Source organism: Trichomycterus rosablanca, chromosome 3 (assembly GCF_030014385.1).
Source record: "Trichomycterus rosablanca isolate fTriRos1 chromosome 3, fTriRos1.hap1, whole genome shotgun sequence".
NCBI classification, from domain to species: Eukaryota; Metazoa; Chordata; class Actinopteri; order Siluriformes; family Trichomycteridae; genus Trichomycterus; species Trichomycterus rosablanca.
In genome coordinates, this window is record NC_085990.1 from 53052096 (window position 1) to 53124184 (window position 72089).

General features: G+C 40.4%; 3 protein-coding genes across 3 annotated transcripts in view; 2 read left to right on the forward strand and 1 right to left on the reverse strand.

Moving 5' to 3' along the window:
• Window positions 1–11234: 11234 nt before the first annotated feature.
• grhl2a (grainyhead-like transcription factor 2a) lies at window positions 11235–43068 on the forward strand. Its single transcript, XM_062992242.1, has 16 exons — window positions 11235–11314; window positions 21271–21457; window positions 23272–23327; window positions 23402–23687; window positions 23775–23842; window positions 26297–26453; window positions 27683–27794; window positions 29734–29828; window positions 36157–36315; window positions 37004–37091; window positions 38071–38216; window positions 38452–38489; window positions 39610–39695; window positions 39979–40064; window positions 40198–40262; window positions 42918–43068. Exons 1-16 carry the CDS (start codon window positions 11298–11300, stop codon window positions 43030–43032), a joined length of 1761 nt encoding a protein of 586 aa, XP_062848312.1. The 5' UTR covers window positions 11235–11297; the 3' UTR covers window positions 43033–43068.
• Window positions 43069–51576: 8508 nt separating this feature from the next.
• On the forward strand, window positions 51577–66914 carry tapbpl (TAP binding protein like). Its single transcript, XM_062992243.1, has 10 exons — window positions 51577–51622; window positions 56838–57038; window positions 57128–57406; window positions 58696–58896; window positions 62320–62487; window positions 62577–62680; window positions 63444–63672; window positions 64980–64982; window positions 65595–65668; window positions 66856–66914. Exons 1-9 carry the CDS (start codon window positions 51577–51579, stop codon window positions 65666–65668), a joined length of 1305 nt encoding a protein of 434 aa, XP_062848313.1. The 3' UTR covers window positions 66856–66914.
• A 4266-nt stretch (window positions 66915–71180) lies between these two features.
• The window catches only part of pip5k1ab (phosphatidylinositol-4-phosphate 5-kinase, type I, alpha, b), a 26826-nt gene continuing 25917 nt past the window's right edge, over window positions 71181–72089 (reverse strand). Inside the window, exon 16 of the mRNA XM_062991466.1 lies at window positions 71181–72089. This exon is cut by the window's right edge and continues 622 nt beyond it. The gene's annotated coding sequence lies outside the window, so the exon portion shown is untranslated.

Consider the following 72089-nt stretch of genomic DNA (forward strand, 5'->3'; position numbering starts at 1 on the left):
ACCACGCTGACTTTCTGTCTGAGTGGATTTGGCTATAGTAAAGGTTTGTTTGGGGTTAGTAAAGGTTAAGTTGAATTTTTCAGGGTTGGGTTGATAAGGGTAGGGGTGAGTTTATGACGGTTGGGATGATAAAGGTTGGGTTGGTGAGGGTAAGGATGAGTTGATAAGGTTGGGTTAATTAGGGTTGGGTTGGGTTGGGTTGGGTTGATGAGGTTAGGGAAGAGTTGATAAGGGTTGGGTTGATGAGGGGTAGAGGTGAGTTGATGACTGTTGGGATGATGTGTTGATGAGGGTTGGGTTGGGTTGGGTTGGGTGTGGTTGGGTGTGTTCCAGTCCTCATCAGCCATGTTTGCTTTTGTTTCCCCACCTTGTCCTCCCAGCTCCCACCGTGTGCATGCTCTGTGTATGTTGGTAAACCTCCACCTTCATATAAAATCACCCTTTAAGCTTTCAAATGTAAAATTAAATAGATTTTGGGTTCCATTCACTGTATATCTGAGGGTTGAACCATCCTGTATTATACTGACTATACTGCCACAGCCACGACCAACTGTAGCAGTAAACCACTGACTATAAAATCTACAGACATCATTTTATCCAGAACTGTAGAGTTTACTCGCTTCTCACTGGTGCTTCGTCCCTAACTTACATACAGTTCCATTCTGTAAGTGTAACACCTTTAGTATTAATAAAATAAACCCCTAAACGACCAACCTACAGCACGTCTCCATAAAATCAACGTCTTTATTACAGTATATATCGGATATGCCCGAATAAACACGTATAAGTAAACTCACTAGTATTACGTAATGTTAGGATCCATCAGTGTTCCCATTAGTTGCTGATATGGCGAATGGCAGGAACCCACCCCCATCCCACCCCCAGTATTCAGCTCATGGGTACAGCCTTGGTTTGGGTATTATGCTAGAAATACACCCACACAACCCCCTCTCCCAAACACACATTGCGGTATAGCCGGAGGAATTGAACTGAAGCATTCTGGGACTGTTTTAGTTCGGTCTTGTAGATAATGAACCATGCATGTACAGTCATTAAAATGCCCATCACAGAGGCAGGTGTTTATTTTAGGTGTTTTAAATGAAGCCTGTTAATTAGATTTTAACGTGTGTGTGTGTGTGTGTGTGCATGCAGGTTGTGTGTGTGGGGCTGTAGTAATGTTTGCCCACAACGTTTGGACTGCTGCGTTGGTACAGAGGTCACGTGACGCGTCGGAACCTGTTATTTACAATAGAACTAATGAACGTCGTGTATCTAGTACAGACTGGCTGTAGATTTATAGCGAACGCGCATGCTAGCGGCTGTAGGTGTTTCTGTTGCTAACGGCTTTTTGTTAAATAATTAGATGGACTAACTGCCCGTAGTGTTAAATAGAATGTAGAATCGGACCAGGCTTGTTACTGGAAGAGCTCGTAGAACAACTGACCGTCAGATCAGGTTTCCACAACCGTCGTGAGCGCATCTGTAGGTCAGCTGACCTTTATTTTACGGTATTTCAGTGAGGAAGGCATTAACCATAGGAAATGTGTCGCTTATTAAAGCTAAAGTAACGTCAGGTGAGATTCCTCAAACCTGCTGCAGTTACGACCTCTGCTGGCCGATCCATGGTACTGCACAGAGATGGGGGATAATGGGGATCAGTGCACGATACAGATCTCCATATGAACCCACATCATGCAGGTGAAACGAAGCGGTCAGTACTGCATGCGTTAGTCCACGACTGGAGGTCTGCAGCAGTATGGAAGCGGAATACGATGGGGTGATTGGATACGACTAATTTGGGTGCTTCGGAATCCTGTTGCTGCTGCGCTTTATTACGATTTCTAAACGTCTTTGAATGCCTTACCGTGGCGTCTTGATTCCAGTCCTGGGAAACATCCTGTTCTGTACATGTTGGTGTTTTTCCTGCTTTAAGCTCATCCTGGGTTTGCTAATCAGCTGACGTGATTTCGTGTCCCCAGTGCTGGACGTGAGTGCTGCTTCAGTGCAGTGAATCGAGTACTGATGTTCTGTTAATTAGATGCATATAAATATTTCATCTTATTAAAACAAACACTGTTTTGTATAGATGTAAAATGTGCAGAAACGTACTGCGTGGATTTGCTCTGCGTATGTTTATTATTCTGTATTTCTCTCTTTTTTAAGCGACGTGCTTTTCTATATCACAGTTCTATATCGAGTGGTCCGGTGCCAAATATACAGAGACAGTATTGTATACGTTTATACTGTACAATCGTTCTTTCGTCGAACAAACGTTGGTAATTGTTGCATTTATTTTGTTTTTTATTTTGATTGTTTTGTAGATTTTGTACTGTATCTGAATTTGTGAAATCTGTTTTGTTTTATCCTATTAAATGAAGATTAAATGTAGTTAAATGAATAAACTTCTCAACAGACTTCATGTTGTTTGTTAGCATCATTGTGACAGTGACGGATTAAAATATGACCTTTATTAAGGAGTGTTGGAAAGTTATGACATCACTGTTATCGCGATTAGAATAAGACATTCACTAAATATTGCTGGAAAGTTATGACATCACTGTGGTCCCTATTAGACATTTACTGAAGAATCCTGGAAACTTATGACATCACAGTGACACCCTGATTACATTAGGACATTTACTGAAGACTGATTGAAAGCTATGACATCTCTGTGGTCTCGATTATAATAAAACATTCACTGAGGAATCCTGAAAAGTTATGACATCACAGTAACCCCGATAAGAATAATATACACTATATTGCCAAAAGTATTCACTCACCCGGTGTTCCAATCACTTCCATGGCCACAGGTGTATAAAACCGAGCACCTCGGCATGCAGACTGCTTCTACACACATTAGTGAAAGAACGGGTCGCTCTCAGGAGCTCGGTGAATTCCAGCGTGGTACCGTGATGCCACCTGTGCAACAAGTCCAGTCGTGAAATTTCCTCAGTCGACTGTCGGTGCTGTTATAACAAAGTGGAAGCGATTGGGAACGACAGCAACTCGGCCACCAAGTGTTACCACGTAAAATGACAGGACGGGTCAGCGGATGCTGAGGAACATAGTGCGCAGAGGTCACCAACTTTCTGCAGAGTCGATCACTACAGACCTCCAAACTTCATGTGGCCTTCAGATCAGCTCAAGAACAGTGTGTAGAGCTTCATGGAACGGGTTTCCATGGCCGAGCAGCTGCATCCAAGCCTTACATCACCAAGCGCAATGCAAAGCGTCGGATGCAGTGGTGTACGTACTGCGTGGATTTGCTCTGCGTATGTTTATTATTCTGGACTCTTCTACGCTGGACTCTAGAGCGGTGGAGACATGTTCTCCGGAGTGACGAATCACGCTTCTCCGTCTGACGATCCGATGGACGAGTCTGGGTTTGGTGGTTGCCAGGAGAACGGTACCTGTCTGACTGTATTGTGCCGAGTGTAAAGTGTGGTGGAGGGGGGATCATGGTGTGGGGGTGTTTTTCAGGAGTCGGGCTCGGCCCCTTAGTTCCAGTGAAAGGAACTCTTAATGCTTCAGCACACCAAGAGATTCTGGACAATTTCATGCTCCCAACTTTGTGGGAACAGTTTGGGGATGGCCCCTTCCTGTTCCAACATGACTGCGCACCAGTGCACAAAGCACAAGCTCCATAAAGACGTGGATGAGCCAGTTTGGTGTGGAAGAACTTGACTGGCCTGCACAGAGTCCTGACCTCAACCTGATAGATAGAACACCTTTGGGATGAATTAGAGCGGAGACTGAGCCGGGCCTTCTCATCCAACATCAGTGTCTGACCTCACAAATGCGCTTCTGGAAGAATGGTCAAAAATTCCCATAAACACACTCCTAAACCTTGTGGAAAGCCTTCCCAGAAGAGCTGAAGCTGTTATAGCTGCAAAGGATGAGCCGACATCATATTAAACCCTATGGATTGAGAATGGGAGTCACTCAGGTTCATATGCGTGTGAAGGCAGACGAGCGAATACTTTTGGCAGTATAGTGTATTAAGAGTGCTGAAACATTATGACATCACAGTGACCCTGATTAGAATATAACATCACAGTGACCCTGATTAGACATTTATTAAAGAGTGCTGGAACATTATGACATCACAGTAACCTGATTAGATTTAGATGTTTACTGAGGAGTGCTGGAAAGTTATGATATCACTGTGACCCCAATAACAATAAGACATTTATTAAAGAGTGCTGGAACATTATGACATCACAGTGACCCTGATTAGAATAAGACATTCACTAAATATTGCCCGATTAGAGTAAGACATTTAGTGAGGAGTGCTGGAAAGTTATGATGTCACAATTCATCACAGCTCTATGGAATCAGACTAAAATTACCATCTTCTTCTGCCCCAATCAACCAGAACATAAAGCCAACTGGCTGAACTGGTTTAATAGCAGTATGTTGGGATCTGAGTATTTAAAAGACATTTTTACATAACTAACAGGCGAGCCAGAGGACCGTAGGACGTCTCAGCTCCCCTGAGGTGGCACGGCTGAGATAAACTCCTGTCATTACAACACACCTACGTTTTACTATGAGCTGTGTGAGTAAAAAAGCACGTTCAGCGCCTGTGCACCCCACGTGTTCCTTTCTGTACACAAACACACGCCGCTCTCACGCCGCCCTGCACCGCAACCGTTACCTGTCAGACAGGTCGAAGCAGAAGCTGTTCTCCCAGCTCTGAACACAATCGAGTTTTTCTCAGTCGACTCTGAAGTGCCACGCCTCTTCTTAACTGTCCCATGAAGAATATTATGCATACAGAAGAGAAGCGCCACTTGGCTGATAGCGCATTAAATCGTGCTTAAATCCAGCCAGCTAAATCTGTCAGACGCTCGGCCTCGGGTGTGTCCGGGCACGTCTGCGGTTACTCCATTCCCTGACTGAAAGTGACTCGTGTGAGAAAATTACGTCCCTTTTCTCAGAATATTTTAGGGTTTGGTGATGCAACAGGTTTAATGTTCCAGAAAACAAAGGGTTCTTGGAAAAAAGGCAGACAAGAACATGGTATAACATAACAGGCATAGAAAATAATTACGGTGAAAGGCTTTTTATTAACATATAAATAATTTTCACATTTATTCTTACTGCTTTTTCCTGGTCAGGGTCACGGCAGGACAGGTGCCACCAGAATACTCTGGCTGCAAGTCAAAAGCACAACGTTTAAAAAGAATATGCAAAACTTGAATCCGGATCTCTAGGACGTCTCTAATTACTGTGTGACACCAATTTTACTAGAAGTTTTACTGTAAAAAGGCAAAATAAACCATATCTAATAATGCAGAACTGTGTTTGCTCTTTGTGTTTATGCTTTAATTTTTTACTTTATTGACCTTAATCAGGATAAACAATTTTACTACAACGCCAAAGTTGTTTCCCCAGAGTTCCTTACATTTACTTTGAGATATTTCATGTTTTATCTGCTCGACTTCATTTCATTTATTAATAAACATCCATTCCTGCATTTCAGGCCTGCAACACATTCCAAAAAAAGTTGGGACGGTAAAGCATTTACCACTTTTTAATGTTGTCGTTCCTTTTCACCACTTAAAAGAGGTTTTGGCACCGAGGAGACCAAGTGATTTAGTGTTTCAGCTTTTATTTTGTCTCGTTCCTCCTACAAACACGTCTTAAGATGTGTAACAGTACGGGGGGTCGTCGTTGTTTCAAAATCCTCCACACGTTCTCTATTGGGGACAGGTCAGGACTGCAGGCAGGCCGGTCCAGTACCCGTACCCTCTTCTTCTGTAGCCACGCCTTTGTAATGTGTGCAGCAGGTGGTTTTGCATCGTCTTGTTGAAAAATACTGGACGTCCCTGTAAAAGACGACATCTTGAAGGCAGCACATGTTGCTCTAAGATCTCAATGTACTTTTCTACATTAATGCTGCATCACAGAGTGTAAATGACCTTTACCAAGGGCACTGACACGCCCCTATACCATGATAAACCCTGGTACTGACACGCCCCTATACCATGACAGACCCTGGTACTGACACGCCCCTATACCATGACACACCCTGGTACTGACACCCCCCCATACCATGACAGACCCTGGTACTGACACACCCCCATACCATGACAGACCCTGGTACTGACACACCCCCATACCATGACAGACCCTGGTACTGACACACCCCATACCATGACAGACCCTGGTACTGACACACCCCCATACCATGACACACCCTGGTAGTGACACCCCCCCATACCATGACAAACCCTGGTACTGACACACCCCCATACCATGATACACCCTGGTACTGACACACCCTCATACCATGACAGACCCTGGTACTGACACACCCTCATACCATGACAGACTCTGGTACTGACACACCCCATACCATGACAGCCCCTGGTACTGACACACCCTCATACCATGACAGACCCTGGTACTGACACACCCCCATACCATGACAGACCGTGGTACTGACACACCCCATACCATGACAGACCCTGGCACTGACACACCCCCATACCATGACAGACCCTGGCACTGACACACCCACATACCATGACAGACCCTGGTACTGACACACCCCATATCATGACAGATCCTGGCACTGACACACCCCATACCATGACAGACCCTGGTACTGACACACCCCCATACCATGACAGACCCTGGTACTGACACACCCCATACCATGACAGACCCTGGTACTGACACACCCCCATACCATGACAGACCCTGGTACTGACACACCCCCATACCATGACAGACCCTGGTACTGACACACCCCCATACCATGACAGACCCTGGTACTGACACACCCCCATACCATGACACACCCTGGTACAGACACACCCCCATACCATGACAGACCCTGGTACTGACACACCCCCATACCATGACAGACCCTGGTACTGACACACCCCCATACCATGACAGACTCTGGTACTGACACACCCCATACCATGACAGCCCCTGGTACTGACACACCCTAATACCATGACAGACTCTGGTACTGACACACCCCATACCATGACAGACCCTGGTACTGACACCCCATATCATGACAGACCCTGGCACTGACACACCCCATACCATGACAGACCCTGGTACTGACACACCCCCATACCATGACAGACCCTGGTACTGACACACCCTCATACCATGACAGACCCTGGTACTGACACACCCCCATACCATGACAGACCCTGGTACTGACACACCCCAATACCATGACAAACCCTGGTACTGACACACCCCCATACCATGACAGACCCTGGTACTGACACACCCCCATACCATGACAGACCCTGGTACTGACACACCCCCATACCATGACACACCCTGGTACTGACACACCCCCATACCATGACAGACCCTGGTACTGACACACCCCCATACCATGACAGACCCTGGTACTGACACACCCCCATACCATGACACACCCTGGTACAGACACACCCCCATACCATGACAGACCCTGGTACTGACACACCCCCATACCATGACAGACTCTGGTACTGACACACCCCATACCATGACAGACCCTGGTACTGACACACCCTCATACCATGACAGACCCTGGTACTGACACACCACCATACCATGACAGACTCTGGTACTGACACACCCCATACCATGACAGACCCTGGCACTGACACACCCCCATACCATGACAGCCCCTGGCACTGACACACCCTAATACCATGACAGCCCCTGCTACTGACACACCCTCATACCATGACAGACCCTGGTACTGACACACCCCATACCATGACAGACCCTGGCACTGACACACCCCATTCCATGACAGACCCTGGTACTGACACACCCTCATACCATGACAGACCCTGGTACTGACACACCCCCATACCATGACAGACCCTGGTACTGACACACACTCATACCATGACAGACCCTGGTACTGACACCCCCCCATACCATGACAGACTCTGGTACTGACACACCCCATACCATGACAGACCCTGGCACTGACACACCCCATACCATGACAGACCCTGGTACTGACACACCCTCATACCATGACAGACTCTGGTACTGACACACCCCATACCATGACAAACCCTGGCACTGACACACCCCATACCATGACAGACCCTGGTACTGACACACCCCCATACCATGACAGACCCTGGTACTGACACACCCCTATACCATGACAGACCCTGGTACTGACACACCCCCATACCATGACAGACCCTGGTACTGACACACCCTCATACCATGACAGACCCTGATACTGACACGCCCCCATACCATTACACACCCTGGTACTGACACACTCCCATACCATGACAGACCCTGGTACTGACACACCCCCATACCATGATACACCTTGGTACTGACACACCCCCATACCATGACAGACCCTGGTACTGACACCCCCCCATACCATGACAGACCCTGGTACTGACACACCCTCATACCATGACAGACCCTGGTACTGACACACCCCCATACCATGACAGAACCTGATACTGACACACCCCCATACCATGACAGACCCTGGTACTGACACATCCCCATACCATGACAGACCCTGGTACTGACACACCCCCATACCATGACAGACCCTGGTACTGACACACCCCTATACCATGACACACCCTGGTACTGACACACCCCATACCATGACACACCCTGGTACTGACACACCCCCATACCATGACACACCCTGGTACTGACACACCCCCATACCATGACAGACCCTGTTACTGACACACCCCCATACCATGACAGACCCTGTTACTGACACACCCCCATACCATGACACACCCTGGTACTGACACACCCCCATACCATGACAGACCCAGGTACTGACACATCCCATACCATGACAGACCCTGATACTGACACACCCTCATACCATGACAGACCCTGGTACTGACACACCCCCATACCATGACACACCCTGGTACTGACACACCCCCATACCATGACAGACCCTGTTACTGACACACCCCCATACCATGACACACCCTGGTACTGACACACCCCCATACCATGACAGACCCTGTTACTGACTTACCCTCATACCATGACAGACCCTGGTGCTGACACACCCCCATACCATGACAGACCCTGGCACTGACACACCCCCATGCCATGACAGACCCTGGCACTGACACCCCCCCCATACCATGACAGACCCTGGCACTGACACCCCCCTATACCATGACAGACCCTGGCACTGACACATCCTATACCATAACAGACCCTGGTACTGACACACCCCCATACCATGACAGACCCTGGTACTGACACATCCCATACCATGACATACCCTGGTACTGACACACCCCCATATACAGACCCTGGCACTGACACACCCCCCCATACCATGACAGACCCTTGCACTGACACACCCCCATACCATGACAGACCGTGGTACTGACACACCCCATACCATGACAGACCCTGGCACTGACACACCCCCATACCATGACAGACCCTGGCACTGACACTCTCTCATACCATGACAGACCCTGGTACTGACACACCCCATACCATGACAGACCCTGGCACTGACACACCCCCATACCATGACAGACCCTGGCACTGACACCCCCACCCATACCATGACTGACCCTGGCACTGACACACCCCCATACCATGACAGACCGTGGTACTGACACACCCCATACCATGACAGACCCTGGCACTGACACACCCCCATACCATGACAGACCCTGGCACTGACACACCCACATACCATGACAGACCCTGGTACTGACACACCCCATATCATGACAGATCCTGGCACTGACACACCCCATACCATGACAGACCCTGGTACTGACACACCCCCATACCATGACAGACTCTGATACTGACACACCCCATACCATGACAGCCCCTGGTACTGACACACCCTCATACTATGACAGACCCTGGTACTGACACACCACCATACCATGACAGACTCTGGTACTGACACACCCCATACCATGACAGACCCTGGTACTGACACACCCTCATACCATGACAGACCCTGGTACTGACACACCACCATACCATGACAGACTCTGGTACTGACACACCCCATACCATGACAGACCCTGGCACTGACACACCCCCATACCATGACAGCCCCTGGCACTGACACACCCTAATACCATGACAGCCCCTGCTACTGACACACCCTCATACCATGACAGACCCTGGTACTGACACACCCCATACCATGACAGACCCTGGCACTGACACACCCCCATACCATGACAGACCCTGGTACTGACACACACTCATACCATGACAGACCCTGGTACTGACACCCCCCCATACCATGACAGACTCTGGTACTGACACACCCCATACCATGACAGACCCTGGCACTGACACACCCCATACCATGACAGACCCTGGTACTGACACACCCTCATACCATGACAGACTCTGGTACTGACACACCCCATACCATGACAGACCCTGGCACTGACACACCCCATACCATGACAGACCCTGGCACTGACACACCCCATACCATGACAGACTCTGGTACTGACACACCCCATACCATGACAGACCCTGGCACTGACACACCTCATACCATGACAGACCCTAGTACTGACACACCCCCATACCATGACAGATCCTGGTACTGACACACCCCATACCAAGACAAACCCTGGCACTGACACACCCCCATACCATGACAGATCCTGGTACTGACACACCCCATACCCATTTATTAATAAATGAAATGAAGCTGAGCAGATAAAAGATGAAATATCCCAGGTTCATCCTGTCTGACATCAAATAATAGTCAAAGTAAATGTAAGAAACTCTGTGTTTTTATTTTATTTGCATTTTCCATGCCGTCCCAACTTTTTCTGATTTGGGGTTGTAGAAAAAAAAAAACAATATACTCTATCTGTCTGTTGAAATTATTATTATAGGAACATATTATATTTTTAAGCTTCCAAAAATGTGTAAGTTTAATAGGTTTAAACACAAACCGTTTTGCTGTAGACAGAGGTAGGTGAGCCAGTATGACGAGCTGATTTGCATGCTGGCCCCGCCTTCACATTTACCTGTGTATAAAACTCACTTGGTCCAGAGTCCCGGATCAGGCTGGATGTTTGGGAAGGTCTGTTCCTCTCCCGCCCACTTTGCGTCCTTGTTGTTTGTTTATATGGGTGTAACGGGGACTCATGTCAGTGTCAGGTGGATGGAACTCAGCTAGACTGTATTAACGAGTGCTGGAGTTTATGAGTTCGGTTCTTCTGAGGACTGAGGAGTAGAGAAGAGCTTCTGAAGATCTTCTGTAAACAGGACACGTGGATTAAACTGCTGTGCTCGTGTTCATGGCTCAGGAGGATAGGTAAGTTCACCTGTATACTTACTCTATTATATCACACAGCTTCATTATGATCCAGAACTCTGCATGAAACACCATTAATGATTATTAATGTACCAACAGTTTAATTCTCTATCTAAAACACTTAATGAAACCGAAATATTACTTATAAACACAGCATGCTTGAGAAATATCACTCTTATTTTACTACATTAAGTATCTTAAAATCTTTAACAGTGAGTACAATAAAGTATTCCTATCATATCCTATTCTATATTATCCTATATAATCCTATCCTATCATATATTATATTATCCTATATTATCCTATCCTATATTATCCTATATAATCCTATCCTATATTATATTATCTTATATTATCCTAGATTATCCTATCCTCTATTATATTATCCTATATTATCCTATCCTATATTATCCTATATTATCCTATCCTATATTATATTATCTTATATTATCCTAGATTATCCTATCCTCTATTATATTATCCTATATTATTATATCCTATATTGTCCTATATTATCCTATCCTATATTATATTATACTATATTATCTTATATATCCTATCCTATATTATCCTATATTATCCTGTATTATCCTGTATTATCCTGTATTCTTCTATATTATCCTATAGTATCCTATAGTATCCTATATTATCCTGTATTATCCTGTATTGTTCTATATTATCCTATATTATTCTATATTATCCTGTATTATCCTGTATTCTTCTATATTATCCTATATTATCCTGTATTATCCTATATTAGCCTATATTATCCTGTATTATCCTGTATTCTTCTATATTCTTCTATATTATCCTGTATTATCCTATATTATCCTGTATTCTTCTATATTCTTCTATATTCTTCTATATTCTTCTATATTATCCTATATTATCCTGTATTATCCTGTATTCTTCTATATTCTTCTATATTCTTCTATATTCTTCTATATTATCCTATATTATCCTGTATTATCCTATGTTATCCTTTATTATCCTGTATTATCCTGTATTCTTCTATATTCTTCTATATTCTTCTATATTATCCTATATTATCCTGTATTATCCTGTATTCTTCTATATTCTTCTATATTCTTCTATATTATCCTATATTATCCTGTATTATCCTGTATTCTTCTATATTCTTCTATATTCTTCTATATTCTTCTATATTATCCTATATTATCCTGTATTATCCTATGTTATCCTTTATTATCCTGTATTATCCTGTATTCTTCTATATTCTTCTATATTCTTCTATATTATCCTATATTATCCTGTATTATCCTGTATTCTTCTATATTCTTCTATATTCTTCTATATTCTTCTATATTATCCTATATTATCCTGTATTATCCTATGTTATCCTTTATTATCCTGTATTATCCTGTATTCTTCTATATTATCCTACATTATTCTATATTATCCTGTATTATCCTGTATTCTTCTATATTATCCTATATTATTCTATATTATCCTGTATTCTTCTATATTATCCTACATTATTCTATATTATCCTGTATTATCCTGTATTCTTCTATATTATCCTATATTATTCTATATTATCCTGTATTATCCTGTATTCTTCTATATTATCCTATATTATCCTGTATTATCCTATATTAGCCTATATTATCCTGTATTATCCTATATTAGCCTATATTAGCCTATATTATCCTGTATTATCCTGTATTCTTCTATATTCTTCTATATTATCCTGTATTATCCTATATTATCCTGTATTCTTCTATATTCTTCTATATTCTTCTATATATCCTATATTATCCTGTATTATCCTGTATTCTTCTATATTCTTCTATATTCTTCTATATTCTTCTATATTATCCTATATTATCCTGTATTATCCTGTATTCTTCTATATTCTTTTATATTCTTCTATATTATCCTATATTATCCTGTATTCTTCTATATTCTTCTATATTCTTCTATATTCTTCTATATTATCCTATATTATCCTGTATTCTTCTATATTCTTCTATATTCTTCTATATTATCCTGTATTATCCTGTATTATCCTTTATTATCCTGTATTATCCTGTATTCTTCTATATTCTTCTATATTCTTCTATATTCTTCTATATTCTTCTATATTATCCTGTATTATCCTGTATTCTTCTATATTCTTCTATATTCTTCTATATTCTTCTATATTATCCTGTATTATCCTATATTATCCTGTATTCTTCTAAATTCTTCTATATTCTTCTATATTATCCTATATTATCCTGTATTATCCTGTATTCTTCTATATTCTTCTATATTCTTCTATATTATCCTTTATTATCCTGTATTCTTCTATATTCTTCTATATTATCCTATATTATCCTGTATTATCCTGTATTCTTCTATATTCTTCTATATTCTTCTATATTATCCTTTATTATCCTGTATTCTTCTATATTCTTCTATATTCTTCTATATTCTTCTATATTATCCTATATTATCCTGTATTATCCTATGTTATCCTTTATTATCCTGTATTATCCTGTATTCTTCTATATTCTTCTATATTCTTCTATATTATCCTATATTATCCTGTATTATCCTGTATTCTTCTATATTCTTCTATATTCTTCTATATTCTTCTATATTATCCTATATTATCCTGTATTATCCTATGTTATCCTTTATTATCCTGTATTATCCTGTATTCTTCTATATTATCCTACATTATTCTATATTATCCTGTATTATCCTGTATTCTTCTATATTATCCTATATTATTCTATATTATCCTGTATTCTTCTATATTATCCTACATTATTCTATATTATCCTGTATTATCCTGTATTCTTCTATATTATCCTATATTATTCTATATTATCCTGTATTATCCTGTATTCTTCTATATTATCCTATATTATCCTGTATTATCCTATATTAGCCTATATTATCCTGTATTATCCTATATTATCCTGTATTCTTCTAAATTCTTCTATATTCTTCTATATTATCCTATATTATCCTGTATTATCCTGTATTCTTCTATATTCTTCTATATTCTTCTATATTATCCTTTATTATCCTGTATTCTTCTATATTCTTCTATATTATCCTATATTATCCTGTATTATCCTGTATTCTTCTATATTCTTCTATATTCTTCTATATTATCCTTTATTATCCTGTATTCTTCTATATTCTTCTATATTCTTCTATATTCTTCTATATTATCCTATATTATCCTGTATTATCCTGTTATCCTTTATTATCCTGTATTATCCTGTATTCTTCTATATTCTTCTATATTCTTCTATATTATCCTATATTATCCTGTATTATCCTGTATTCTTCTATATTCTTCTATATTCTTCTATATTCTTCTATATTATCCTATATTATCCTGTATTATCCTATGTTATCCTTTATTATCCTGTATTATCCTGTATTCTTCTATATTATCCTACATTATTCTATATTATCCTGTATTATCCTGTATTCTTCTATATTATCCTATATTATTCTATATTATCCTGTATTCTTCTATATTATCCTACATTATTCTATATTATCCTGTATTATCCTGTATTCTTCTATATTATCCTATATTATTCTATATTATCCTGTATTATCCTGTATTCTTCTATATTATCCTATATTATCCTGTATTATCCTATATTAGCCTATATTATCCTGTATTATCCTATATTAGCCTATATTAGCCTATATTATCCTGTATTATCCTGTATTCTTCTATATTCTTCTATATTATCCTGTATTATCCTATATTATCCTGTATTCTTCTAAATTCTTCTATATTCTTCTATATTATCCTATATTATCCTGTATTATCCTGTATTCTTCTATATTCTTCTATATTCTTCTATATTATCCTTTATTATCCTGTATTCTTCTATATTCTTCTATATTATCCTATATTATCCTGTATTATCCTGTATTCTTCTATATTCTTCTATATTCTTCTATATTATCCTTTATTATCCTGTATTCTTCTATATTCTTCTATATTCTTCTATATTCTTCTATATTATCCTATATTATCCTGTATTATCCTATGTTATCCTTTATTATCCTGTATTATCCTGTATTCTTCTATATTCTTCTATATTCTTCTATATTATCCTATATTATCCTGTATTATCCTGTATTCTTCTATATTCTTCTATATTCTTCTATATTCTTCTATATTATCCTATATTATCCTGTATTATCCTATGTTATCCTTTATTATCCTGTATTATCCTGTATTCTTCTATATTATCCTACATTATTCTATATTATCCTGTATTATCCTGTATTCTTCTATATTATCCTATATTATTCTATATTATCCTGTATTCTTCTATATTATCCTACATTATTCTATATTATCCTGTATTATCCTGTATTCTTCTATATTATCCTATATTATTCTATATTATCCTGTATTATCCTGTATTCTTCTATATTATCCTATATTATCCTGTATTATCCTATATTAGCCTATATTATCCTGTATTATCCTATATTAGCCTATATTAGCCTATATTATCCTGTATTATCCTGTATTCTTCTATATTCTTCTATATTATCCTGTATTATCCTATATTATCCTGTATTCTTCTATATTCTTCTATATTCTTCTATATATCCTATATTATCCTGTATTATCCTGTATTCTTCTATATTCTTCTATATTCTTCTATATTCTTCTATATTATCCTATATTATCCTGTATTATCCTGTATTCTTCTATATTCTTTTATATTCTTCTATATTATCCTATATTATCCTGTATTCTTCTATATTCTTCTATATTCTTCTATATTCTTCTATATTATCCTATATTATCCTGTATTCTTCTATATTCTTCTATATTCTTCTATATTATCCTGTATTATCCTGTATTATCCTTTATTATCCTGTATTATCCTGTATTCTTCTATATTCTTCTATATTCTTCTATATTCTTCTATATTATCCTGTATTATCCTGTATTCTTCTATATTCTTCTATATTCTTCTATATTCTTCTATATTATCCTGTATTATCCTATATTATCCTGTATTCTTCTAAATTCTTCTATATTCTTCTATATTATCCTATATTATCCTGTATTATCCTGTATTCTTCTATATTCTTCTATATTCTTCTATATTATCCTTTATTATCCTGTATTCTTCTATATTCTTCTATATTCTTCTATATTCTTCTATATTATCCTATATTATCCTGTATTATCCTGTATTCTTCTATATTCTTTTATATTCTTCTATATTCTTCTATATTATCCTATATTATCCTGTATTATCCTGTATTATCCTGTATTCTTCTATATTCTTCTATATTCTTCTATATTAGCCTATATTATCCTGTATTATCCTGTATTCTTCTATATTCTTCTATATTCTTCTATATTCTTCTATATTATCCTATATTATCCTGTATTATCCTATATTATCCTGTATTCTTCTATATTCTTCTATTATCCTATATTATCCTGTATTATCCTGTATTCTTCTATATTATCTTATATTATCCTATATTATCCTGTATTATCCTGTATTCTTCTATATTCTTCTATATTCTTCTATATTATCCTGTATTATCCTGTATTATCCTGTATTCTTCTATATTCTTCTATATTCTTCTATATTATCCTGTATTATCCTGTATTATCCTGTATTCTTCTATATTCTTCTATATTATCCTATATTATCCTGTATTATCCTGTATAATCCTATATTATTCTATCCTATATAATCCTATCCTATTTTATCCTATATATATTAACCATATAATGTGATGGACTGGCAGCCTGTCCATGGTGTTTACTGCCTTTTACCCAATGAATCAGACCCTATGTGAACCTAAGTAAGATAAAACAGCAGTTTGTTTGTTTGTTTATTAGGATTTTAACGTCATGTTTTACACTTTGGTTACATTCATGACAGGAACGGTAGTTATTCATTACACAAGGTTCATCAATTCACAAGTTTATATCAAGCACAGTCTTGGACAATTTAGTATCTTCAATTCACCTCACTTGCATGTCTTTGGATTGTGGGAGGAAACCGGAGTACCCGGAGTAAATCCACGCAGACACGAGGAGAACATGCAAACTCCACACAGAAAGGACCCGGACCGCCCCACCTGGGGTTCGAACCCAGGGCCTTCTTGCTGTGAGGTGACAGTGCTACCCGCTAAGCCACCGTGCCGCCCATAAAACAGCAGAAAACATACAATGAATAAATTAATAAATAACAAACCATTGAAAATCTGGACTGAAAGTCAATTATTTGTTTCTCATCTCCTTTCAAATACAATTCCACAGTTTGTGAATGGGATTGGGATGGGCTATACTGCTTAAGAAGATCAGCACAACATGCAGGGGTGAACCAGTCAATGTTTAAAGTCATACGTTGGTAATTAAGTAAAAATTCACATGGATAAAGCCTGAACTACATGCAGTTTTTTGTTTCTAAAGAAACTATAACACATTGCATTTGTACCAGTAACATGGAGTTTTTACCACCTAAGGAAATCTCTGAGTGCCAGCCTTAAATCAGCTGGTACCTGATCTGATCTATTAGCAGTGGTGAATGACTCTGTAGTCGTTCATGTAAAGATCTGACACCGATTTCCAGACATGCCCTCGTGCACTTCCACCCTGCCGTATCCATATCCACCGGGATAACGTATTGTGTTTGGATATTGTAAAGGGAGAGCTCTGGGAATAGCATTTAACCTGGTGCAGCTCTTTGTTGGCTCCAGAGACCCTCGGGCATCAGGAGGTTTTGGCTCTGTTTGGTTTAGGAGTCTGCTTTTGGAAAGAGTCACCCAGGAGACTTTTTATCCTCCTTAAATGTCATTTTTAAAAAGTTTAATCATTTTTCCTTCTGAGATTAAAGTTACGCACCATCGCTTTAAGATTTTGTAATTGAAACTTTCAGTAGGGCTTTATGATAATCTTACCAATCATCCATAACATTAAAACCACCTCCTTGTTTCTACACTCACTGTCCATTTTATCAGCTCCGCTTACCATATAGAAGCACTTTGTAGTTCTACAATTACTGACTGTAGTCCATCTTTTTCTCTACATGCTTTGTTAGCCCCCTTTCACCCTGTTCTTCAATGGTCAGGACCACCACAGGACCCCCACAGAGCAGGTATTATTTAGGTCTGTGGATCATTCTCAGCACTGCAGTGACACTGACATGGTGGTGGCGTGTTAGTGTGTGTTGTGCTGGTATGAGTGGATCAGACACAGCAGCGCTGCTGGAGGTTTTAAATACCGTGTCCACTCACTGTCCACTCTATTAGACACTCCTACCTAGTCGGTCCACCTTGTAGATATAAAGTCAGAGACGATCGCTCATCTATTGCTGCTGTTTGAGTCGGTCATCTTCTAGACCTTCATCAGTGGTCACAGGACGCTGCCCACGGGGCGCTGTTGGCTGGATATATTTGGCTGGTGGACGATTCTCAGTCCAGCAGTGACAGTGAGGTGTTTAAAAACTCCAGCAGCGCTACTGTGTCTGATCCACTCATACCAGCACAACACACACTAATTGTAATTATTGTAATTGTAGAAATACAAAGTGCTTCTATATGGTAAGTGGAGCTGATAAAATGGACAGTGAGTGTAGAAACAAGGATAATACAGTCATTGTATCATGATTGTATTATACTGTATAACACACCACACAAACGCTCCAGAACGGCCATAAATCAACAAGTGCAATCATTTTACTAAACAAATTTTAAACTAACACGTGCTTAGAGGTTACGCAACCAAAAAACATTCTGTAAGACTCTAGCACAGGGGTGTTAAACTAATTTTCACCGAGGGCCACGTCTGCATTATGGTGGCCTTCAAAGGACCGATTGTAACGTATCCTGCTGTGATTGCAGTTTGTTGGTTTTTTTTTAGGCTAAATTCTGTGTTTGGAGTCAAAATGCCAAATTTATACTGTATATTTATAACGTATATCTACATTTATATTGTACTCCTTTACTACAGACACGCCTCATACCACAAGAAACGGACCGGTTTCTCTTCCTGAAGCACAAACTTGTTTTCACTTTTACATCTTACATTCAATTTCCTCCTTCTGCTTCAATTTTCTCTTTTTGTACATTTTGGGATTATTTGTAAATATTTCTCAGCATCACTTGTTGGAAAACCGTCTCAGGTAAACGCTGATGTGGAAACACCGCCATCTGGTGGTGGGATCACAAAATTGGCATGCATTGTGGGAGAAGTAGTTTATGTACAGTACAGTAGAAAAAATGAACCATTTAACATCAAGATCTGTTTTAAATAGTCTATAGTATAAAAAATTTGATTAACAACAATGATTAAAATGTGATAGGCGCAGTTATGTGATTTATACGGTAATTAATAATAAAGCTCATGTCTGTAAGGGCTGAAAAAAGTAGAATTGTCTGAGCAGTTATTTGTAATCTGTTGGTTTAGCTCTAATAACTGTACTCATGCAGGTCTGTTATATTTGTTACAGGTATTTCATGTGTTTGCATGTTAAGCTTTATGTACGCTAGCCAGCTACTGCTGAGATCTGGGTATCCAGAGTTACAATCTTAATGGTGCTATTGGCTGGTTGGGTGTCTACACAGACATGATTGGCTAATGTCCGAAGGGGACATTAGCCAAACAGCCTAGCCATTGGGAGGTCCTTTTTCAGTGTGCTCTAAGTGCAGGTCCCAAGCCTGGATGGTAATAGAAGGAGTCTGGTATATGCGAACCATGTTGAGCATTATGCTTTATTTAGCATCTCATTTATTTAGCTGTGAGCTGAATTTGACTTTCAACACTGTTCACCTTTTTTATGTTTACCTGTTATACTGTAAATGAACACTGGTTTAACATTTTCCTATCTTACGACCAACCCTATTGGCCCAGACCGAAATGCTATTTCTTTCACCTGTCCTGCCATTAAATGACACATACACTGATCAGCCATAACATTAAAACCACCTCCTTGTTTCTACACTCACTGTCCATGTTATCAGCTCCACTTACCATATAGAAGCACTTTGTAGTTCTACAATTACTGACTGTAGTCCATCTGTTTCTCTACATGCTTTGTTTGCCCCCTTTCACCCTGTTCTTCAATGGTCAGGACCCCCACAGGACCACCACAGAGCAGGTATTATTTAGGTGGTGGATCATTCTCAGCACTGCAGTGACACTGACATGGTGGTGGTGTGTTAGTGTGTGTTGTGCTGGTATGAGTAGATAAGACACAGCAGCGCTGCTGGAGTTTTTAAACACCGTGTCCACTCACTGTCCACTCTATTAGACACTCCTACCTAGTCGGTCCACCTTGTAGATGTAAAGTCAGAGACGATCGCTCATCTATTGCTGCTGTTTGAGTCGGTCATCTTCTAGACCTTCATCAGTGGTCACAGGACGCTGCCCACGGGGCGCTGTTGGCTGGATATTTTTGGTTGGTGGACTATTCTCAGTCCAGCAGTGACAGTGAGGTGTTTAAAAACTCCAGCAGCGCTGCTGTGTCTGATCCACTTATACCAGCACAACACACACTAACACACCACCACCATGTCAGTGTCACTGCAGTGCTGAGAATCATCCACCACCTAAATAATACCTGCTCTGTGGTGGTCCTGTGGGGGTCCTGACCATTGAAGAACAGGGTGAAAGGGGGTAACAAAGCATGCAGAGAAACAGATGGACTACAGTCAGTAATTGTAGAACTACAAAGTGCTTCTATATGGTAAGTGGAGCTGATAAAATGGACAGTGAGTGTAGAAACAAGGAGGTGGTTTTAATGTTATGGCTGATCGGTGTAAATACATGTTACCATGTTCCCTTTAGATGTTTCTTTAGGTTTCACCCTCATGCTTGACACTGTTGCTTTGGAGCAGATCTCTGTAAAGCTGCTCTATGATAACGCCTGTACTGGTATCACTATACAAAATCGATTAAACTAGATGAATATTTTTTCACGTCGCAGTAAACGGCTGGTCGTGGTGGTTCCCAACGAGACGTCTGTTTTGTCTCGCCGCGTCTTCACCAGTGAGGATGAAGCCTGGAGGGCCTACCTGGAGAACCCTCTGACTGCTGCCACCAAGGCCATGATGAGCATCAACGGAGATGAGGACAGCGTGGCGGCCCTCGGACTTCTCTACGATTACTACAAGGTTGGAGGATTGAATTTATACGTTTACATTTTCGGCATTTAGCATACAGTGTATATTGTCTAAGCAATTCAGGGTTAAGGGCCCAACAGTGGCAGCCTGGCAGAGTTGGGACTTAAACCAGCGACCTTTTGATTACTAGTCCAGTACCTTAACCACTAGGCTACAACTTCCCTACTGACAGGTACGTCATGCCAGCCCCAAGATGCAACTACGCTTGGGTTGCTGGTTACTATTACCACCATATATAAATGTTTGTGACCCAGCACATTTGGCTGTATTTTAAGGTAGTCGACAACAAACAGTTAAAAGAATCAGGTCTGCTCTCCGAATCTCCAGAATCAGCCCCCTGTTAAACATGGGTGAATAGGGTTATAAATAATCTGTCACCTTAAATTAAAAACAAACGATTATTAACGATTACTCCGATTACTCCTGTATTTAGTATTTGTGTAACCTCCCTGTGCTAACATAACAATAATTAGTCTTGTTCTAAAATGCTCGAGGGCTGTGCTACCGGCAGGCTGGGCACCTATACATAGGCTGCCCACGGGGATGTTTTTGGTTGGTGGATGATTCTCAGTCCAGCAGTGACAGTGAGGTGTTTAAAAACTCCAGCAGCGCTGCTGTGTCTGATCCACTCATACCAGCGCAACACACACTAACACACCACCACCATGTCAGTGTCACTGCAGTGCTGAGAATGATCCACCACCTAAATAATACCTGCTCTGTGGTGGTCCTGTGGGGGTCTACAGTCTACAAGTCTAAAAGATGGACTACAGTCAATAATTATTGTAGAACTACAAAGTGCTTCTATATGGTAAGTGGAGCTGATAACATGGACAGTGAGTGTAGAAACAAGGAGGTGGTTTTAATGTTATGGCTGATCAGTGTATATCATTAATTACTGAATACAATTCAAGCAGTTGAGGGTTAAGGGTCTTGCCCAAGGGCCCAAAAGTGGCAATTTAGCAATGATGATTACTTGTCCAGTAACTAAACCGCTTAACAGCTGCGCTATCATTGTCCAAAGGCTTGTATTGTTTTTTTGGTATAAGAGTTGCAGATACACTGTACAGCCAAAAGTATTTGGACACCTGACCATGAGCTTGTCGGACGTCCCAGTTGGTGGTGTTTGAGCTAGAACAACAGCCGCTCTTCTGAGAAGCTTCTCACAATGTATGTAAGACTTGTGATGTATGTCTGTGTATGGGAATTTATCCCCATTCGGTCAAAATATGACAGCGCTTGTATGCCTGGGCTCTGATGTTGGTTGGTGTTCCGGTTCATCCCAGAGCTGTTGAGTGGGGCTGGGGTCAGGGCTCAGTGCAGGATGCTGGAGTTACTTTAAACTTAAATTGTCTTTGTCACTGAACAGGAAAGGGCCTTCCCTAAACTGTTGCTGCAAAGTTGGAAACATAGCATTTCCTTTAAATTGCAGTTGTTGGCGCCTAGGTGACTCCTCGGTTCGACACTCGGCGTTGCCACCAGTCAGCTGCGCGCCATCTAGCGAGTATAATTGGCAGTGCCTGCAGCAGGTACTAATTGGCCACCGTATCTGCAGGGTGGGGGCCGGACTATGTGTGGGCGGGTGGGTCTTCATATGCTGTGTAAGGACCCTGATCGGTGGAAGAGACGCCTGTGCAGAATGCAGGGGCGAGAAGAGGAGGGCTGTACACGTGTCGGAAGAGGCGTGTACAGCAACGTGCTCTCCTCGGATGCAATCGGGTATCTCTCAGCAGCGGTTGGTCGTGGTTGGGAGTATTTTTTTTTAAGATAATGACCCAGTGATGATGCCTTCTTCTGCCTGCCAGGTACCAAAAGACAAGAGACTTGTGCCTGTTGCTAAAAATCAAGAGGAAGAGAAGAGGTGAGCTGAGAGTGAATTCGATTGTTGTATTCACTACGTTCCGATACATTTTAATTCACGTCCGTGTTCCTCAGACTCTGGCATGGCGGCGTGCAGTCCGTGGATGAGCGTATTCAGGTTGCCAGATCTCTCCCGGTCAACCTCTCGCTCAGCACCGACCCCCGCGAGGGGGTTAGGGAGTTGGGAACGCTGAGCGCCATGAAGTCGGAGGTTTATTCCAGCCTGCAGCAGGTCAGGCAGGGGTTCCATCACGTGCACTACCAGCAGTCCGGTCAGGAGACTCACGGCGGCTACAGCAAGGACGAGCAGAAAAGCGTCCCAGACAGCACCTTCGAGGAGTCCTACACCGGAGAGAACGGGGTACGAGCTCTGGTTTGACACGTACGCTCAGATTTTTTTTAAATAAATGAGCACGTTAAGATCTCTGGTTTGTTTCACTTTTAGCAGAAATTCAGCAGAACTTCAGTTCTCACCAATCCGGTGATGCAGGACTCCACCTTTGATCAGCCTGTAATGTAAGTCCTGTTCACTTCTAGTGCTTGCTAAAATAATAAAAATTATTCATTTAATGTTTTATTATTTTTTTATTATTATTTGATTAATATTTATTATTTATTGATTATTTTATTATCGAATTATTGTTATTTATTGATTATTTATTGATTATTTCTTCATTTATTTATTATTTCTTCATTTATTTATTATTTATTTATTATTATTTTATTATTCATTCATTATTTTATTATTTATTATTATTCTATTATTTATTTATTATTATTTTATTATTTATTTATTTTACTATTTATTCTTTAATAATTTCTTATTTATTTTTTATTTTATTATTTATTTATTATTATTTTATTATTTATTTATTATTCATTTATTATTATTTATCATTATTTTATTATTTGTTTATAACTTATTTATTATTATTTATTATTCATTAATTACTATTTTATTATTTATTTATTATTTATTTATTAATATTTTATTATTTGTTTATTATTATTTTTATTATTATTATTTTATTTTTTATTTAGAATTCTTTTTTTATTTATTATTATTTTATTTTTTATTTAGAATTCTTTTTTTTTCTGACATTACATAAACAAGTTTAAGAATATTGGGCAGTTGTAGTCCAGCGGTTAGGTTAATGGACTATTAATCAAAAGGTTGCTGGCCGTATAGTGTATGTATACAGTGGGGTCAAAAAGTACTTAGTCAGCCACTGATTGTGCAGGTTCTCCTACTTAGAAAGATGAGAGAGGTCTGTAATTTTTATCATAGGTACACTTCAACTATGAGAGACAAAATGAGAAAAAAAAATCCAGGAAATCACATTGTAGGATTTTTAAAGAATTTATTTGTAAATTATGGTGGAAAATAAGTATTTGGTCAATAACAAACAAGCAAGATTTCTGGCTCTCACAGACCTGTAACTTCTTCTTTAAGAAGCTCTTCTGTCCTCCACTCGTTACCTGTATTAATGGCACCTGTTTGACCTCGTTATCTGTATAAAAGACACCTGTCCACAGCCTCAAACAGTCAGACTCCAAACTCAACCATGGCCAAGACCAAAGAGCTGTCGAAGGACACCAGGAAGAAAATTGTAGACCTGCACCAGGCTGGGAAGAGTGAATCTACAATAGGCAAGCAGGTTGGTGTAAATAAATCAACTGTGGGAACAATTGTAAGAAAATGGAAGACATACAAGACCATTGATAATCTCCCTTGGGGTCAAGATCTCATCCCGTGGGGTCAAAATGATCATGAGAACGGTGAGCAAAAATCCCAGAACTACACGGAGGGACCTGATGAATGACCTGCAGAGAGCTGGGACCAAAGTAACAAAGGCTACCATCAGTAACACACTACGCAGAGAGGGACTCAAATCCTGCAGTGCCAGGCGTGTCCCCCTGCTTAAGCCAGTACATGTCCAGGCCCATCTGAAGTTTGCCAGAGAGCATATGGATGATCCAGAAGAGGATTGGGAGAATATCATGTGGTCAGATGAAACCAAAATGGAACTTTTTGGTAAAAACTCAACTCGTCGTGTTTGGAGGAAGAAGAATGCTGAGTTGCATCCCAAAAACACCATACCTACTGTGAAGCATGGGGGTGGAAACATCATGCTTTGTGGCTGTTTTTCTGCAAAGGGGACAGGACGACTGATCCGTGTTAAGGGAAGAATGAACGGGGCCATGTATCGTGAGATTTTAATCCAAAACCTCCTTCCATCAGTGAGAGCATTGAAGATGGAACGTGGCTGGGTCTTCCAGCATGACAATGATCCCAAACACACCGCTCGGGCAACGAAGGAGTGGCTCCGTAAAAAGCATTTCAAGGTCCTGGAGTGGCCTAGCCAGTCTCCAGACCTCAACCCCATAGAAAATTTGTGGAGTCCGTGTTGCCCAGCGACAGCCCCAAAACATCACTGCTCTAGAGGAGATCTGCATGGAGGAATGGGCCAAAATACCAGCTACAGTGTGTGCAAACCTGGTGAAGACTTACAGGAAACGTTTCACCTCTGTCATTGCCAACAAAGGTTATGTTACAAAGTATTGAGTTGAACTTTTGTTACAGACCTCTCTCATCTTTCTAAGTAGGAGAACTTGCACAATCAGTGGCTGACTAAATACTTTTTGGCCCCACTGTATATGTGTGATCCTCATCAGGAGTGCAGTGTTCCGGATTCACTGGGAAACAATGGGAGGAACAGTCAGGGCTTTGAGCAACCACCCTTCATCCCTCACTCACCTAAAAACAGACCTAATCATGTCTGTCTAGATGCCCAGTTGGTTGATAGCACAGCTTATGTTTAAACCCGGATCTCAGTGGCTAGTGTAATAGAGCACTATGCCACCCGAGCACTTTTTAGGATTATTTCTAATAAATAAATATGAATATTTAGCTGAACATGCTGAGATAAAAGTTAAAACATCAGTACTTTATTCCTCCTGTACATTTAGAGACACTCTTCACTACAGTGTAGAAGCCAGCTGCTCGGTGCGCCACAAACCAGGCGAGTGGCCCATGATCTACCTGAACCGAGGCCAGTTCTACGGCATCACACTCAGTGCAGCGGGTACGAGTAAAGTCCTCGGACATCCGCTCAGCAAACTGAGGGTGAGTTTCATCACAAACTTAATATTACAAGCTTCTGCACTTCTGACTAAACTGGTATACTGACCAGTTCTCTCCCAGTTCGGGGTCGTACACTCCTGATTTCAATTATGTCACTTAATTATTACATTATTTTATAATTAATTATTAAAGCAATTGTTACACCAAAGTCCGACTGTTTTTATTCCAGTATAAAATACAAATAAAAATAGTTTTTATTCCCATATAAAATACAAATAAAAATAGTTTTTATTCCCATATAAAATACAAGTAAAAATAGTTTTTATTACCATATAAAATAAAGACAAAATAGTTTTTATTCCCATATAAAATACAAATAAAAATAGTTTTTATTCCCATATAAAATAAAGATAAACATAGATATTATTCACATATAAAATAAAAATAGTTTTTATTCCCATATAAAATAAAAATTACAATAGTTTTTATTTCCATATAAAATAAAAATAAAAAGTTTTTATTCCCATATAAAATACAAATAAAAATAGTTTTTGTTTCCATTAGAATAACAGTAAAAATAAAAATTGTTATTTCCATATAAAATAAAAAATAAAATATTTTTTATTCCCATATAAAATAAAAATTACAATAGTTTTTATTTCCATATAAAATACAAATAAAAATAGTTTTCATTCCCATATAAAATAAAAACAGTTATTATTCACATATAAAATAAACATAGTTTTATTTCCATAAAAAATGAAAGTATTTTTTCCATATAAAATAAAAAAAAATTAAATAGTTTTTATTTCCATATAAAAGAAAAATAATTATTATTTACATATAAAATAAAAATTAAATAGTTTTTATTCCTATATAAAAAAATAAAAAATTGTTATTATTCACATATCAAATAAACATTTTATTTATATAAAATAAAAACAAAAATAGTTTTTATTTCCAAATCAAATTAAAAATACAAATAGTTTTTATTCACATATAAAATTAAAATAGTTTTTATTCCCATTAATGTTTATTTCCAGTCCAACAGCACTAGATCTGAAACATAACAGCAAACCAAAGGCTAAACTAGCAGAACGTTGTTTACCACTTTAACTAGAATTGAAGAAGTCCTTTTTATTATCAGACGTTTGTATTAGCCCTCTTTTAAAATGCTAGAGGTGATAAAAGCGCTGAAGAGCATAAGCTCTGTATAAACACTGTTCTGCTGTGGTGATAAATGCAGCTCTAGTCTCATGTTGATCCCACAGAGTGTGGTGATGGTGGTGTTCGGGGACGAGAAATGTCGTGAAGAGCAGCTGAAGCACTGGAACTACTGGCACAGCCGCCAGCACACTGCCAAACAGAGGGTTCTGGATGTTGGTAAGTCACTGTGTGTGTGTGTGTGTGTGTGTTTTCAGTACAAACACACACAATAAAAAGCACTTGTTTGTTTCTTGCTGTTTGTGGTGATGATCAGATGGGGGTATGAGTTTATAAAACGCCGTCCCCTCGTCCACCACCCGTCTGTCCTCCTGTTACATCCACGTCCTGGCTAATGTAACATGAGCAGAAGGCTCGGGGCGACGTAAACCATCACATGTATACAATAGAAACACGTTCAGGCCAGAGATGTCAAAATGTCTGTGGTGGTCTCCTCAACAGCAGGTGGAAAACCTACAGTTTTAAAAGCTTGAAACCTGAGACCCTGTATGTTTATTTAAATACGGTACACATCGAGATGTGAATGGATGTGTTATTATTATTATTATTATTATTATTATTATTATTATTATATTGTAACGTACAATTTTGTTTGTAACAAGATAAAAAATCTATGTGATGTTAAAAAGAAACTAGGAACCTGCATCATAATTATAATAATAATAATAATAATAATAATAGTAGTAATTATTATTATTACTTTTATTTTAATTATTCATAGTATTATTAATATTATTTTATTTTTATCATTTGTTTTTGTTATTGTACATATTATTCTTCATATTATTATTATTTTTTTATAAACTAGGTATTATTATTATCTTTATTATTATTATCATTATTATTATTATCATTATTATTATTATTATTATTATTTTATTTTTATCTTTTGCTTTTGTTATTGTACCCTTCATATTATTTTTATTAGTATTAGTATTATTACTACTTTTATAAACCGTAATTATTATTATTATTATTGTTATTATTATTATTATTATTATTATATTTTTTATTATTTTATTGTATTCATTTTTACTAGTATTATTGTTATATTTTCATTATTATTTTATTATTATTATTATTATTAAACCCTGAATATTGTTATTTTTATTAGTATTATTATTACTTTTATAAATCAGTATCATTATTATTATTATTTTATTGTTATTATTGTTTTATGCATTATTATTATTATTATTATTTTACTATTATTATTTTATTATTGTTAGTATTATTATTATCATTATTATTATTTTATTATTATTTTTTTATTTATTTATTATTATTAGTATTATTATTATTATTATATTTTAATTATTATTATTATTATTTTATTATTAATATTTTATTATTATTTTATTATTATTATTATACCCTGGTTAGTATTATTACATCCTGAATATTATTATTTTTTTTAGTATTAGTATTATTACTACTTTTTATAAACTAGGCATTATTATTATTATTATTTCTTTATTATTATTATTTTATTTATTATTATTATATTATTTTTATTCTTTTATTTATTATTACTATTATTATTATATTTTCAGTATTATTAATTCATTCTTCTTATTATTCTTCTTATTATTTTTATTATTATTATTATTATTATTATTATTATTATTATTATTATTATTATTATTAATAATAATAATATACAATGAGAAAATTCACCCATACCGAGGCACAAACTCAACATCCGCACAAAGGAACAAAGATCTGCTCTCCGTCATTATTATATATTTTTTAATGTTGTTTTTTTTTTCTCCTTTTTTTTTTAGCTGCTTCCGTATTTCGGTGTCGCTATAATGTACTGTATAATTCTGGGCTTGGGACCGGCACTGAGCGCGCTTTGACAAGTGCAAGTGCACCTTCCAATGGTTAGGCTGTTCAGTCGACCCCCCCCCCTGCCCCCTTAGACATAGCCAATCATGTCTTTCTGTCTGTGAAGATGCCCAAGCAGCCAATAGCATCACTAAGATCCTTTTTATAGTGTTTTTTTATTATTATTATTTCAAACCAAAAAGGCTAAAAAAACTAAACATTATGTATTGTAAATGTAAATATGTCCTCTGTTTTACTTTCTCCTGTTAAGCTGATTACAAAGAAAGCTTCAACACTATTGGGAACCTGGAGGAGATTGCCTACAATGCCGTCTCCTTCACCTGGGACGTTAATGAAGAGGCTAAGGTGAGAGCGCCCGGCTTATACGATATTAGGAACTATATTGCACACTAGCTTTGATATTGCTTGCTTTTCTTTCTGTATTTTATTGTTTGCTAGGGCATAAGTGATATAATTTATAACATAATAAACCCTACATACAGGTACTTAGTAGAATTCTGATAATAGAGGATCTGTACACTTATTAATAAACATTTAACACATGCATATGACTGGTTTTGGAACAAGGCAGGGTTAGGGCAGACATCTGTACACTATATATACATATATATACAGTGCCTTGCAAAAGTATTCAGCCCCCTTGAACTTTTCAACCTTTTGCCACATTTCAGGCTTTAAACATAAAGATAGGAAATTGTAATTTTTTGTGAAGAATCAACAACAAGCGGGACACAATCGTGAAGTGGAACGAAATTTATTGGATATTTTAAACTTTTTTTAGAAATAAAAAACTGAAAAGTGGGGCGTGCAATATTATTCAGCCCCCTTGCGTTAATACTTTGTAGCGCCACCTTTTGCTGCGATTACAGCTGCAAGTCGCTTGGGGTATGTCTCTATTAGTTTTGCACATCGAGATACTGAAATTTTTGCCCATTCTTCCTTGCAAAACAGTTCGAGCTCAGTGAGGTTGGATGGAGAGCGTTTGTGAACAGCAGTTTTCAGCTCTTTCCACAGATTCTCGATGGGATTCAGGTCTGGACTTTGACTTGGCCATTTTAACACCTGGATAAGTTTATTTGTGAACCATTCCATTGTAGATTTTGCTTTATGTTTTGGATCATTGTCTTGTTGGAAGATAAATCACCGTCCCAGTCTCAGGTCTTTTGCAGACTGCAACAGGTTTTCTTCCAGAATGGTCCTGTATTTGGCTCCATCCATCTTCCCATCAATTTTAACCATCTTCCCTGTCCCTGCTGAAGAAAAGCAGGCCCAAACCATGATGCTGCCACCACCATGTTTGACAGTGGGGATGGTGTGTTCAGGGTGATGAGCTGTGTTGCTTTTATGCCAAACATAACGTTTTGCGTTGTGGCCAAAAAGTTCGATTTTGGTTTCATCTGACCAGAGCACCTTCTTCCACATGCTTGGTGTGTCTCCCAGGTGACTTTTTATAGATATCTTTGAGAAATGGCTTTCTTCTTGCCACTCTTCCATAAAGGCCAGATTTGTGCAGTGTACGACTGATTGTTGTCCTATGGACAGATTCTCCCACCTCAGCTGTAGATCTCTGCAGTTCATTCAGAGTGATCATGGGCCTCTTGGCTGCATCTCTGATCAGTCTTCTCCTTGTTTGAGCTGAAAGTTTAGAGGGACGGCCGGGTCTTGGTAGATTTGCAGTGGTCTGATACTCCCTTCATTTCAATATGATCGCTTGCACAGTGCTCCTTGAGATGTTTAAAGCTTGGGAAATCTTTTTGTATCCAAATTCGGCTTTAAACTTCTCCACAACAGTATCTCGGACCTGCCTGGTGTGTTCCTTGGTCTTCATGATGCTCTCTGCGCTTTAAACAGAACTCTGAGACTATCACAGAGCAGGTGCATTTATACGGAGACTTGATTACACACAGGTGGATTCTATTTATCACCATCAGTCATTTAGGTCAACATTGGATCATTCAGAGATCCTCACTGAACTTCTGGAGTGAGTTTGCTGCACTGAAAGTAAAGGGGCTGAATAATATTGCACGCCCCACTTTTCAGGTTTTTATTTCTAAAAAAAGTTTAAAATATCCAATAAATTTCGTTCCACTTCACAATTGTGTCGCACTTGTTATTGATTCTTCACAAAAAATTACAATTTCATATCTTTATGTTTAAAGCCTGAAATGTGGCAAAAGGTTGAAAAGTTCAAGGGGGCTGAATACTTTTGCAAGGCACTGTATTGTGTTGGTCCCCCTTTTGCTGCCAAAACAGTCCTGACCCTTCGAGGCATGGACTCCACTAGACCCCTGAAGGTGTGCTGTGGTATCTGATGCACCAAGATGTCAGCAGCAGATCCTTTAACTCCTGTAAGTTGTGAGGTGGGGCCTCCATGGATCGGACTTGTTTGTCCAGCACATCACAGCATTTTAGCTTTGTGGCAGGGAGCATCATCCTGCTGAAAAAGGTCACAGATATCAGGGAACCGTCTCCATGAAAGGGTGAACATGGTCTGCAACAATGCTTGGGTAGGAGCTACATGTCAAAGTAACATCCACATGGATGGCAGGACCCGAGGTTTCCCAGCAGCATCACACTGCCTCCGCCGGCTTGCCTTTTTCCCATAATGCATCCTGGTGCCGTGATGTAAAAGAAAACGTGATTCATCAGACCAGGCCACCTTCTTCCAGTGCTCCGTGGTCCAGTTCCGATGCTCACGTGCCCATTGTTGGTGCTCTCGGCGGTGGACAGGGGTCAGCATGGGCACCCTGACTGGTCTGCGGCTATGCTGCCCCATACTCAACAAACGGTGCTGCTCTGTGTATTCTGACACCTTTCTATCAGAACCAGCATGAACTTCTTCAGCAGTTTGAGCTACAGTAGCTCGTCTGTTGGATCGGACCACACGGGTCAGCCATCGCTCCCCACGTGCGCCCTGTCATCGGTTTAGCACTGTTCCTTCCTTGGAGCACTTTTAATAGATACTGACCCCTGCAGACCGGGACACACCCCACAAGAGCTGCAGATTACACTCACTATATATATATATTTATATAAGATAGATAGAGAGATAAACATATAGGCGCACTAACCACAGTAGAAACGTCTCTTGTTATTGTTTATTGTTACGCCAAACCTTTTTACGGTTTATTAACCGATGTCTGTTTTTTTAATGGATCACATGGCCATGAGAAAAGAATCGGTTCTCACAAAATCTCACTTCTTATTAGACAAAAGCTACAGGCACAGACATGACGGTGAAGAAAACCTGTCAGTGGGAAAGTATTTTACTTCAAGAAAAACATTTCCCACATTTCATGACTCTAAAGTGGTTTTTCCAGTGTCTCCTGAAAGGTCGGACCGGGTATTTACAGTTAGGATCGGTTAGATTATTTGAATACATTAATTGCTTCAGCACAAAGGCAGGTTCTCCAACACGAGGCGCAGAACTCGGGTTTAGTTTGTGTTTGTTCTGTTTCTGAGTTTCTTACATTTACTTTGACTTTTATTTGATGTCAGACAGGATGAACCTGAGATATTTCATCTTTTATCTGCTCAACTTCATTTCATTTATTAATAAACATCCATTCCTGCATTTCAGGCCTGCAACACATTCCAAAATAAGTTTGGACGGTAAAGCATTTACCACTCTGTAATGTTGTCGTTCCTTCTCAACACACTTAAAAGAGGTTTTGGCACCGAGGAGACCAAGTGATTTAGTGTTTCAGCTTTTATTTTGTCTCGTTCCTCCTGCAAACACGTTTTAAGATGTGTAACAGTACGGGGGGTCGTCGTCGTTTCAAAATCCTCCACATGTTCTCTATTGGGGACAGGTCAGGACTGCAGGCAGGCCAGTCTAGTACCCGTACCCTTTTCTTCTGCAGCCACGCCTTTGTAATGTGTGCAGCAGGTGGTTTTGCATCGTCTTGTTGAAAAATGCTGGACGTCCCTGGAAACGATGACGTCTTGAAGGCAGCACATGTTGCTCTAAGATCTCAATGTACTTTTCTGCCCTTTACCAAGGGCACTGACACGCCCCCATACCATGACAGACCCTGGCACTGACACACCCCCATACCATGACAGACTCTTGGACTTGTTGATGATTATAGTCTGGATGGTCCTTTATGTCTTTGGTCCGGAGCACATGGCATTCATTTTTTACAAAAAAAGTGTGATGGTCCATCCTAGATGCCTCCGAGCCCAGAAAACTGGACGCTGCTTCTGACCATGGTCAACATGAGGCTTCTTTTTTGCACAGTAAAATTTTAAGTATTGTTTGTTGTATCAGCTATCGATGAATGATGGTTCTTGATGAATTATCCTCTTTGATGACCACTTTGAAAACTCAAAGATCACACGCTTGTTGTCTTAACGACTCAAAACGGTCTTCTGGTTGTGTATAAAATGTGGGAAAGTCTGATCATATAACGTAACATATCATAAAATAATACAGTGTATTAAAAAAATATTCAGACCCCCTGACCTGTTTTTGTCAAGGATTTTGAATGGGTGTAATCGTCGTTCCCATTAATTTATAAACAATTGCCTCAACCCTCTTCATTAAGATATAAGTAGCATATGATCACCGTCTGTGCAGAGTTTGGTCATTTCTTCCTGTGCCTGAGTGGGATTGCAGGTACACTGGTTTCTTTCCACCACTCACAAGGAGTGAATGGATGGGTGTGTAATGAACTGGTGATATCTAGATATCTAGAACTATCTTGCATCCCGGCCATGTGTGTTTCCGGGTGGTGCCAGACTCATTGGGAAGCTAGTTGGGGTGTAAATTGGTTATGATAGATGGATTAATTAATTGATTTAAAAATAATATTGGGGCGCCCAGGTGGCGCAGCAGGATATTCCACTTGCACAGCAGCACAGATATTCTGAAAACCTCAGTTTGAAACTCTGCGTTGCCTCCGGTCGACTGGGCGCCATCTAGTGGCCATAATTGGCAGTGCCTGCAGCAGACACTGATTGGACACCATTTCTGCTAGGGCGGGATGACAGGACTATGTGGCCGGTGTCTTCAAACGCTGTGCAAGGACCCTGATTGGCAGATAGAGAGGCACCTGTGGCGAATGCATAGGTGAAAAAGGGTTCCACTTAGGGCTGCACGTGGGTCGGAGGAGGCGTGAGCAGCAATATACTCTCCTCGACTGCAATCAGGGATCCACCAGCAGCGGAAGACAGATTGACTACGATAAATTGGGAGAAAATGGGTGAGAATGCATAAATAAATATAAAAAAAATTATAATATTGGATATTCCGCTAGCACACCAGCTCTTGAGTTTGAATCTCAGCTCTGCTACCGGACGACTGGGCACCTTCTAGCTCAGACCTGGGCATTGTACGGCCCGCAGGCCACATCCGGCCCGCGAGACATCCCCAGCCGGCCCGCATGAGGTTCGAGGCAATTAAAAATCAGTCGTAAATAAATGTACATCACACACGCAATATAACAGGATTGTTTTTGACGGGAGCGCTATGTCTTTAAATATCCGTAAGTTTGGATTTACGTGTGTGCGAGAGTTTATCCAGGTTCACCGTAATGCGTTTGCGAACAGAACTGAGTGTGACTGACGGTGGAGTTTTTAACAAGACGTAAACTTCTGAAGTATTTATGTACTGAAGTCAGGTGTAACGCTGGTTAACGATCACAATTTAGGCTCTAAATCGCTGTACTAAACAGAGAAATACAAGAACATAAACGATGCGGAGCGTCACACCTGAAGCTTCACTAACTAAACTGCAAAAGCAACAAGGACATTTTATAAAGTTTAACACGTCCAGATCTGAAGCAGTCAGGACCAGCTCTGTGATTTTAATAAGAATATCCAACAATAACAAAGGACTGAAAAACAAATGAAGTAATTAGACTCAAATTAGTAATTTGCATTTGTTTGTTTAAATAGTAAAAAAAATTTGATGTTTTTTCTCTGCCTACTTCTAATTTTCTGATTGTAACATCTAAACATTAACAGCTTATTAGAACTGCACAATTTACTGCTTCTCATAAAGAGTGGGCAGTTGTAGCCTAGTGCTTAAGGTACTGGACTAGTAATTACAAGGTTGCTGGTTCAAGCCCCTCCACTGCCAGGTTGCTGCTGTTGGGCCCTTGAGCAAGGCCCTTAACCCTCAATTGCTCAGACTGTATACTGTAACTGTAATGTAAGTCGCTTTGGATGAAGGCGTCTGCTAAATGCTGAAAATGTAATGTAAATGTAAATAAAGAGATAAAATTAATATTGAGCAGAATTAAGTTCACCTTATTGGTCCGGCCCTCCACAACAGTCCCAGTTTCTTATGTGGCCCCTTGGAAAATTTAATTGCCCACCCCTGCCCTAGCTGGCACAATTGACAGTGCCAAAAGGGCAGCATCAGCCACTAGTCTGCTCTGTAGGAAAAGACCGGATTAAAAAAGTGGGCGGGGTCCTCGTCGCTGTTTAAGGACCCTGGTTAGTAGCTCGAGGTGCCTGTACAGAGCGTGTGACTCTCCATGAGCGGGACCGGCCTCACGCGCCAATCCACCGAAGTACGGCAGAGTAAAAAGGGATCGGTGGAGCGCGTGTCAGGCAAATATACCCTCCTCGTACACCATCGGGGTCTTCAGCAGCTGAAGAGTATAAAAACCACTCGATGTTTGAAATGCACATGACTTACATGTGTTTATTCTTTTTTTGTTTGTAGGTGTTTATCACCGTAAACTGTTTAAGCACAGATTTTTCCTCCCAGAAGGGAGTGAAAGGGCTTCCACTGATGATCCAGATCGATACGTACAGCTACAGCAACAGGAGCAACAAACCTATCCACAGAGCGTACTGCCAAATCAAGGTCTTCTGTGACAAGGTTAGTGGGCTTTTAATAATGTACGTCAAGGGTGTCAAACTCATTTTCACCGAGGGCCCTCAAAGGGCCGATTGTAACGTATCCTGCTGTGATTGCAATCTGCCCTTTAAGTCTTGGACAATTTGCTGTTCTTAGAAACTAAATATAGCACACTTAGTTCCGTGTTTATAATGTATTTCTACATTTATATTGTCCTCCTTTACCACAGACACACCTCATAACACAAGAGACGGACTGGTTTCTCTTCCTGAAGCACAAACTTGTTTTCACTTTCACATCTTTCATTAAATTTCCTCCTTCTGCTTCAATTTTCTCTTTTTGTACATTTTGGGATTATCTGTAAATATTTCTCAGCATCACTTGTTGGAAAACCGCTTCAGTTAAACGCTGATGTAGAAACGCTGCCATCTAGTGGTGGGATGCGGTCACTTTGCGGGTCACAAAATCGACATTCGTTGTGGGAGATGCAGTTTATGTAACATAACGATTTTACAGTGTATTTTAAGACAATTATACCTCTTTTAGGCTCTTACGGGCCACATAAAATGACCTGGTGGGCCTTGAGTTTGACACATTTGCTGTACATGATGGTGGGGATAAAGTTGATCTATTTTTAAAAGATTATTTATCTAACTATGAAGTAGTAGATAAGTAGTAGATGAGTAGTAAGATGCATGTCCTTTATTAGGGAGCTGAGCGGAAGATTCGAGATGAAGAAAGGAAGCAGAATCGGAGGAAAATGAAGGGTCACATGGCTGCAGGGCAGGGTCATACTGGTAAGTCCGAATGCATCGTGTTATGCAACACCTACATCGCCCTTAATAGTTGCTTGCCTCCTTTAAAGTCAACTACTGAAATCCAGTTCATCCATTCATTGATCCAAATTCACTGGGTGAAGGATAGGAACCCCTTTCAACTCCCTCAAACAGATTTCCAGTCCATCACAGGGACATTTTTAGCATGTCTAATATTGTGATTATGGCCTTGTCACAAACTGCTGACCAAAAATTCCTCTTTAAGGTTCTTTTTTGATAAAGAGCAGGATTCTGACACAACTATGGGGAGTTAAACACAGCTCAAAGCAGTAAAGCGTCCCCACATCATGACCCAACACACCACCATGTTTAACTGTCTGTATGTAATATAGTTTTACGCTACACTTTTCACTGCAGTGCTGAGAATGATCCACCACCTAAATAATACCTGCTCTGTGGTGGTCCTGACCATTGAAGAACAGCATGAAAGGGGGGTAAAAAAGTATGTAGAGAAACTAAAGTCATGGTAAGTGGAGCTGATAAGATGGACAGTGTGTGTAGAAACCTAAAAATGTAAAATAAAGAAAATAAATCGGTCATGTTTTGGTTACATTTGGAATGTATGTTTTATGATTATTTTAAATTACAAATTACCTGTGAAAACGTTTAGTAAGGAACATGCGGATATACAGCGTGTTGTTTTAGCTCTGAAAATAAATATTTACATTTATTAAATGTACAGTTTTAAATGACACTCGAATGGTGCAGGAGTAAAACACGGTTCTCCTCGATCAGGAGTGGAGGTCAGCCACAGAGGAAGTGAAATGTGTTTGGGTAATTGGATATGACTAAACTGGAAGGAAGAAATACAGTTTCAAAATGTGTTTGTATGTTTGTTTCACACAGTATAATATGAGTTGTAAAAAAATTAAACAAACCCCAACAGTAACACTGGACATTAAACTAAAACTGTCGTCCTGACCCATTTCTGGTCTCTTAGACCTGGCAGGTAAGCGAGGAGGTCCAGGCACGTTCCTGCAGAAGAAGTCAGACGTCACGTTTTTCAAATCCATGACTGATATGGAGTCTCAGCCCGTGCTCTTCATCCCGGACGTTCACTTCAGTAACCTGCAGAGATCCTCACAGGTGAGCACTTCCTGTTATACTGTCAGTTTACCAGAGACAAACAGGACGTATCGTCTTCTCCACGTCTCTGTGAACTTGACGGGTTTGTACTCATTCACATGTTTAAATAGAGCTAAAGTAATAACACAACCCTTATACATGCTCCTGTTAGAGCAAAGCTGTTCAAATGTATTAATGCTTTGCATGTTTTTTATAAGCGTGATTGGTGTAAAAGTACCTTCACCGTTCTTTACAGGTACTTGGATGTGGTGCTGAAGAAATGGAGAGCGAGTGGTGAGTGTATAATCACCACACTTACATGTGAAATATGTATGAATGGGTCAGTAATGTATAATTACAAGTCTCTACACTCATCCTTTTGTTTAGTAATGTTTGGGTGATTTGGTGTTTCCAGACGTATTACAAATGTGACACCAGTTAAACAAACTAACTAAAAATACGAACAGAGTAACATAGTACGAACATAGTAATAATAGTAGTAGCAGTAATAATAGTTGTAGTAGTAATAAGAGCAGTAGTAATAAGAGCAGTAGTAGTAATAATAGTAGTAGCAGTAATAGTAGTAGCAGTAATAATAGTTGTAGTAATAAGAGCAGTAGTAATAATAGTAGTAGTAGTAGTAATAGTAGCAGTAGTAGAAGCAGTAGTATTAGTAGCAGTTGCAGTAATAGTAGTGGTAGTAATAGTAGCAGTAGTAGAAGCAGTAGTATTAGTAGCAGTTGCAGTAACAGTAGTAATAGTAGTAGTAGTAGTAGCAGTAGGAGTAGTGTTAGTAGTAGTAGTACCAGTAACAGTAGTAGAAGCAGTAGTATTAGTAGCAGTTGCAATAACAGTAGTAATAGTAGTAGTAGTAGTAGTAGTACCAGTAGCAGTAGTAGAAGCAGTAGTATTAGTAGCAGTTGCAGTAACAGTAGTAGTAGTAGTAGTAGTAATAGTAGCAGTAGTTGAAGCAGTAGTATTAGTAGCAGTTGCAGTAATAGTAGTAGTAGTAATAGTAGCAGTAGTAGAAGCAGTAGTATTAGTAGCAGTAGCAGTAATAGTAGTAGTAGTAATAGTAGCAGTAGTAGAAGCAGTAGTATTAGTAGCAGTTGCAGTAACAGTAGTAATAGTAGTAGTAGAAGCAGCAGTAGGAGTAGTGTTAGTAATAGTAGTAGCAGTAGCAGTAGTAGTAGTAATAGTAGCAGTAGTAGAAGCAGTAGTATTAGTAGCAGTAGCAGTAATAGTAGTAGTAGTAGTAATAGTAGCAGTAGTAGAAGCAGTAGTATTAGTAGCAGTTGCAGTAACAATAGTAATAGTAGTAGTAGAAGCAGCAGTAGGAGTAGTGTTAGTAATAGTAGTACCAGTAGCAGTAGCAGTAATAAATGATTAATGTTGTTGTTTCCTGTGACTGCAGTGTTATAAAGAAGATCCTCAGACGGTCAGACAACGACTCCGGTCCTCCACCAGCCAAACAGATCAAAAGCGAGGCATCGAGACGAGGTACCAGTTATCATCATAGTAAAACCTTCAACTATTATCTGTAAAGACCAGTTAACATCGGAACCACCACAGTGACTCCAGAGTATCCTGTAATGCTGTCCATTTAGCAAGGAAGTCCGCCATGTTTTTATTTGTAAACAGCAAGGATAGCGGTGGAGTAAAAGCTTTGAGGAAACGTGTGAACAGAGATCTGTATCATGTACAGAGAGTCACGCACTGATCTCCATTATCCCCCGTCTCTTTTCTTATTCTGATTTAAAGTAACATGACTCTCTCTCCACAGTTCTGCTGTACGTAAGGAGAGAATCAGACGAGGTTTTTGATGCGTTAATGCTTCAGTCTCCGACAGTAAAAAGTTTGATCGAGGCTGTAAGTACATGTCTGCATTTCTTACACCAAATCTGCTTAATGTTTTACAATAAAACTATAAAATTATGGACATTCTGTTTAAATTATACTTGATTGTTTATAATTTGCTACTATTTTATTGTATTTTTTTTAGATATCAGTTAAATACTCTCTTCCTGCTGAGAGGAACATTAAAATCTACAAGAAGAGTAAAAAAGGGTGAGTAAATCGTGATCGCAAACATTTAACAGTCGGGATTCCTCATAACTGCTGCAGTTAGGACCTCTGCTGGCTGATCGATGGTGCTGCACAGAGGCGGGGATAATGGAGATCAGTTCGTGACTCTCTGTGCACGATACAGATTTCCATATGAACCCACCTTATGCAGGTGAAAAGAAATGGTCAAAGGGAGTGTGTTATGCGTAGTTCACACTACACGACTTTTGCCCAGATTTTCGCTCGGCGACTGGTCGGCGCTAGATTTGCCGGCTCGGGAGCAACTCGGCGTTTGCTTGGAGATCGAAACTCGGCTCTCAATCGCTATGTGTGAACTACTCAACAACTTGATCTGACCGGATCGAGATTTCTAACATTTCAGATATCTCAATCTGAGTTGCACAACTGGCAATGAGTGCTGTGTCGAACAGCCAATGAGAACACAGGATACAGCATGAGGAGAAACACAGGAGAGGAGTGTGAAAGGTTGTACAGGGTCTTAATACAGTTTATATCAGAATATATCGACACACACACACACACACACACACACGTTTTACAGTTTTTCTGACCTGATCGTTCTCTACAAAACACCAACACTGCATTGCAAAAAATATTTATTAACCTCCAACTCACTATAGAACAATCCAAGCAAAATCCACTAAGATTTATTTATTTTTTATTCTTTTTACGTGCACAAACTTTGATCGCTCGCTACTTGTTGACGTGCATTTTTGGACGTGGTATCATTAAACCATTATCCACTTCTCACTTTTGTTTTCATGACAAAACATAGTTTGGGAGACCAGAGAAGCTCGTCTGCGATTCCAGTTGGTGATAGATGGTGTAGTGTGAAATACACACCGACTGAAAAGACTCCCGAGTGCAAGAGATCCAGTCGTGTAGTGTGAACTGTAAATCAGAAAGTCGTGTGGTGTGAACTTGGCATTAGGAGTGAAGGTCTACAGCACTAGAGGTGAATTACAATTTGGAAATTGGATACAACTAAATTGGGAGGAAAATGCACCAACAGATAATACAAAAAAGTGACCATCACCATGACTGTGATTATTTCTATGCATTATTATTTGCTCTTGGCACAAACACAATATATTTAAACCAGTAAACCCATGTTCTTTATTATATATAAGAAAACACATTGTTTTACATATTATTCATTCATTCATTGTATGTTTTACCACTGCTGTATCCTGACCAGGGTCGTGGTGGATACAGTTTTTTTTACATTACATTTACAAGTCGCTTTTATCCAAAGCGACTTACAGTACTGTGACAGTATACAGTCTAAGTAATTGCGGGCTAAGGGCCTTGCTCAAGGGCCCCACAGTGACAACCTGGCAGTAGTGGGGCTTGAACCAGCAACCTTTGGATTACTAGTCCAGTACCTCAACCACTAGGCTACAACTGTCCCACAATTCAGTGGGTTAAAGGCAGAAAAGTTAATTATTTTGTTTAGGGTGGCATGGTGGCTCGGTGGGTAGCACTGTTGCCTCACAGTAAGAAGGTCCAGGGTTCGATCTCCAGGTGGGGCGGTCCGGGTCCTTTCTGTGTGGAGTTTGCATGTTCTCCCCGTGTGTGTGTGGGTTTCCTCCCACAGTCCAAAAACATGCAGTCAGGTGAACTGGAGATGAAAAATTGTTCATGACTGTGTTTGATATTAAACTTGAACTGATGAATCTTGTGTAACCAGTAGCTACCGTTCCTGTCATGAATGTAACCAAAGTGTAAAACATGACATTAATATCCTAATAAACACACCGATCAGCCATAACATTAAAACCACCTCCTTGTTTCTACACTCACTGTCCATTTTATGTGACCACCACAGAGCAGGTATTATTTAGGTGGTGGATGATTCTCAGCACTGCAGTGACACTGACATGGTGGTGGTGTGTTAGTGTGTGTTGTGCTGGTACGAGTGGATCAGACACAGCAGCGCTGCTGGAGTTTTTAAACACCTCACTGTCACTGCTGGACTGAGAATAGTCCACCAACCAAAAATATCCAACCAAAAATATCCAGCCAACAGCGCCCCGTGGGCAGCGTCCTGTGACCACTGATGAAGGTCTAGAAGATGACCAACTCAAACAGCAGCAGTAGATGAGCGATCGTCTCTGACTTTACATCTACAAGGTGGACAGACTAGGTAGGAGTGTCTAATAGAGTGGACACTGAGTGGACACGGTATTTAAAAACTCCAGCAGTGCTGCTGTGTCTGATCCACTCATACCAGCACAACACACACTAACACACCACCACCAAGTCAGTGTCACTGCAGTGCTGAGAATGATCCACCACCTAAATAATACCTGCTCTGTGGGGGTCCTGACCATTGAAGAACAGGGTAAAAGGGGGCTAACAAAGTATGCAGAGAAACAGATGGACTACAGTCAGTAATTGTAGAACTACAAAGTGCTTCTATATGGTAAGTGGGGCTGATAAAATGGACAGTGAGTGTAGAAACAAGGAGGTGGTTTTAATGTTATGGCTGATCAGTGTAAACAAATAATTTTGTTTATGCACCCTATAAATGTACTGTGTACTTTAAAATGATGGATTTCTTATATTTATTGCTGTTCTGCTTTATTTAAATAGTTGTGTGGTTATCTGTTTGTGTGTGTGTGTGTGTGTTTGCAGGATTCTGGTGAACATGGACGACAACATCATCGAGCACTACTCCAACGAGGACGCCTTCATACTGAACATCGACTCTCAGTCCGAGTGCTGCCAGGTCACGCTCATGGAAATATAACGGCTGTATTGTTACGACTCTCAGTCCATCCTGAGTGTTTGTGGGTGATTTGGGAGTTAATACGGATTAAACATTTTATATTTGCATTTACATTCTCAGCATTTAGCAGACGTCGTTATCCAAAGCGACTTACAGTACTGTTACAGTATACGCTCTGAGCAATTGAGGGTTAAGGGCCTTGCTCAAGGGCCCAAAAGAAGCAACACGGCAGTGGTGGGGCTTGTTCCAGCAACCTTCTGATTACTAGTCAGGTACCTTAACCACTAGGCCCCCATTATATCAAAAATCATATCATAAATCTGAAACTGGCCGCTCAGGTGGCACAGAGGTAAAAACACATGCTGGAACCAGAGCTGGGATCTCAAATACATCGTATCGAGTCTGAGCTCTGCCTGCTGGCTGGGCTGGGCAGCCACATGAACAACGATTGGCCTGTTGTTCAGATAGGGGTTGGAAATTAAAAAGCCGGATAGGGTCTCTCTCTCATAACTGGTGCAATTAGGACCCCTGCTGGCTGATTGATGGCACCTGCACAGAGACGAGGAAAGATCTAAGGGTGTGTCTCTCCATCCACAGTGCTGATCTGCACTGCACTCATCAATGTGTAGGTGACAAGATGCATACGGCTGCTGCCCACGTGTCGGGTTAGCTTCGTTCTCCTCAATCAGAGCAGGGATCGGCATTGGTGGAAAAGAACCATGACGCAATCGGGCAATTGGACGCGCTAAAAAAGGAGAAAAGGGGAGGAAAATGCATAAAACAATATATATAAATCTCAAAGTGGAGAAACTGAATTAATTGTTGGACCAACACAGATTTTATTTTTGTTTGTTTGGGTTTGTGTGAGATTTTTAAGCTTCCTCTCCTCTTGGTGAACAGTAAAACGGACTTAGACCTGCAGACGGTGTAGCGTTATGTATTGAAGAATGATCTACTCTTGATTATATTCCTTAAAGTCTTTACAAAATGAGCCAAATGTGAAGAACATGTTCTGCTTCTTCTCTCTTGATGACTTTTAATACCTGTAAATATGAAGAAGAAGGCCGTACCATTGAACCTTGCATAAAATTCTTTCGTTTTTACTTTGTTTTTGGTTGTTTGTGTTTGTTCATTGTATATATTTAATCTGTGAAAAGGTGTTATAATTACAATAAACTTTTAAGGCATTTTTATTAGTTGTTTTGTCTTGTGTAGAGGAATAACTCATTAAATATGTGTGCAAACTTTAAATGTATATCAGCTAAACAAAACCCTAAGTGGGTAGCACTGTCGCCTCACAGCAAGAAGGTCCTGGGTTCGATCCCCAGGTGGGGCGGTCCGGGTCCCTCCTGTGTGGAGTTTGCATGTTCTCCCCGTGTCCGTGTGGGTTTCCTCCGGGTGCTCCGGTTTCCTCCCACAGTCAAAAAACATGCAGTCAGGCTAATTGAAGACACTAAATTGTCCTATAGGTGCCCAGCCACTAGGATGCATAAACCAGTGCATTGTAGTGCTGGTCCCAAGCCCGCATAAATAGGGAGGGTCGTGTCAGGAAGGGCATCGGGCGTAAAACTGTGCCAAATCAAAAATGCGGATCATGATCCGCCGGCAACCCCTAACGGGAGCAGCCGGGGAGTAGATAGCTACACCCGAGCAAAAAAGGTAAAATTAAAATGGTAATAAAAGCATCAGAGCTGATACAGTATCTCAAACACACAAGTTCATTGTGGGAAGGCTGTATGGATTCATCATAACTGCTGCAGTTACAACCTCTGCTGGCTGATCGATGGTGCTGCACAGAGACTCTCAGTGCACTATACAGATCTCCGTATGAACTTGTCTGGTGCAGGTAAAAAGAAGCGGTCGGGTCAGGAGTGAAGGTCTGCAGCAGTAGAGGAAGTGAAAGATAATCGGGTAATTGGATATGACTGAATTGGGGGGGGGGGGGGGGGAATGCATTAAAAATTGTAATAAAAGTGCTTTGATGTAGGGAAGCAATCGAGAAGTTTGATAATGAATAAATAGTTGATTTTCTCTAGATTTTTCACCTCCTTGATTATGTGTTTTTATATATGAGGCTTGACTAGCAGTAGTGGGGTCCTTACCAACTTCCATAAACACAAAATAACCTTGGGTCACTTTAGGAAACGCTCACCTTCCAAAAGTAAGCAAAATTCTCAGTCTCAGTTCATTTATTTTTGAGGGCAATTGTTTATACCACTGCAATAACTTAATGGATGACAATCTGGACTTTGTGACTGCTGGGACACAGTTGATTTTCTTCCTTTGTTTCTGTCATTCAGAGGTCAGTATGCTGGTGCATTTGTGTTCATTTCCCTTTGCATAACTTTAAGCTGCTGTACAAATGGCCTCACATTTGTCTGAGGAAAATGCTAAAATGTTGTAAAGTTCATTGTTGTCTCAGTGACACATTTTCCAGGTCCTGTAGCTGCATAAATGAGCCCCGAATTAGTTGGTTTTTAATAATAATAATAATAATACATTTTATTTATATAGCGCTTTTCAAGATACTCAAAGACGCTTTACATAAGACAAATAATCAAAACAAATACGTACATACACCATACAAATCATAGTACAAAATCAAAATAGTACATCAACATCAAGAATAATTAAGATAAAAACAAAGAGAGCAGCATAAGACAGTTCATTAAAAATTAGCTAAATTATGAGAGAGAACAACAAATATAGAACAATTTCTTAAAATTAGACAGAAACAGGACAGATTTACATGCAATCAGGAAACTGAAAACTTTACAAGTTTTAGGATCTAGGACTTCACATTTCTGTCGTGATCTAAGTATAAAAACTATTAAAAAGAATAGCAAAAATAAAAGCATTTATTTTGTGTTGTTACAAGTTAAATGCCACTCTGAATAGATGAGTTTTGAGAAGTGACTTGAATTTGGACAGGTCAGGACAATCTCGTAGGTGTTTGGGGAGAGCATTCCATAAAGATGGAGCAGCTATGGAAAAGGCCCTGTCACCCCAGGTCCGGTGCTTGGTCCTAGAGGGTATGGACAGTAGGTTAGCCTCAGAAGAGCGAAGGCTACGGGAGGGAATGTGCTGATGGAGCAGGTCGGTGAGGTAGGATGGGGCCTGATTATGGAGAGCTTTGTGAGTGAATAGAAGAATTTTGAATTGAATGCGTTGAGCAACGGGAAGCCAATGAAGTTTTTGTAGAACAGGTGTAATATGATCACGGGAGCGAGTATGAGTAAGGAGGCGAGCAGCTGAATTCTGGATATACTGAAGTTTTTTTAGGATTTTGTTAGATGTACCATAAAGGATGCTATTGCAATAATCAATTCTGGATGTAATAAAAGCATGAATCAAGGTTTCGGCGGCAGAAAAAGAGAGTGATGGACGTAGACGTGCTATGTTTTTTAGATGAAAGAAAGCAGTTTTGGTGATGTGATTTACATGGCGGTCAAAAGAGAGGTTGCTATCAAAAATTACACCAAGATTTCGGATGTTAGAAGACGGAGACAAAGTGTCATTATCAATGGTAATTTGAAAATTTTTTGTGGTTTTTGCCAGGGTTGTAGGACCTACGATGATCATATCTGATTTTTCACAGTTTAATTTGAGGAAATTAGCTTTCATCCACAATTTCATTTCAGTGATGCAATTTGTCAGAGTGGAGTGAAGTTCAGTATTAATGGATTTGGAGGAGATGTAAAGCTGAATATCATCAGCATAGCAGTGGAAATGTAAACCATGCCGACGTATGATGTCACCAAGGGGGAGCATATAAAGAATAAACAAAAGGGGACCTAACACTGAGCCTTGGGGAACGCCTTGGGACAGTGGAGCAATGGCAGAACTACAATTGTTGATATTAACAAACTGTTGTCTGTTTATGAGATATGACCTTAACCACAAAAGGGCAGTACCAGTGATGTTGACAGAGGATTCAAGGCGGGACAGAAGAATGGAGTGATTAATGGTGTCAAAAGCTGCAGTAAGATCAAGGAGGACGAGAATATTAATTTGTCCAGAGTCTGAGGAAAGAAGAAGGTCATTTGTGACTTTGAGGAGGGCTGACTCAGTGCTGTGCTGGGGGCGGAAACCAGACTGAAATGATTCAAATAGATTATTGGAATTTAGGTGATCTTTGAGCTGTGAGGCAACAACACGTTCCAGTATTTTCGACAGAAATGGAAGATTGGAAATGGGCCGAAAGTTACTCATAATGTTAGAGTCAAGTCCAGGTTTTTTAAGTATGGGAGTAACAGCAGCCAATTTGAGTGATTGAGGGACTGAGCCAGAACTAAGAGAGGAATTGATTATCTCTGTGATAAGTGATGAGATAACTGGAAAACAACCCTTAACAAGTTTTGATGGAGCAGGATCCAAAACACAAGTGGAGCTTCGCATCCCTGTTAAGATCTCAGATAGGTCCAAAAGAGACACAGGTGAGAACTGAGACAGAGGCTGGGTAATAAATTGAGATGAGATAGGCGGAGAAACAGAGATGACAGGGGAAACTGTCAGAAAATTGTGGATATTCTCAACTTTTGTTTGAAAAAATGAGAGGTAAGAGTTACACTTGTCAACTGTAAAGGAATTGGTAGTATTGTCAACTGGTTTGAGAAGTTTATTTATTGTGGAAAAGAGAGTCTTAGGATTTGTTGATCCAGCATGTATGAGTTCGGAATAGTAAGTGGATCGGGCTGCCGTAAGAGCGTCTTTGTAATGTTGAAGATAATCAGAATAAATCTGATAATGTACTGTTAGACCGGTTTTCTTATAAAGTCTTTCAAGCTGGCGTTTACGGGATTTCATTTGGTGAAGCTCAATTGTGTACCATGGTGCGGAATGACTAAATGAAACAAATTTGGTTCTCAAAGGAGCCAGCTCATCAAGACATGAGGCGAGTATGTCATTATAGTAATCGACAAGGTCAGATGAATTACTAGACAGTACAGGACAGACAGACATCTTTTTAACAAGAGAATCTGAGAAAGCAGAGGGAGAGATATATTGAAGATTCCTGAAGGATATTTTACGTTTAGCTCTAGTGATGGGCCTAGTGACCTCAATGTCCATGATGATTGTCAAATGATCAGAGACAGTAAGGTCATGGCTGGACGGCTGATGAACTAGGACACCAGTAGAGCAGACAAGGTCAAGAGTATGACCTTTTTTATGAGTTGGAAAATGTATATGTTGTGTGAAATTAAAACACTGTAACAATTCCAAAAATTCCCTGGCAAATTTACAGTTGTTGTCATCAATATGGATATTTTTGGTGTTTGTGCTGATTTTCTATGTTTGCTTTTCTCCAAACTCACTCATGACTGGGAGGATCGGTCACTGTTGTAAGGACTCTCCCTTTGTAAACAATCCTTTTTACTGTAGAATGACTTATTTGAAAATGTTTGTAGGTGGTCTATTAACCCGTTCTTGGTTTTCTGGTCTAAATTTGCCTCTTGTTTGGGATGTTTTGCAGTCGTCATAATGTCTGTTATAATAATAATAATATTTTTTTCTTTCGGCTGCTCCTGTATTTAGGGCAGCCCCGGTTCTGGACTGCTTTGCTTGGGGGGGCAGTAAAACCTAATGAGGGGGCATGTTGATAGTCATGTTTTTGAAGCCAGAAATATATTCAAGGCTTGATTTGTGCATGAATGATGACAGCCAAGCTATTGATACTGGCTTAAAGTGATGTATGAGGTAAAGAAATAAAAATGCATGTTTTCTAACTTAAACTTAAAACCCAATGATTAAAAAATACATGTTGATTATGTAAATGGAGAAAAAAGATTATCTAATTGTATTTCATTTTAATACGCCCCCTTAATTAAATTGCCATTACTAATAGAACAACTCTATTTCTTGAAAGGCTTTAATACAAATTTAAGTCAAAGCTGACAAATGTACCTACACACAGACTGAGAATATTCAAATGTGGAAATAGGAATGAGTGAGAATATTTATATTATTGGGAAATTAAAATATAAAGAAAACAAAAGAATACTAATTCTGTAAAAAAAAAGTGTTTACCAGTATACCTGCCTCTCGCTCACACTAACAGAACATATACTGCCGAACTGAACTGTTTGGGGCAGTCTGCCGATTTTTATATGACTCAAAGAGCCAATCAGGAATAAGCAAGGAAATATCTTCACACTGTAAAACAAAATGCATTTTTGTGATTGGTTCAGAGATAATTTTAAAAATAGCCGTTGCTTGCATTGTGCTTGGGGGGGCAAAGACACAATTTGGGGGGGCAATGCCCCCCTCAGCCCCCCCCTAGCGCCGGCCATGATTTAGGGGTAGTCTCAACAAATCTGATCCTTATACCAGACTCGGCACTGTTTTTTACGCCGGATGCCCTTCCTGACACAACCCTCCCATTTCTACCCGGGCTTGGGACCGGCACTGAGAGCACAATTACAAGTGGACCTCGCAATGCCTAGACTGTTCCGTCCAACAACCCGACCTCGCTAAGATTCGAGCCCTGGATCCCCAGAGCTCAGCAACAGTGGGCTAGTGCAGCGGTTCTTAACCCCTTTTTTTCCTTTTGGACAGTTCCCCTTGACACAGACTATGATGTTATTCTTACACTGTCAGTGAGGATGATAAAATAGTTTTGTGTTATTTCTCATAGGACATTTGATGAATTCATGATGGTGTAAATCTTATTTGCATTTTCTGATTTTGGTTGATGTTGTGGGTTTATTTCTGCTGAACTGGTGGTAGAAGCATGGGCGGCTCGTTCCTTAGGGCGATCGGGCGACGCACCACCAAAGGGCGAAAGGGAAGAAATTTTTCTATCACATTCAACCAGTGTTAAACTAGCTGTGACTGTTCTGGACAGTCTGTCTTGCCTCTGTATATCATAGTCCAATCAGCGTCGAGTCGTGTTCCGTACAGTACCGCCCCTTTTGGGCGATTTCAGTTTAATTGAAAATCGCCCCGGATTGCTCTGATAGACTCTCATATTAAGGCTCTTTTTTTTTTAACTGTAGGCACTGCAATACAATCTGAATGGGTTCCGGGAGGGCTTGCACTTACATGCTTGCGTCACGCGTAACCTGGTGTAGCGATAATTGGATCAGCTAGCGATCTCGTCACCATGACTACCATTACCTCAGTTCGGAGCAACTCCATCGTGTCATTAAGGGAAATGCCATTCAGTCATTGTAGTAATCAGGATAAATTAGCAGCTTAAGAATTAGGGCCACCCAGACCAAATTTAAACATCAAGCAAGTATCTACAGAGGGGGTAAAATCATATTAGTTAAGTAAATTACAAGTAAGTAATGTCATTTTTAAATTGTGAATTGTGATTGCACTTATTGTATCTCCCCGATTGTTTAATTGTACTTCTTTATTCATTGCATATCAGCCCCGATGCCAATCATTATTCTGGATCTGCTGCACCTAAAATAAAATGCTGATGAAGACTGAATTAAATTGTTAGTGTGAAGCTTTACTTCATTTTATGATTAATGGTAAAGCTGCTCTCTCTCCATGTTCAAAGTTATTTGTGAGGACAAACTGACAGATGACTTAAGATGTTAATTATTTAAGCTTTAATTTAGCCATTGAACGGGTCACCTTGGCCATCATTGCAACAATTGGGCTCACTGTGGCCCCCAGGTCGAGAAACTCTGGGCTAGCATATTGTACCACTTCAATAATAATAATAATAATATGATGATAATATGATAATATGATATGATATGAAGAAGGTCCTGGGTTTGATCCCCAGGTGGGGCGGTCCGGGTCCCTTCTGTGTGGAGTTTGCATGTTCTCCCCGTGTCCGCGTGGGTTTCCTCCGGGTGCTCCTGTTTCCTCCCACAGTCCAAAAACATGCAGTCCGGTTAATTGGAAACACTGAATTGTCCTATAGGTACTGAGCCGCTAGATGCACAAACTAGTGCACTGTAGTGCCGGTCCCAAGCCCAGATGAATAGGGAGGGTCGTGTCAGGAAGGGCATCCGGCACAAAAACTGTGCCAAATCCCGCCGGTGACCCCTAACAGGAAGAAGCCAGAAATGCCGACCCCGTAACCGAAAAACGGGACAAAGGCTGAGGAACAAGAAGAAGAAGAAGAAGAAGAAGAAGAAGAAGAATATGATACAAACATCCTTCTCTGGTTGGCTAATCAGAGCATCTTAGCAGTAAACATTAGCTTAGCTAATAGCTTAGTAAACACACACACACACACACACACCTCTTTCACTTTCACTTTAGATCCGGATCTGAATTGATCGTTTGTAGCTTTAAATGAAGATTAATGAGAGGCAGATTAATAAAAACACATTATTAGAGCAGATAAATGTAGTATAAACACAGATATCACCGCCTGTGTAGAGCAGTTCAGTATTTATACAGAATTATAGCTCTTACATTAACTATAGAATAAAAGTGAAAGTAAAATGAACCGGGGGATTTAATCTAAACTGCAGCAGATCTTCTGGACTGAGCTCTTCATTCTTCTCTGATCATTAAGAGTAAATGTGTTAGTGTTACATGTAACAGAAACGTGTTTATTATCTTTGACTGTTTTATATTTATTGTAAAGTTAGCGATATGTTTAAAATCCTGGTTGTTGCTTGGCTGAGCGCACTGGTACAAGGTAAGTCTTTATTTATATTCCTCAGTTCATCCAGTGTTTTAAATCAAACATTTCAGAATATTCGTGAATGTTAAGAATTGAGTCTGTAGTTCTGGAAAATAAGTAATAATGTCGCAGTTTGGTTTTGCTTAGTTGTTTGTTATATGCTGCCCTCTGCTGCACGTTGTACCATCAATCTATCAACCCGTCCATCCATTCATCCATACATACATACATCCATTCATTTATTTATTCATCCATCCATTCATACAAACATACATACGTCTATTCATCCATCCATCCATTCATACATACATTCATCCATCCATTCATACAAACATACATACATATGTCTATTCATCCATCCATTCATACAAACATATATACGTCTATTCATCCATCCATTCATACATACATTCATCTATCCATCCATTCATACAAACATACTGTACATATGTCTATTCATCCATCCATCCATTCATACAAACATACATATGTCTATTCATCCATCCATACATACATACATAGACACATTCATACATCCATCCATACATCCATTCATCCATCCATCCATTCATACATCCATTCATCCATCCATCAAAATCAGAATCAGAATCAGAATCTTTTTATTCGCCAAGTAGCAGATGTACAAGGAATTTCTTTAGGTGCAGGTGTCAACATACATACAAGTTAAATAGTAAAAGGTACACTATATCTAAACGTATAATAAACAATAAACAATGGTATATATATACATAGAATACAATAAACAATATAGTAGTGAAAAAAAATTGTGCAATAGAGATTATTTACACATAAGGTGCATATGTGCATTAACTATTAAAATGCGGGAAGCTTGTGTGAAACCCACGAGCATTTATTAAAACGGAGGGATGTGGGAGTAGTCCTTGTTGAGTAAGCTGATTGCCTGGGGAAAGAAGCTGTGGAGGTGGCGGTTTGTACGAGTCTTTAATGCTCTCACTCTATGTCTCCGCTGAGATGAGAACCTCTGAAAAAATGAGTGACCGGGGTGAGAAGAGTCTGCCATAATCTTCCTTGCCCTCTTTTTCATCCTAGAGGAGTATAGATCTTCTAGGGTGGGAAGACGACAGCCGATGATTTTCTCTGCACATCTCACTGTACGCTGTAGCTTACGTTTGGTGTGCAGAGACGCCGAGCCAAACCAGACGGTGATAGAAGCTGTGATGATGGACTCGATTATCGCAGTGTAGAATTGAACCAGCAGAGCTTGGGGCAGTCTAAGTTTCTTAAGCTGTCTCAGGAAGTACAAGCGCTGCTGGGCCTTCTTCATAACTGCTGTGCCATGCCTGTCCCATTTAAGATCCTGTTGGATGGTCGTGCCCAGGAATTTACAGGACTCGGCTCTGCTGACTGGAGCCGTGTATGACCAGTGGAGGCAGTGGAGAAGGTTTTTTCCGGAAGTCAATGATCATCTCCACCGTTTTTTGTGTGTTTAGCTCCAGGTTGTATTTACCACACCATGACACCAGCTGTGTTAATTCCTCCCGGTATGTGGACTCGTCGTTGTTTGAAATGAGTCCGATCAGGGTAGTGTCATCTGCAAATTTAATGAGCTTAACTGAGTTGCTGTTAGATCTGCAGTCATTGGTGTAGAGGGAGTAGAGCAGAGGAGAGAGCACACATCCCTGTGGAGCGCCAGTGCTGAGGCAGAGAGGATCCGAAATGTGGTCACCCACCTTTACATACTGTTTCCTGTTAGACAGGAAGTTGTGGATCCAGTAGCAGATAGATGGGGGTACATTGAGCTGCCACAGTTTTTGAAGCAGAAGGTCAGGAATGATATTGTTAAAAGCAGAACTAAAATCTACAAACAGCACACGAGCATACGTAGAAGGGCTGTCCAGGTGTTGCAGGATGTAAGAGAGAGCCAAATTAATGGCATCATCTACAGACCTGTTGGCTCTATATGCAAACTGGAGAGGATCCTGAAGGTCATGAGTCATAACTTTAAGTTGTTGAAGTACCAGTCTCTCAAAACACTTCATCACCACAGATGTTAGGGCCACTGGTCTGTAGTTGTTCAGGCAGGAAATCTTCTGCTTTTTTGGAACTGGAACGATGACAGAGGTTTTGAAGCATGCAGGAACAGCAGACATGTTCAGGGACTGATTGAAAAGATCAGTGAGGATGGGAGATAGTTGATCAGAACAATGCCTGAGTGTAGCAGGTGAGACGCCATCAGGTCCAGCAGCTTTCCTGATCTTCTGTTTCCTGAGAACACAGCCGACCTGCTGTTCAGTGACGGTGATGGGTGGAGGTGGGGTGGGGGTTACAGGTGTTGGGGGTGAGGTGTGAACAGGCAGCAAACAATTTGTGGCAGACAGACTAAAGCTTGGCAGGGGGGAGGAGGGAGATGTCCTTTGTGTTTCAAATCTCGAATAGAAGTTATTGAGCTGGTTTGGCAGCAGGGGGTCCACAGTTGCGTTTGATGGATTGGGTTTGTAGTTTGTGATGGATTGAAGTCCTTTCCAGATGGAGGAACAGTCATTTGAGGAGAATTTCTGCTCCAGATTTTTCCTGTATTTGTGTTTGGCAGCTTTAATTCCCTTGTTTAATGTCTTCTTTGCTTTTCTGTAAGCATCGCGGTCCCCACTTTTAAAAGCCATCTCTTTTTCTTTGAGCAGTTCCCTAAGTTCATTTGAGAACCAGGGTTTATTGTTCTGATATGCATAGATGGTCTTTGATGGGATGCAAGTCTCTTCACAGAAGCTTATGTATGAGGTGACTGCATCCGCATAGTCGTCCAGGTTGTTATTTGCAGATTTAAAGGAGTCCCAGTTTGTTGAATCCAGACATTCCTTTAAATTCTCTATGGCTTCATGAGACCAAATTTTCACTGACTTCCTCTCAGGCTTTGTGGTTTTAAGCTTTTGTTTATATGAGGGGATGAGATGAATAAGTGAGTGGTCAGAGTTACCAAGTGGGGCACGAATTGAGGCCTGGTAAGCGTCCTTGATGGTGCTGTAGCAGTGGTCGAGAGTCTTATCTTCTCTGGTGGGACAATCGATCAACTGTTTATATTTAGGCAGTTCAGCACTCAGGTTGGTGTGGTTAAAATCTCCCATGATGATGATAGGAGAGTCTGGGTGTTGCTGCTCAACTTCTATAATCTGGTCAGCCAGCTGTTGTTGGGCTAGGCTGGCATGTGCCATTGGATGAATGTATACTCCAACCAGAATAATAGAATTAAATTCCCGGGGTGAGTAGAATGGTTTACAGCAGATAGTCTGTGCACCATCTGTGGTTAATATAGAAACACACTCCTCCGCCTTTAGTTTTCTGAGTGAGAACAGGGTCGCGGTCTGCTCTGTGCAGTGAAAAACCGGGAAGCTCCACCGCAGCATCGGGAATTGTGTCATTTAACCACGTCTCACTGAAGCACAAAGCAGAAGCGATAGAGAAGTCTTTAGTCGTTCTTACCAGCAGTTTTAATTCGTCCATTTTATTGCTGAGAGAGCGCACGTTAGAGAGAAGTATTCCGGGAAGCGCTGGTCTAAAGCCGCGTCTTCCGCGATTTCTCCGTCGCTGCTGCGCATCATAGCGGGATGCCGGCTGGTGATCTCCCGGTGCGTTACTCCGAAGAATTTCAGCTGGTATGCGCTCTAAATCCAGTAAACTGTAGTGGAGTTAAGCTGTAGTGGAGTTAAGCCTCTGATGTATAGAAGCTCATTTCGATTGAAAGTTATACGAATTGTGTTACTATACGCGAGTTTAACAAGTAAAACAAACAAACACACGAGACACCAAAACACCGTGGCTCCCTCACTGGGCGCCATAGTACACATCCATCCATTCATCCATCCATCCATTCATACATACATTCATACATCTATTCATCCATCCATCCATTCATACAAACATACATACATCCATCCATTAATACAAACATACATATGTCTATTCATCCATCCATACATACATAGATACATTCATACAGCCATCCATACATCCATTCATACATACATTCATCTATCCATCCATTCATACATACATTCATACATACATTCATACAAACATACATACGTCTATTCATCCATCCATCCATACATAGATACATTCATACATCCATTTATACAAACATACATACGTCTATTCATCCATCCATCCATACATAGATACATTCATACATCCATTTATACAAACATACATACGTTTATTCATCCATCCATACATACATACATAGATACATGAATACAGACATTCATACATACATACATTCATCCATCCATTCATCCATACATACATACATACATACATACATACATGCAAACATACATTCATCCATACATTTATACATACAAACATCTATACATTTATCCATTCATCCACCAATCCATTTATTCATCCATCCATCCATCCATCCATTTATTTATTCATCTATACATCCATCCATCCATTTATTTATTCATCCATCCATTCATTTATTTATTCATCTATACATCCATCCATCCATTTATTTATTCATCCATCCATCCATTTATTTATTCATCCATCCATCCATTTATTTATTCATCTATACATCCATCCATCCACTCATTCATTCATTCCTACATCCATACATACTTACATACATCTATTCCTCTATCTGTCTGTTGATCCATTCATCTATCCATGCATTTATCTAACCATTTATCTACACACACATCCATTTGTCCACCTGACTACACACTGGCACAGCAGATAATGTGAGTGATTCCCACACCAGAGTCTTGGGTATGTGGGTTCAGGTCTTGTCTCTGGGCACAGTAAAATGTTTGGCACATTCACCCTGTGTGCACTTGGGTTTCCTCTTGCCAAATGGTTTACTGGCATTGTTAAATTACCCCATGCTTAAGTAAACAGGTAAATAGGTCTGTGTTTGGTTCACAGACAGATACAGGATACAGTGGTAAATGAAAATAAATATACTACTACTACTACTACTAATAATAATAATAATAATAATAACTCACTGCAAACCTGATCAGGATGATGTGGGTTAAAAATATTGATTGTATGTATAAATACTAATTTTACTAGACATAACGGATCTATCAGTATTACAGTGTTATCCACTCATTATCAGAGAGAGATGTCTGTAATGCCATTTTGAAAAGCCACATGTTTCACCATAGCCTGGAGCTACTATCAGTACTGGTATTACCTTTCCACCGTGATCTAATGGGAGTATGATATATCTAACACACAGGTACAGATGTGCAGTTTGCTGACGTTGTGCTGTCCTGCTCCTTCATTGAGGACGGAGGTACGATGACCGGGTCTCACTTCGCTCGCACTCCTGCCACTCTGGTCCTGAAGGACCTTCCCATGAGCTCTGACCTCGCACCGGAAGCCATAACTCCCTACATCCCTCCAAAAACCCCGAACGCTGATGATCTGATATTTGAAGTGAAAGGTGATTGAACGACTCTTGTGTTTGTTAGCTTGTATGCTGTTCCCTGCTGTTTTGTGATGTCCGCCGTGTCTCTCCGTGTCCCCGGTTAGCGTCGTCGGTGGAGATCCCTGAAGCCGAGGCTCTCCTCCACGCTGACTGCAATGAGCAGGAAGTGATCTGTGAGCTGAGCCGTTACAATCCTCGAGGCACCACGCCCGATTCCTTACCTGCTTATTTCATCGGCTCGGTTCAGCTGGAAGGAGACGGGGTCAGCCACACCCTGGTTCTGCAGACGATAGCCGATGAGGAAGCGGAGTCCAACGCCGCATCACTAACACAGAGCAAACTTCAGCTTCCTCTTAGCGACTGGGGAACTCTGATGACGAACGGTACGCTTCACTTTCACATTCATTCACTCATTCATTCATTCATTTACACAATAGTGTGACTTATTATTTATTCATAGTTAATATTCTTGATCACACTGAATACCTGGGGGTGTGGCTGTGTTCAGAATGAACCAATCACATTCAAGCTCATGTTAAATCGTACTCAGTTCCTGCCATCAATTCCAGCGACTCTGATGAATCCCAGATAAAGTTCAGCTTCTCTAGTAGGATTTTCCTCACATTTATTTACAGCATCTTACAGTAAAACCCACAAAGAGCTTCCAAAACATCAAAGGATCCCAATGTTGAAGGGTATCAGTCAGAAAAAGGGTCCAAAAACATTTCTGAGATTTTACATACTGTATAACATGGAACATGGTAAAGAACGTCATCACCATGTGGTTAAATATTACCAAGAACTGGTCGTCACTCCAACATTGATGAGAAGACTGGTCCAGGATGCTTCCAAGAGACCAACAGGTCTGGTTGTACTACAAGTGAAATGAACAGAGGGGATTCATCATAACGGCTGCAGTTACGACCTCTGCTGGTGATTAATGGTGCTGCACAGAGACGGGGGATAATGGAGATCAGTGTGTGACTCCATGCACGATACAGATCTCAGTATGAACCCGATACTATTTTAATGTCCATTACAGTATCAGTACAGGGTGATTATTATTATGTTAACACTTGAATGACCATCTATTCCATTTATTCACAAAACCTACTTCATATGTGTAAGATGATTTACAGGACAGTGTCTACAGTGCCGATGTAAAACCCGGACACACATTTCGCCGGGAATAGATCCATTAGTGTTAACATAACTTTGACTCACCCTTTATTTGTCTCCTGATGTTTCCTGTAACTACCACAACATGTAAGGTTTATAAAACAGTGAGCCTTTTCCTCCCAATCTAGTCGTATCAAATTCCTCTATCGTATTTTGCCTCTACTGGTGCAGACCTCCACTCAAGAGTCATGACTAACACACTGTGCTCCGACACGTGTGCAGTACCGGCCGCTTCTTTTCACTTGCACCAGGAGGGTTCATAAGACGATCCGTATCACGCATAGAGAGTCACGCACTGATCCCCATTATCCCCCGTCTCTGTGCAACACCATTTATTAGCCAGCAGTTATGTTGAATCCTCTCCGGCGCTCCCACCCTCGGACGAGCCGATCATCGTCTGTATAGGCGCCCAATTGCGGATAGTTTTTACTTGTATTTACTGTACTGACACACACTCACCGTCTCCGTCTGTGCTGCTGTTTCTTCCTTGAAGCCGTCTTTGTGGTGTTCACTCGCTCTCCGTCCGTCGCGGCTCATCTGGGAGAGGACGTCGTGTTAGACTGTGGTTATAAACAAAGGGACGTCCCCACGGAGCGACGTGTGGAGCTGGAGTGGCGCTGGCAGCACAGAGGGCACGGACGGACAGTCCTGCTCATGAAAGCCAGTGAGACGGAGACCGAGAACGGAACACCAGGTGAGCTTTTGTTTGGGAGTGTAGTGTGTGGTAAATGTCAACATTTATTTCGCTTTGATGTCCTGAAGCACTCCGAGTGTAAGAGATTGTTCATTTGACAGAATCTCTTAGTGTTTGAGGGTGTTTTTAAGGTAAAAGTGGCACCACAGGAACTCAAACATGATTCACAATCAGAAAAAGTAACATTAATTATACAGTAATCATAGTTTTAGCCATTTAGCAATTATTCATCATAAGGGTGGCACGTTGGCACAGTGGGTAGCGCTGTCGCCTCACAGAAAGACCTGTAAAGTATGGGTTTCCTCCGGGTGCTCCAGTTTCCTCCTACAGTCCAAACACATGCAGTCAGGTTAACTGGAGATACTACAAACAGCCCCAAATGAGTGTGTGTATCTGTGCTGTGATGAACTGGCGACCTGTCCGGAGTGTCTCCTGCCTTTCACCCAATTAATTGGACCCACCATGACCCTGAGCAGGATACGACGGTGGTAAAAGAGACAATGAATGTATTAATTACTCATGATTATACTTTATACTGGTCTTACTTGCTATAAATGACACTGTTTACTACAGTATGAATTTGTGACCACTTTTGTGTGTTTGTGGGAATATATTAACTGTACACACTGATCAGCCATAACATTAAAACCACCTCCTTCTTTCTACACTCACTGTCCATTTTATCAGCTCCACTTACCATATAGAAGCACTTTGTAGTTCTACAATTACTGACTGTAGTCCATCTGTTTCTCTACATGCTTTGTTACCCCCCTTTCACCCTGTTCTTTAATGGTCAGGACCACCACAGAGCAGGTATTATTTAGGTGGTGGATCATTCTCAGCACTGCACTGACACTGACATGGTGGTGGTGTGTTAGTGTGTGTTGTGCTGGTATGAGTGGATCAGACACAAGAATCGTCCACCAACCAAAAATATCCAGCCAACAGCGCCCCGTGGGCAGCGTCCTGTGACCACTGATGAAGGTCTAGAAGATGAGCGACTCAAACAGCAGCAATAGATGAGCGATCGTCTCTGACTTTACATCTACAAGGTGGACCGACTAGGTAGGAGTGTCTAATAGAGTGGACAGTGAGTGGACACGGTGTTTAAAAACTCCAGCAGCGCTGCTGTGTCTGATCCACTCATACCAGCACAACACACACTAACACACCAGCACCATGTCAGTGTCACTGCAGTGCTGAGAATGATCCACCACCTAAATAATACCTGCTCTGTGGTGGTCCTGTGGGGGTCCTGACCATTGAAGAACAGGGTGAACAGATGGACTACAGTCAGTAATTGTAGAACTACAAAGTGCTTCTATATGGTAAGTGGAGCTGATAAAATGGACAGTGAGTGTAGAAACAAGGAGGTGGTTTTAATGTTATGGCTGATCGGTGTATAACTATATAAATGTGTGTATATACTGTATTTATAAAACTAAATATCCTCCAATTTTCTGTACTCTTTTATTAACATTAAACAAATAAGTATACAGTTTGATATTTAGATTGTAGGTTTATGCACCAGGTGTAGTAATTGCTCGTGTCTGAGAGACTGAGAGAAGCTTATGGTCCGGATTTAGCTCCATCTGATTTCCACCTTTTTGGACGCTCAAAGAAGCTTTAAGGGGAAGAAGATTTTCATGTGATGATGATGTGAAAGTAGTGCTACATCAGTGGCTACGAGCTTAACCACAAACATGTTTTGCTGACGGCATTAAAAAGTTGGTATGACGCTGGAAAGATGCATGAGAGGGTGACAATAATATTGAAGATTGTATCATTATTTTATGGGCAGTTGTAGCCCAGCGGTTAAGGTACTGAGCTAGTAATCGAAATGTCGCTGGCTCAAGCCCCACCACTTCCAGGTTGCCTTAAGCAAGGCCCTTAACCCTCAATTGCTTAGACCAGTGGTTCTCAAACTGTGGTACGCGTACCACTGGTGGTACGTGAAGCAGCACGAGGTGGTACGCCAGATAATCTCGGAAAAGTAATTACATGCACCGAAAAAATAAATAATTTAATAATTATAAAAATAAAAAAAAATGAAACAAAATGTGGAAATTACTAATAAAATCTGTTTCAAAGTTCTTATAATTCTGTTTTAATAAAATCAGTTTAATTAAAACGAATGTGTTTTTAAAAATATTCGGGGCTACGCAGCCACTGTACTTCATTACGTCTATACTTCACGTTCGCGGTTTCCATCTCGAAATTTCAGAAAAGTTATCAGAAAAGTTATCAGTAAAGTTATCAGTAAAGTTATCAGAAAAGTTATCAGTAAAGTTATCAGTAAAGTTATCAGTAAAGTTATCAGTAGCTCTCTCGCTTTTATCAGAGCAGATCTGTGTTTGAATCTCACTGATCTCGTTCCTGACATCACGAGGCTGCTCCGCTAAACAGGCGCACTCACTGAAATGATCAGTGGTAACTGCAGATATACTAGTGATGAGTCGTTCGCGAACGATCCGATTCTATTGAACGGATCTTTGAAATGAACGAAAGGAACCGAGTCTTTTATTTCTGCGCAGTTCTAGACTGTAATCCACCCATTCAGCTTCACATCAGTAGAGGGAATTAATCGTAAATTGTAATAAGAGCTGTTTATTGTCGATATTCAAATCCGAAACACTTTCAGTATCACGGAGAGCGACACACACACACACACACACACACACACACACACACACACACACACACACACACACACACACACAGAGAGAGAGAGAGAGAGAGAGAGAGAGAGAGAGAGAGAGAGCTAGTAGTATAATGGCAAATAATTGAGAAATAAACTATAAACTTGTTTAATTGTGTTAAATCTGATTATTTAATGGCACTTATGTTTTAAAGCAGAAACAAACAGTCACATCTCTGCACAAGAGAGGATTGTTCTGAAACTTAATGCGATGCAATCACAGTACGTCTCTTCTCTGTAGTTTTTTTCCTTTTGAAGTAACTTTTTTTTCTCGTTTAAGTGTTGTTTGAATTAGGAATTCATTTAAGGCAAGGTAGCAAAATTTGATATTAATATCGGGGGTGTCTTATAGTTTACCCAGTAGCGCCTCCCGAAGAACGAAGAGCCATTTCTTTGAACGGCTCTTTAAAAGGAACCGAGCCAAAAACTCCGGCTCCCTTCAAGAAGCCATAATTCCCACCACTAATATATACACACACACCTAATTAATGTGTGCCATATGTGGTTCTGTGATGAGAAACATAGGTGGTACTTGGAAGTTTTGGTTTGATAATGGGTGGTACTTGGTCTAAAAAGTTTGAGAACCACTGGCTTAGACTGTTATACTGTCACAGTACTGTAAGTCATTTTGGATAAAAGCGTCTCCTCCTAAATGCTGAGAATGTAAATGTAAAAACCACCACCCTGTTATTTTAATGCGTCCTTATTTGTTTTAGAGCCAGAAGTGCAAATGTCGCGAGAGGGAGTGAGTACCGACTCCACCCTGCTGGTGAAAGAAGGAAACGCGTCTCTGACCATGAAGAAGTTGGCGGTTTCGGACGAGGGCACGTACATCTGCACCATTAACTCCGGACCCTTCCAGACTCAGCAGATCGTTCAGCTGCACGTCAGACGTGAGTCTCTGATCAGTCGATGACTACATTAAGGGCGTGGTTTTAGAACTGTACTGGGTTTAAGATTTAACACCTTTATCCTTTTACAGAACCTCCCAAAGTCTTCCTCTCTCAGAAGGAAGTGATATTTCAGGATGAGACCCCCCAGCAGCTGAGCTGTAACTGCGAACGCTACTTCCCCCTGGATGTGGCGGTAAGTTTGTAAATTGACGTACAGATTTCTCTTTATGTAAAAGAGTCTCAGGCTGCATTTCAGGCTGCAGCGGTGGACTGTTTTAAGTGACGACGGTTTTCTGAAGAGCCCATGTGGCTGTATTTATCACAGTAGCATGACGGTTTCTCACACAGTGGTCAGAGTCGCGGTGGGTCAGATTAATTGGACAAAAGTCAGGAAACACCTCTGCCAGGTTGCCAGCTCATCACAGAGCAAACACACACACTTCAATTAACCTGACTGAACGTCTTTGGACTGTTTGAGGAAACCGGAGCTCCCGGAGGAAACCCACACGGACATGGGGAGAACATGCTAACTCTAAACAGAAAGGACCCTGGTTGGCCGGCCAGAGAACCAAACCCAGGACCTTCTTGTTGAGAGGCGCCGTGCTTCCCCTCAGCCAGCATTATTATCTGGGTAGTTGTAGCTCAGTGGTTAAGGTACTGGACTAGTAATCAGTAGGTTGCCAGTTCAAGCCCCACCCTTGCCAAGTAACCACTGTTGGGCCCCTAAGCAAGGCCCCTAACCCATAAAGTATCTTTAAATTTGTTTGCTATAGAAAGCAATAGATTGGAGGAAACAGTATAAAGTTTGACTTTTGAAGAAACACAATCAGCTATTAATTCTGCTTATCCAGAGCTGGATCCGGTGTGTCAGTGGTAGTGCAGGTACAGGAAGCTCCGCCCTCAGTGATAGTCTGGCACCCAGTGGTCCTGATTCATCCGTTTTGCGTTTATTATAGGTGGAGTGGTTGGCTCAGCGGCCATCGGAGGAGGAGAGCGTCTCTCTGACCAAGCAGTCGTCTCTCTCCAGCCACAGGCAGCACAGCGATGGGACCTTCTCACTGTCGTCGTTCCTATTCGTCCGTCCATCTGAAAACCCCCCCGGGACGGTGTTCACCTGCAGGGTCTCACATCCTGCCCTGCAGTCTCCCAGCGACGTCAGCCTGAAAGTACTCGAACCCGAGCCAGGTAAGAGCGTGTAACTAGCCCAAGCATCACCACAAACGTTATCATACATGTACAGTCGTGTGAAAAAGTTAGGACACCCCTTGGAAACCTGTGTCTTTTTGAACATATTTAAACATATGGACATTTGAGCTTCATGTGAACAGTACGGAGAGATGGAGCGTATATAACTAAACAAATAAAACTGTTAATAATGACTTTTAAACACAAGTTGTAAAATGTAATAAACAAAAATGGAAATTTATTGTGAGGGAAAAGTTAGGACACCGCCACATGTATTACTACTTAAAATGTCTGAAATTAGAATCTGGTCACCACATCAACTGCAATGATGAGACCATCGTTAGAGGACATTGGAGTTTTATTTAAACCTCAGACGTTAGTTTGGTTTGCTCTTGATTGTTGAAGTGAGTGTTATCACCATGGTGAGATCTAAAGAGCTTTCTGAGGCCTTCAGAAAGAAGCTTGTAGATGCATATGAGTCTGGGTAGGGATTTAAAACGATCTCAAAACAATTAGAAATCAGCCGTTCAACTGTCCACTGTGGAGACCATTATAGAACCCACGATGAATTCTTCACCTGACAATGACCCAAAACATTCCAGTAAATTCAGTCTTTATTCATTCACTGCCTTTTTTTTTACTGCTTTATCCTGGTCAGGGTCGTGGTGGGTCAGATTCACTGGGCAAAAGGCAGGAAACACCTTGGACATGTCGCCAGTCCATCACAGGGCACAAACGCACACATACACACACACTCAGGGTAATTTCTAGTGGCTCCTGTTGTTCTGACTGCATGTGTTTGGACTGTGGAAGGAAACCGGAGCTCCCAGATGAAAACCCTCGAAAAGTGCACTATGCACCACGCCACCGTGCCACCCCTTAGTCAGATCTGTTGAATATTGTGATCGGCAACACTTCTGTAAAGTGTGTTTTAGGTCTCTAATCCCGTAGTTCAGTAACGCTACAGATTTATACACCAAATTATTCATCCAAGCTGCTGTTTGTGTGTTTTAACCCAAAAAAGTCGGTCGTATTTTTACAAAAAACCTAATACAGTAGACCCTTGTGTTACAAACGGTTTACCATACGAACATTTCGGGTTACGAGCGATCTTTTTCAACTTAACGTACGAAATTCGCGAAACACGTGACATCGCGAACAAGTTGACTCGGACCGTCTCTCTCTCTCTCTCTCTCTCTCTCTATATATATATATGTATACAGTGAGAGAACATTCGGAGAGCGGACGGTGTTTTTCCAGTGTTTTCTTTATATTTTGTAAAATTCTATATTAAAATGTCCCCAGAGAAGGTGCAGAGAAAGCGTTTTTTGTTGTTGTATAATTACTCCTGCCAGTAGGTGTCACTGTGTATCAGACAGAGGGGACAGTGAGAGAGAGAGAGAAGAAGGAAGTTATTCTTTCGTGAAATTACACCTACAAAATACAACACTATTGAAATAAAAAAGGAAATAATAATAATAATTTAAGATTTAAGAGAAAATATGCTTGTATTTATAACAAAAAAGAGCATTTAAGACATTAGAAAGGTTAGGGGTAAGGGGGGGTTTGGGAGGTCTGGCACGGATTAATTCTATTTACATTATTTCTTATGGGAAAAACAGGTTTAACTAACGAACATTTTGACTAAAGAACAGAACTTCAGAACCAATTACATTCGTAAGTCAAGGGTCCACTGTAGTTGTACTTAACGTGCTCACAGCTTGTTTTTAGACATGAAACATGCTTGTTCCAAGTTATTCAGTCACAGTAAATGAACAGTAAAAAAGACTTACGAGTGTATGTAACGAAACCAAAGGCAAATCACATTCACAATAATGACTGCTTTATTTTACAAATATTATTATTAATATTAGTATAATATAAAGTCTCTAATGTGTGTTTTTGTTTTGTGTTTAATGTAGCAGGTGAATACTACTGGATGATCCTGATCACACTGGTGCTGTCAGTGATGTTTTTATATCAAGCATCAAGATAGGTTTGTATAATTTTATATTTTTATTGCATATCTATAAAGTGATGCTTTAGACTTAAAGCATCCCAAAATGTAAAAACTATAATTATTAAACATTCTTGGCTGGCAAATTTGAACTTACCGAGTACCTCAGATCATTTTTCCAGTTTCTACACTCACTGTCCATTTAATCAGCTCCACTTACCATATAGAAGCACTTTGTAGTTCTACAATTACTGACTGTAGTCCATCTGTTTCACCCTGTTCTTCAATGGTCAGGACCACCACAGAGCAGGTATTATTTAGGTGGTGGATGATTCTCAGCACTGCAGTGACACTGACATGGTGGTGGTGTGTTAGTGTGTGTTGTGCTGGTATGAGTGGATCAGACACAGCAGTGCTGCTGGAGTTTTTAAACACCTCACCGTCACTGCTGGACTGAGAATAGTCCACCAACCAAAAATATCCAGCCAACAGCGCCCTGTGGGCAGCGTCCTGTGACCACTGATGAAGGTCTAGAAGATGACCGACTCAAACAGCAGCAATAGATGAGCGATCGTCTCTGACTTTACATCTACAAGGTGGACCTACTAGGTAGGAGTGTCTAATAGAGTGGACAGTGAGTGGACACGGTGTTTAAAAACTCCAGCAGCACTGCTGTGTCTGATCCATTCATACCAGCACAACACACACTAACACACCACCACCATGTCAGTGTCACTGCAGTACTGGTGCAGGTGAAAAGAAGCGGTCGGTACCTCACACGTGTCGGAGGAGATGTGTGTTAGTCACGGGTCTAGAGGAAGAGAAATGTGATTAGGTAACTGGATATGACTAAATTGGGCAAAAGCATAAAACACATATGAGAGGCAGCACTGTACTGAATCTTAGTCAACCAGCATGCACCAGTTTAACACTGGTGTTGTGCCAAACTCTGCACCCCTGCCATCGAATGCACCATGTCATGAACAGCTTGTTATGTGTTGTACGTCAGTACAGAGACTGATTTGGATCTGGACAACCCAAATTAGAATATTTAGGACACTGGATACTAATGTTATGCATAAATGCATCTCTGCTACTGGATTAACCTGTTTACTTGATGCTGAATCTATCATAGTGATCATTTATTATTATTATTATTAATAATATTAAGCAATCATTAAAAAAAACAGTTTTATTATTCTTTCTAATGTTTTTTATGTTTATAGGTACTGAAGACAGGAACCTTGGAAGCAAAAACTGGGTACAAATAGTTAAACATGTAGGGAACAAGTTTGTGATGCCAGTACTGGGATTTGCACTGATGTCTGAGATCGTTCCTGTTCTGTAAGTGAATGTTTGGAACACACACTTCTTTGTCCAATTTTTAAAACTAGTTTTAGTTCTTTTGGTGAATAATTGTGAGTTTTATGAAAATACGCTGGGTCAGAACATACGTTCACTAATTTCTGTTATTATTTTATAATATTTATTTTAGTTTTGGTCCATTAATGTCTTGCTGATGCTTCTGATTTTAATTGGAAAACCAACAAACTTATAAAAGAGCTTAAAATGATAAAAAGAGGGTTTTTATTGATTGGTTGGGATATTTCCGGACAAAGAAATATGTGTTTCAGTCAGTTACCCAAGAAGAGCGTGTTCACTTGTTCCCACAATGTATTTTTGATATGATGTACGGATGGTCGTACACATCAGGTCTGATGATCGTACATAAACGACTCCTACTTTAAATATAGAACATACACTGGATTTACTCACTCACTTTCTTAACCGCTTATACAATCAGGGTCGCAATGGGCGTGGGGCTATCCCAGCTTTTCAATGGGCGCAAGGCACACAGTAACTCCCTGGACGGGGCGCCAGTCCATCACAGGGCAGACACACACACATACATTCACCTATAGGGCAATTTCGTATCTCCAATTAACCTGACTGCATGTTTTTGGACTGTGGGAGGAAACCCAAACAGACACTGGGAGAACATGCAAAACTCCACACAGAAAGAACCCGGACCGGGATCGAACTCAGGACCTTCTCGCTGTGAGGCCACAGTGCTACCCACCGAGCCACCGTGCCGCCCTACACTGGATTTAATGTTTAGGAAAACCAAACCTTCATCAATTCATTAACATTTAACAAGGTAAACAGACTGTGAATATATCTGTAGAACAGTTCAGCTCACGGACTGATGATCAGACACGTGATCCATGATACAGTGAACTGATTAACGTTATTCTGTTCTATTATTGGATATCAGTCACAAAAACCGAATTCAAATCTACATTAAAGACGTCAGTAATAAGGTTGGAAAAGGTCGTTAACAAGACACATTTATTATAATAATTTTATCTACCTGTGCAATAAAAACAGAAGTGCAACTGTTCTTTAGTTTCAAATGTCAGTCAGATCATTCCTCATTGATGTTACTGACTCGGAGGCGGTGGTGCTCTAGGTGTGATTTTATCTGGTGACGTGGTGCATCATTCATTCATCAGTCATTATTAAACATAATCAATAAAAAGCTTCGATCTGTATGACGTATTGGTTGACGGCTGCTATGTTGTTTGCTTATCTTTGCGTTTCGCTCGCTGGCGACGCCTCTCGTCCACAAGCAGTTAAATCTAACTAGAGCGTGAGGAGGGGGAATGATGTGCCGGGGGACAAGAGGATGCCGGCACACATCATGGAAAGTATGAAGTTATATTTAGAAATATTTGTATAACAGCAAGATTGAATCTTATCTCTGCTACCAGTTGACTGGGCGCCCCCTTGCGGGCACAATCAACCGCTAGTCTGCTGGGTCGAAGAACACGGGACTAAAAAGTGGGCGGGGTCTTCAAAGATGAGTAAGGATCCTGGTTAGTAGCCTGTGGTGCCTGTACAGAAGTGGAGGAGCGTGGAGATCAGCGCATGACTCTACATATGCGAGACCGACCTCGCGCACCAATCCACCAAGTACAGGAGGATAAGAAGGGGTCGGTGGAGCGTGCACATGTCTAAGGGAGGGCGTGTCAGGACAATATACCCACCTTGTACACTTGCTACAGGGGGAACAAATCTACCACAAAGAGGGGGGTGATATCCTAAAACATTTATGCCATCAGTAACTGATGGGAACACTGACCGATCCTAACATTATACAAAGCTACAGAATGGATTATGTTTGTTTATATTTCTTACACACATCTGAATATTGGGTGATATTGGATGATTTTCCTTTAGTTTGTTGCACTTCTGTTTTAAATCCTTTATTTGCACACGCAGTTCATGCAATCGCTCATTTTTTTGCAGGTTTTTATTACTTGAGAAGCTTTTCCGTGCCACTACATGTTAGTAGAGCTGATCAGACATGCCTCACTGTTAATGTGATTCCTTCTAGAGGAGATAAGGAGAGTTATTCTTTTAATTGCCTCTGTTGTCTCTATGTTTTACAAACTTTTCTTGTGCAGCTTGTACCATGTGACGTGTGGGTGAAGATGAATGTAACTGCTGTAAGAATAAAAACGATCATGCTGTGCTTGTGGTTTCATTGTTTTTTGGATTTCCCTCTTTACATAAGAAGCCAGGTCAGTGTACTGGGTGTAGATTTGTCTGTTTACATTATCAGATAGACAGATCTGCTCCTCATCTGCTCTCTCCTGGTTCCACACCTCTGTGTTAACGGCACTGCCAGTTTCGGTGGTAAAAACGGGCATAATGAACATGACAGAATTTTACTGGAGGCCGAAAAAGGATGTCTGGATTGTGTACAGTCTCAATTGTGAGTCGCTTTGGATAAAAACATCAATCTCTCTCTCTCCTGGCCTTCGTGATCATTGATGATCCATGGCGACACGATGGATAGTAACTCTGTACATCCTTCTGTCTTCAGCCACTTTGATTAACGTTGATATCGTAGTGTTCATTGTCTCGGTGACGTTGTCGATTTGTGAGGTCACTCTAATTCATCCCAAAGGTGTTCTATCGGGTTGAGGTCAGGACTCGGGACCAAACTGGCTCATCCACGTCTTTATGGAGCTTGTGCTTTGTGAAGGGTCCATCCCCAAACTGTACCCACAAAGTCGGGAGCATGAAATTGTCCAGAATCTCTTGGTATGCTGAAGCATTAAGAGTTGCTTTCACTGGAACTAAGGGGCCGAGCCCGACTCCTGAAAAACACCCCCACACCATAATCCCCCCCTCCACCACACTTTACACTCGGCACAATACAGTCAGACAGGTACCGTTCTCCTGGCAACCGCCAAACCCAGACTCGTCCATCGAATCGCCAGACGGAGAAGCGTGATTCGTCACTCCAGAGAACACGTCTGCACCGCTCTAGAGTCCAGTGGCGGCGTGCTTTACACCACTGCATCCGACGCTTTGCATTGCGTTTGGTGATGTGAGGCTTGGATGCAGCTGCTCGGTCATGGAAACCCGTTCCATGAAGCTCTACACACTGTTCTTGAGCTCATCTGAAGGCCACATGAAGTTTGGAGGTCTGTAGTGATCGACTCTGCAGAAAGTTGGTGACCTCTGTGCACTATGTTCCTCAGCATCCGCTGACCCGCCCTGTCATTCAAATCAGTTTACATGTATAATGTATTGATATTCACTTTAAACAGCAGAGGTTGACATCACTACAGGGTTGCCAGGTTCGGAATTTTCCAGATAAATGTATTTATGTGAGGAGACTTTCTTTATTTGTATTATTTATTTAATGTGGGATTTATTTCATTTCGTTTTTTTTTTTTTTTTACACAGAACGGGATATGTGCAGCATTTTTTTGCATAGTTTGTACCTACCTCAGAAATAAAAGGACATTCATTATTTAGATAAATAAAAGATCAGCACAAATACAGTGTTTTATTCTTTTTAAAGAGAAATAATAAAAGGAAACTTTGTCATAATGTGTCTTCACTTTCATTTTGTTTAAAAAAATCTGGAAAGAGTCATATTGTGAACCCAGTATCGTGAATCGCATCGTGGGTGGAGTGTATCGTTACATCCCTAGGTGTGTCATCAGCATACCTCAGATTGTTCACTGTTCTGCCACCTATTTTGATGCCTCAGTCATCTTCATACGCCCCTGCAATCCTATTTATTTAATTTATTATCCAGGCCACCCGAGGAGGACGGGGGTCCCTGCTGAGTCTGGTTCCTCTCAAGGTTTCTTACTGTAATTTTTAAGGGAGTTTTTCCTGCCACTGTCGCCCTCGGTTTGCTCATCAGGGGTTTTTGTTTTTGTATCTGTTGGTCCTGGATTGTGTAAAGTTGTTTTGAGACGATGTCTATTGTAAAAAGCGCTACATAAATAAGTTGACTTGATCTGTTCCGCGTACAGGTTAAATAAATGCGGCGATAGGATGCAGCCTTGCCTGACGCCCTCGCCAATCCGGAACCAATCGCTGTCACCATGTTCCGTCCGTACTGCTGCTTGTTGGCCACTGTATAAGTTTGGCGTCAGAACTATCAGACGTCTGGTTCTCAATCATCAAACAGCCCTTTCATATTTAGCAAACACCGATCCAGCAAATCTCATCCACATACGACGACTTTAAACATTTCTTTTATTTAAACTTGGCTGGATTACAGACACGATCTCGAGTGTTTTACAATCTTTTGTTTTCATTTGAGGATGCAAGTATAAATATAAGGAATAATAATAATAATAATAATAATAATAATAATGATAAAAAACCCAACACTGGATACAAAGCAGGAGTGTGTAGTGAGGCCACACGTCACTGGATGTTGGAAACTTGGTAGGAATAAACGGGAACGTCAGTCATTTAGTGTATTCCCGCTGCAGCTCTGTAACCTGTGCTCTTCAGACGTCGTTTTGTGTTCCCGTTCGACATCGCTGTAGTTTGATTAATATAAAAAAAACTTAAATAAAATACAAACGGAGCATTCGTGAGCACAACACTGTGTAGTTTTACAGATCAAACACTGCGGTAGAGAAGTACGACCCCCGGAAAAGCCCTGTGAGAACATCTGTTACACCGTCTGTGCAAAGTAACGCTCCACCACCGAAATGTGGAACAACAAAAGGCCAGGAATACAAAGTTTAGCGTCTTCACGTGAGGCTTTTGAGCTTCGTTACGGCCAGCCTGTGCAGGTAATTTCTGTATCCAGCAGAAATTATGTAATTCGATTTATATAAAGCGTTCACGATGGGTTAAATGGAGTTGGAGGGGATACAAGGCATGCTGAGAACAAGACTGATGGTAAATAAAGCAAGTATAATAAACAATTCATTCATAACGTGTGAACTTGTTAGTTTAGGCTTCGCTAAAGCATATTAGTCGTTTATAATAGCAGAGTAAACAAATATATACACGACTATTTACAAAAATACAGTACAGCGACGGATTGAAACCCGTCGCCTCTTGATTGGTCCATTGGAAAGACGGGAGGCGCTCGATTGGCCACGAAATGAGCACAAATAAACACAAACGA

Coding starts and splice junctions, on each gene's coding strand:
- grhl2a (XM_062992242.1), top strand. Junction 23,328..23,401: donor AATCAAGAGGAAGAGAAGAG/GTGAGCTGAGAG, acceptor CGTGTTCCTCAG/ACTCTGGCATGGCGGCGTGC. Junction 29,829..36,156: donor ACGTTAATGAAGAGGCTAAG/GTGAGAGCGCCC, acceptor TTTTGTTTGTAG/GTGTTTATCACCGTAAACTG.
- tapbpl (XM_062992243.1), top strand. CDS start 51,577: ATGTTTAAAATCCTGGTTGTTGCTTGGCTGAGCGCACTGGTACAAG. Junction 57,407..58,695: donor GGGAACTCTGATGACGAACG/GTACGCTTCACT, acceptor TCTTCCTTGAAG/CCGTCTTTGTGGTGTTCACT. Junction 58,897..62,319: donor GACCGAGAACGGAACACCAG/GTGAGCTTTTGT, acceptor TAGAGCCAGAAG/TGCAAATGTCGCGAGAGGGA.